A 72,089-nucleotide genomic window follows, 5' to 3' on the forward strand; every position below is an offset into this window, starting at 1 on the left:
CGACTGTAATTATGCGATTTCCCAAGTCTATTTTGAGAAAAAGATATCTACCCTCCGTGTCCGCCTTGGAGGCCAGAACTCTATGGGGGAGAGTCTTGTGTATTGCGATAGAGGTTCCACAGACTTTCTTGTCCGGGTGCGTGCTATGGTACCACTTTGTATAATATCTATTGTTACCCTTAGGGATGTGGTCTTTTTTATAGTGTCTCCTGTAACATGGCTATTGCAATCCTTTTTTTGTGCAGATGCGCCAGTATTTGACCCCTTTTGGCCGGTATGTTCAGACTTCTGGTGTTTTGGTGCAGAATGATAAGTTAATCATGATCGTTAACTAGTGTGCGCGGGCGGCGCCTTAAGGTACCACAGCTCCCGGAACCAAGATTGGGAGGAAAGAAATAAATTCAGGGACATTTGTGGGGGAGGAGGATGGGGAGAAGAGGAATAGGGTGACAGAGTAAACCATCTGTCGACTAGGAAGTATATTCCCAGTTCAACTAGTGGGTAACCAACCTACAGTCAGTTGCAGACGACACTCTCGTGTCGTCCCCCCAAGTAGGAGGAGAGGTCACAAATACCAGAGCATCTCAGGGCTCCCTCCACCCCAACCGGCAGAACTTCAATCAGTAAACTCGCTATCTTACCAGGCACATTAATAACATTTATAACATTTGTAACATTAGGAACATATGCATTTGGCGGTCAGTCGTCTCAGGAAAGCTTCAGCCATCTGGTCAGGTGCCGGGTGGCTTTAGAGCTTTTCCCGCCATTGTTCCGTAACTTTAAGCAAGACAAAGTAGGGTCTAACTGCTCGTAATAGAGCATCGCATCTAGAAAGGAAACCTTCGGACGCTTCGGCCTACACGAATGGTCTTAGTCAGGCCGTCTGGATGGGAGGGGCAGTCAGCGGGGTGGCCTGTTAGTGCGGCCGCGTGTTCCCGGTCCTAGCGGGCCCACCTCATGCCAGGTTTCTCTGGAACCGGGAGTGGGCAGGGATGGCAAGTGCGGCCAGTCTGGTAGTGCCACCATTGGTAGTTCCAGAGTGTCCACAAATCTAGAAAGATCGGCAGGGGATCTAAAAGTCCCTGTCCTGCCGTTTTTTGTGGCCGTGAGCTGAAAAGGGTACCCCCAGCGGTACAGGATTTTGTTGGATTTCAGGACCTCTAATAGTGGCCTTACTGCTCTGCGCAGTTGCAAGGTGCGTCTCGCCAGGTCTGAGAATATTGCAATAGGGGTGCCGTTATGGGTTAAAGTGTCTCTACTTTCTCTGGCGCTTTTCAGAATTGCTTCTTTCTCTTTATAATAGTGTATGCGACAGACAACATCTCGTGGCCTTTTAGGGTCTTCTGGTCTGGGCCCTAGGGTCCTGTGTATGCGATCTATTAAGACCGGTTGGTCGGCAGTGCGATTCAATAGTGAGCTAAAGAAATTACGAGCCCACTCCTCCAGTTGGGAGGGCTCCACTTCCTCCGATAGGCCCCTTAGTCTCAAATTGTTGCGCCTGTGGCGATTTTCGAGGTCGTCGATGTGTGCTAGGATATCTGTTATTTGTTGGGCTTGTGCATTTATTACTTGGCTATGATCGTCGAGCGTAGTAAGGACTTTTTCCTGAGTCTCTTACACCGTGTTTAGGCGATGGCCTACATGTTTAAGCTCTTGATGTAGAAGGGACAATGCTTCTTTATGTGATGCCTCCAACCTCTGAAAGTCCCTTTTTGTTGGGAGAGACCTTAAATGCTCCTTCCAATCTCACTCTTCATCTGTAGAGTAGCTGTCTGGGGAGACTGCATTAGGTGGTGGGTTTCTATCCGACATGGGGGCGGCTCTGCGCGGTCTTTGTGGTAGACCATTGCCTCTGTGCGAAATACTCAGTGCGCCTCCTGCGCAATGTGTTTGCTGTGGTGTCCGGTTTCCGCCAGGGACCCCCCCCTCAGGCCAGGAATGGGGAGGGCCCCTGGTGTATTCGGAACTCCCACTACCTGAGGGGCATGTGGCTTGTTCCCCTGTGTATTGTGGGGACCTGTGCTCCTTTCCGTCATGGCCTGCTGTCTTATACGGGGCAGCTCTTGGCTGGGGGGGTAGCATAGTTGTTTCCTCTGGCGCTTCTATCTGGGGGTTGGGGCCACCACCTTTCCCACCACTGCTGAATCCCCTTTTGGGGTTTGTGCTGTACTTATCTGTCCCTGGTGGTGCTAGTGGTGTCGGCATCCTCTGCTCCGCTCGCCCCTCCTCTGGATTCACTCCTCTTCTTCTACCGCGGGCGCACATAGTCCAGTGCCATTTTGGATGTGGCCGCAGGGGGCCCGCGGCCGCCGCTCCCGATACCGCCGGGCTCTTTCCTGGGAGTCTCGCATTGCTCCGCTGTCTCTGGCAGCACCGGTGGGGCCGGCGCTCTCGCCTCTTCTGCGCCGCTCACTTCCTCATTCGCCCCGCTCGGCTCTCTGCCGCGGGCACTCGTGGTCCGGCGCCATCTTGGAGGTGGCCGCCGCAGGTCCGCAGCCGCCTACCCCGTCACCTCTGGTGTCTCCCCTGGAGGGATTGTTGTGCTTAACTGTCCCTGGTGGTGCTAATGGGGTCGGCGCTCCCTCCTCCTCCGCGACGCTCGTTTCTGCCGTGGCTCCGCTCTGCTCCTTCTGCCGTGGGCACATGTGGTCCGGTGCCATCTTGGAAGCGGCCGCCGAAAAATCTTTCTATGGTCTGCGGCTCGTCCTCCGCCGCCTCCTGCGTCCTTGTCGTGGCCCTTCTCTTCCCCATGATCTTGCTGGTTCTTGCTTCTGGTGCTCCTGTTAGCCGGTAAGTACTTTTAGCCTGCTGGTGTGTCGGGAGCCCCGCTGGAGCACGTCTTACTCCGGCATTGGCTAGGCTCCACCTTTTTGATGTGTTTAGAATTGGAACTGTCCCATCTGAGGTATGTAGGCTGATCAATCGGTTTTCCGGTACAGGGATGTCTATATTGAGTTGTTTGAAATCTTTATGGTGGTGTGTAAAAAGTTGATTTCTGTACACGAGTAGCTTAATGTCAGGTTTATGGTGGGGTGGAATGCATTGAATCTCTCATGGAGTTTTATTAATTCTTGTTCGGTGTGGGTCCAGATGATTATTTAATCATCAATGTAGCGGAAGTAGGCCAATGGTTTGCTGGGACAGGAGTCCAGAAAGTCACTCTTCAGTTTTGCCATAAAAAGGTTGGCATATTGCGGTGCCATTTTACTGCCCATGTCGGTTCCGGTGAGTTGCAGGAATATCTCTTTGCCAAAGGAGAAATAATTGTGTGTGAGGGTGAATCTTGTGAGTTGTAGCACTGCGTCAGAGGCGACCCCCATTGGCCTCAAGGTGCGCCTGGCAGGCAGTCAGTCCATCCTCGTGTGGGATGTTGGAATACAAGGATTCCACATCCATAGTGGCCAGGATGGCACCATTGGGGAGGGGACCTATGGTTGACAGTTTGTTCAGTAGGTCCGTGGTGTCTTGCAGGTAGTTGGTTGTGTTTCTCACCAGTGGTTTGAGGATCCCTTCCACCCATCCTGAGATTCCTTCAGTGAGATAATTGGCCTTCCTGGGTTGCCAGCTTAGTGTAGTTTTGGAAGTATGTAGAATGTTCCAACCTTGGGGTTCTCTGGTATCAAGTCCAGAAGTTTCGTGGAGCCCACAGACAGGCTTCTGATGACCCTTCTCAATTCCCTCACATATTTCTGAGTCGGGTCTTGATCCAGTTTGGTGTAGTATCTGAGTCTGTCAGCTATAAGACCTGCTGACATATACAGACCGCCGACAGGATACATAACCCCAACACACAGCAGGAGTATAAGATCCCTGTAATGTAAGGAGCTGTAAGACGTGCTGACATGTACAGACCGCAGACAGGATACAGATCCCCAACACACAGCAGGACTATAAGATCCCTGTAATGTAAGGAGCTGTAAGACCTGCTGACATGTACGGACCGCCGACAGGATACATATATACACACAGCAGGACTATTAGATCCCTGTAATGTAAGGAGCTGTAAGACCTGCTGACATGTACGGACCGCAGACAGGATACATAACCCCAACACACAGCAGGACTATAAGATCCCTGTAATGTAAGGAGCTGTAAGACCTGCTGACATGTACGGACCGCCGACAGGATACATATATACACACAGCAGGACTATTAGATCCCTGTAATGTAAGGAGCTGTAAGACCTGCTGACATGTACGGACCGCGGACAGCATACATAACCCCAACACACAGCAGGACTATAAGATCCCTGTAATGTAAGGAGCTGTAAGACCTGCTGACATGTACGGACCGCGGACAGGATACAGATCCCCAACACACAGCAGGACTATAAGATCCCTGTAATGTAAGGAGCTGTAAGACCTGCAGACCTGTACGGACCGCCGACAGGATACGGATCCCCAACACACAGCAGGAATATAAGATCCCAGGGAAATTCACATGTTCCTCGTCCAATGTTGTGTACCTGATCTTAGGACATTTACTGCACGTTGGGGGTCTTTATGTCGGAGAAACAGTACACAAACTGAAAGCGAGGATGAGATCTCACTGCCACACGATTAAACACAGAAAAAGACAATTACCTGTGACCGAGCACTTCTCTAACCGTGGACATGACATAGGAGATATGAGAGTTTTGATATTGAAGGGTGGTTTCAAGTCACAAAACCACACAAGAATTTGGGAATATAAATTGATAACAACCTTTGACATGTTGAATACGGGGTTAAATTATTCCCCAGGATGTATGGGTGAATGGGAAGTGTGAGACATTTTTTTGCACAGATAAGACCCCCATCAACAGTAATTCAGGGACCATAAACTTTCACTCCCTTATCACTGTTTAGCTAAAAATGCAGCATTCCAGGCCTGACCCCCCCCCCCCAAACAGTAATTTAGGGACCATAAAACTTTCACTCCGCTATCAGTGCCTAGACAAACAAAGTTTGTTTGCTGTTGCAGAATTCCTAATAGTCGTCGTCGTCGCCGCCGCCGCGGCTGGACAGGAAGATGAGCCTGGCTGCCGCATTCAGGATGGATTGGAGAGGGTAGAGTCTGGTGCAGGGGAGGCCGATCAGCAACGAGTTGCAATAATCGAGCCGGGAGTGGATGAGGGCAACAGTAAGCGTTTTTAGCGTGTCCACAGTGAGAAAAGAGCGGATTCTTGCGATGTTCTTGAGGTGCAGCTGACATGTTCGGGCCAGAGATTGGATGTAGGGGGTAAAAGAGATCAGAATCAAATATGACTCCAAGGCAGCGGGCATGTTGTCTAGGAGTTATGGTGGCGCCACACACTGAGATGGAGATGTCAGGAGGAGGTCGGTTAGTGGAGGGTGGAAATACCAGCAGGTCAGTTTTAGAGAGGTTTAGTTTTAGGTAGAGAGGACATGGTGTTAGAGACAGCGGACAGACAGTTAGTGATGTTTTGGAATAAAGGTGCAGAGATGTCACGGGAAGAGGTGTATAGCTGGGTGTCATCAGCATAGAGGTGGTATTGGAGGCCAAATCTCCTGATGGTTTGTCCAATAGGGGCTGTGTAGATAGAGAAAAGAAGGGGGCCGAGGACCGAGCCCTGGGGGACCCCAACAGCAAGGGGAAGAAGAGGGGAGGTAGAGCCAGCAAAGGAGACACTGAAAGAGCGGTCAGATAGGTAGGAAGAGAACCAGGAGAGGGCAGTATCCTTTAGGCCAATGGAGCGTAGCATACTGAGGAGGAGTTTGTGGTCAACAGTGTCAAATGCTGCAGAGAGGTCGAGGAGGATCAGTAGGGAGTAATCGCCCCTCGGTTCGGCTGTCAGTAGGTCATTGGATACCCCTGTAAGGGCAGTTTCTGTCGAGTGTTGAGGTTGGAAGCCAGACTGTAGGGGGTCTAGGAGAGAGTGCTCTGATAGGTAGCTTACAAGGCGGGAGTAAACCAGCCGTTCTAGTAGTTTGGAGATGAAGGGGAGGTTTGAGATGGGTCGGTAGTTGGCAGCATCGGTCGCGTCCAGAGTCGGCTTCTTTAGCAGTGGAGATATGATGGTGTGTTTGAAGGAAGAGGGAAAGATGCCAGAGGTCAGAGAGGTTGAATATAGTGGTGAGATGGGAGATGACCACTGTTGTACGTTGCTCTGCGGTGCATGGCCCTGCGGTGCATGGCCCTGCGGTGCATGGCTCTGGGATATATAGAGCTGTGGTACATGGCTCTGTAGTACATGGCACTGCGATATACATGGCTCTGCGCTACATGGCTCCGTGGTACACGGCTCCGTGGTGCACGGCTCTGTGGTGCATGGCTGTTTTGTACATGGCTCGCTAATACCTGGCTCTGCGGTACATGGTTCTGTGGTACACGGCTCTGCGGTACATGGGTTTTGTGTAACACGGCTCTGCGGTGCATGGCTCTGCTGTACATGGCTTTGGGATATATAGAGCTGCGGTACATGGCCCTGCGGTACATGGCTCTGTGTCACGAGGCTCTGCTGTACATGGTTCGGTAGTACATGGCTCTGCGGTACATGGCTCTGCGATATATAGATCTGCGGTGCATGGCCCTGCGGTGCATGGCCCTGCGGTGCATAGAGCAGTAGTACATGGCTCTGCGGTTCATGGCTCTGCGGTGTACATGGCTCTGCGGTGTACATGGCTCTGCAGTGCATGGCTGTTTTGTACATGGCTCACTAATACCTGGCTCTGCGGTACATGGTTATGTGTAACACGGCTCTGCGGTACATGGTTATGTGTAACACGGCTCTGTGGTGCACGGCTCTGTGGTGCACGGCTCTGTGGTGCGTGGTGCATGGCTCTGCGGTGCATGGCTCTGGGATATATAGAGCTGTAGTACATGGCTCTGTGGTACATGGCTCTGTGGTACATGGCTCTGGGTTATATAGAGCTGTGGTACATGGCTCTGTAGTACATCGCTCTGCGGTTCATGGTACTGCAATATACATGGCTCTGTAGTACATGGCCCAGTGTCACGAGGCTCTGCTGTACATGGTTCGGTAGTACCTGGCTCTATAGAACATGGCTCTGCTGTACATGGCTCTGCTGCAGATGGCTCTGTGGTACATCGCTCTGCGGTACATGGCTCTGGGATATATAGATCTGCGGTACATGGCTCTGTGGTACATGGCTCTGCTGTACATAGCTTTGTGGTACATGGCTTTGTGATATATGGCTCTGCGGAACATGGCTCTGCGATATATAGAGCTGCGGTACATCGCTCTGTAGTACCTGGCTGTATAGAACATGACTCTGTGGTGCATGGCTCTGCTGTACATGGCTCTGCTGTACATGGCTCAGTGGTACATGGCTCTGCTGCAGATGGCTCTGCTGTACATAGCTCTGCGGTGCATGGCTCTGCGGTGCATGGCTCTGCGGTGCATGGCTCTGCGGTGCATGGCTCTGGGATATATAGAGCTGCGGTACATGGCTCTGTAGAACATGGCTCTGCTGTACATGGCTCTGCGGTACATGGCTATGGGATATATAGACCTGCGGTACATGGCTCTGTAGTACATCGCTCTGCGGTACATGGCTCTGTAGTACATCGCTCTGCGGTACATGGCTCTGTAGTACATCGCTCTGCGGTTCATGGCTCTGTAGCACATGGCTCTGTGGTTCATGGCTCTGCTGTACACGGCTCTGCGGTACATGGCTATGGGATATATAGAGATGCGGTACATGGCTCTGTAGTACACGGCTCTGCGGTACATGGCACTGCGATATACATGGCTCTGCGGTACATGGCCCTGTGTCATGAGGCTCTGTTGTACATGGCTCTGCTGTACATGGTTCGGTAGTACCTGGCTCTATAGAACATGGCTCTGCTGCAGATGGCTCTGTGGTACATCGCTCTGCGGCACATGGCTCTGGGATATATAGATCTGCGGTACATGGCTCTGTAGTACATCGCTCTGCGGTACATGGCTCTGGGATATATAGAGCTGTAGTACATGGCTCTGGGATACATGGCTCTGGGATACATGGCTCTGTGGTACATGGCTCTGTGGTACATGGCTCTGGGTTATATAGAGCTGTGGTACATGGCTCTGTAGTACATCGCTCTGCGGTTCATGGTACTGCAATATACATGGCTCTGTAGTACATGGCCCAGTGTCACGAGGCTCTGCTGTACATGGTTCGGTAGTACCTGGCTCTATAGAACATGGCTCTGCTGCAGATGGCTCTGTGGTACATCGCTCTGCGGTACCTGGCTCTGGGATATATAGATCTGCGGTACATGGCTCTGTGGTACATGGCTCTGCTGTACATAGCTTTGTGGTACATGGCTTTGTGATATATGGCTCTGCGGAACATGGCTCTGCGATATATAGAGCTGCGGTACATCGCTCTGTAGTACCTGGCTGTATAGAACATGACTCTGTGGTGCATGGCTCTGCTGTACATGGCTCAGTGGTACATGGCTCTGCTGTATATAGCTTTGTGGTGCATGGCTCTGCGGTGCATGGCTCTGGGATATATAGAGCTGCGGTACATGGCTCTGTAGAACATGGCTCTGCTGTACATGGCTCTGCGGTACATGGCTATGGGATATATAGACCTGCGGTACATGGCTCTGTAGTACATCGCTCTGCGGTACATGGCTCTGTAGTACATCGCTCTGCGGTACATGGCTCTGTAGTACATCGCTCTGCGGTTCATGGCTCTGTAGCACATGGCTCTGTGGTTCATGGCTCTGCTGTACACGGCTCTGCGGTACATGGCTATGGGTTATATAGAGATGCGGTACATGGCTCTGTAGTACACGGCTCTGCGGTACATGGCACTGCGATATACATGGCTCTGCGGTACATGGCCCTGTGTCATGAGGCTCTGTTGTACATGGCTCTGCTGTACATGGTTCGGTAGTACCTGGCTCTATAGAACATGGCTCTGCTGCAGATGGCTCTGTGGTACATCGCTCTGCGGCACATGGCTCTGGGATATATAGATCTGCGGTACATGGCTCTGTAGTACATCGCTCTGCGGTTCATGGCTCTGTAGCACATGGCTCTGTGGTACATGGCTCTGCTGCAGATGGCTCTGGGATATATAGAGCTGCGGTACATGGCTCTGCGATATACATGGCTCTGCGATATACATGGCTCTGCGATATACATGGCTCTGTAGTACATGGCTCTGCTGTAACATGGCTCTGCGGTACATGGCTATGGGATATATAGAGCTGCGGTTCACGGCTCTGTAGCACACGGCTCTGCTGTACATGGCTCTGCGGTTCATGGCTTTGTAGCACACGGCTCTGCTGTACATGGCTCGGTAGTACCTGGCTCTGCTGTACATGGCTCTGCCGTTTATGGCTATGGGATATATAGAGCTGCGGTACATGGCTCTCTAGTACATTGCTCTGCGCTACATGGCTATGGGATATATAGAGCTGCGGTACATGGCTCTGTAGTACACGGCTCTGCTGTATATGGCTCTGCAGTAACATGGCTCTGGGGTAGATAGCTCTGCGGTACATGGCTCTGAAGTATATGGGTCTGCAGTACATGGCTCTGCGGTACATGGCTATGGGATATAGAGCTGTGGTACATGGCTCTGTGGTACATCGCTCTGCGGTACATGGGTCTGTAGCACACGGCTCTGCGGTTCATGGCTCTGCGGTACATGGCTATGGGATATATAGAGCTGCGGTACATGGCTCTGTAGTACACGGCTCTGCGGTACATGGGACTGCGATATACATGGCTCTGCTGTATATGGCTCTGCAGTAACATGGCTCTGCGGTACATGGCTTTGTAGTATATGGGTCTGCCGTACATTGGCTCTGCGATAACATGGCTTTATAGTACATGGCTCTGCGGTACATGGCTATGGGATATATAGAGCTGCGGTACATGGCTCCGTAGTACATCGCTCTGCGGTACATGGCTATGGGATATATAGAGCTGCGCTACACGGCTCTGCGCTACACGGCTCTGCGCTTCACGGCTCTGCGCTATATAGAGCTGCGGTACATGGCTCCGTAGTACATTGCTCTGCGCTACATGGCTATGGGATATATAGAGCTGCGGTACATGGCTCTGTAGTACACGGCTCTGCTGTATATGGCTCTGCAGTAACATGGCTCTGGGGTAGATAGCTCTGCGGTACATGGCTCTGAAGTATATGGGTCTGCAGTACATGGCTCTGCGGTACATGGCTATGGGATATAGAGCTGCGGTACATGGCTCTGTAGTACATCGCTCTGCGGTACATGGCTCTGTAGTACATCGCTCTGCGGTACATGGCTCTGTAGCACACGGCTCTGCGGTTCATGGCTCTGCGGTACATGGCTATGGGATATATAGAGCTGCGGTACATGGCTCTGCAGTAACATGGCTCTGCGGTAGATAGCTCTGCGGTACATGGCTTTGTAGTATATGGGTCTGCCGTACATGGCTCTGCGATAACATGGCTTTATAGTACATGGCTCTGCGGTACATGGCTATGGGATATATAGAGCTGCGGTACATGGCTCCGTAGTACATCGCTCTGCGGTACATGGCTATGGGATATATAGAGCTGCGCTACACGGCTCTGCGCTACACGGCTCTGCGCTACACGGCTCTGCGCTACACGGCTCTGCGCTACACGGCTCTGCGATATATAGAGCTGCGGTACATGGCTCTGTAGTACATCGCTCTGCGGTTCATGGCTCTGTAGCACACGGCTCTGCGGTTCATGGCTCTGTAGCACACGGCTCTGCGGTTCATGGCTCTGTAGCACACGGCTCTGCGGTTCATGGCTCTGTAGCACACGGCTCTGCGGTTCATGGCTCTGTAGCACACGGCTCTGCGGTTCATGGCTCTGTAGCACACGGCTCTGCGGTTCATGGCTCTGTAGCACACGGCTCTGCGGTTCATGGCTCTGTAGCACACGGCTCTGCGGTTCATGGCTCTGTAGCACACGGCTCTGCGGTTCATGGCTCTGTAGCACACGGCTCTGCGGTTCACGGCTCTGCGGTTCACGGCCCTGTGTCATGAGGCTCTGCTGTACATGGCTCTGCTGTACATGGTTCGGTAGTACCTGGCTCTATAGAACATGGCTCTGCTGCAGATGGCTCTGGGATATATAGATCTGCGGTACATGGCTCTGTAGTACATCGCTCTGCGGTTCATGGCTCTGTAGCACATGGCTCTGTGGTACATGGCTCTGCTGCAGATGGCTCTGGGATATATAGAGCTGCGGTACATGGCTCTCGGTACATGGCACTGCGATATACATGGCCCTGTGGTACAAGGCTCTGCAGTATATGGCTCTGTAGTATATGGCTCTGGGACACATGGCTCTGCAATATATGGCTCTGCTGTACATGGCTCTGCGGTACATGGCTCGGTAGTACCTGGCTCTATAGAACATGGCTCTGCGGTGCATGGCTCTGGGATATATAGAGCTGCGGTACATGGCTCTGTAGTACATGGCTCTGCTGTAACATGGCTTTGCGGTACATGGCTATGGGATATATAGAGCTGCGTTACATGGCTCTGTAGTACATCGCTCTGCGGTTCATGGCTCTGTAGCACACGGCTCTGCTGTACATGGCTCGGTAGTACCTGGGTCTGCTGTACATGGCTCTGCCGTTTATGGCTATGGGATATATAGAGCTGCGGTACATGGCTCTGTAGTACATTGCTCTGCGCTACATGGCTATGGGATATATAGAGCTGCAGTGCATGGCTCTGTAGTACACGGCTCTGCTGTATATGGCTCTGCAGTAACATGGCTCTGGGGTAGATAGCTCTGCGGTACATGGCTCTGTAGTATATGGCTCTGTAGCACACGGCTCTGCGGTTCATGGCTCTGCTGTACATGGCTCTGCGGTATATGGCTATGGCATATATAGAGCTGCGGTACATGGCTCTGTAGTACATTGCTCTGCGGTACATGGCTGGGATATATAGAGCTGCGGTACATGGCTCTGTAGTACACGGCTCTGCGGTACATGGGACTGCGATATACATGGCTCTGCTGTATATGGCTCTGCAGTAACATGGCTCTGGGGTAGATAGCTCTGCGGTACATGGCTTTGTAGTATATGGGTCTGCCGTACATGGCTCTGCGATAACATGGCTTTATAGTACATGGGTCTGCGGTACATGGCTATTGGATATATAGAGCTGCGGTTCATGGCTCCGTAGTACATCGCTCTGCGGTTCATGGCTATGGGATATATAGAGCTGCGGTACATGGCTCTGTAGTACACGGCTCTCCTGTATAAGGCTTTGGGGTAGATAGCTCTGCGGTACATGGCTCTGTAGTATATGGGTCTGCCGTACATGGCTATGGGATATATAGAGCTGCGGTACATGGCTCTGTAGTATATGGGTCTGCCGTACATGGCTATGGGATATATAGAGCTGCGGTTCATGGCTCTGCGGTTCATGGCTCTGCGGTACACGGCTCTGCGGTACACGGCTCTGCGGTACACGGCGCTGCGGTACACGGCTCTGTAGCACACGGCTCTGCGGTTCATGGCTATGGGATTTATAGAGCTGCGGTACATGGCTCTGTAGTACATGGCTCTGCGGTACATGGGACTGCGATATACATGGCTCTGCTGTATATGGCTCTGTAGTAACATGGCTCTGGGGTAGATAGCTCTGCGGTACATGGCTTTGTAGTATATGGGTCTGCCGTACATGGCTCTGCGATAACATGGCTTTATAGTACATGGGTCTGCGGTACATGGCTATGGGATATATAGAGCTGCGGTTCATGGCTCCGTAGTACATGGCTCTGCGGTACATGGCTATGGGATATATAGAGCTGCGGTAGATAGCTCTGCGGTACATGGCTCTGCGATAACATGGCTTTATAGTACATGGCTCTGCGGTACAATGCTATGGGATATATAGAGCTGCGGTACATGGCTCCGTAGTACATCGCTCTGCGGTACATGGCTATGGGATATATAGAGCTGCGGTACATGGCTCTGTAGTACATTGCTCTGCGGTACATGGCTATGGGATATATAGAGCTGCGGTACATGGCTCTGCAGTAACATGGCTCTGGGGTAGATGGCTCTGCGGTACATGGCTCTGCGATAACATGGCTTTATAGTACATGGCTCTGCGGTACATGGCTATGGGATATATAGAGCTGCGGTACATGGCTCCATAGTACATCGCTCTGCGGTACATGGCTATGGGATATATAGAGCTGTGGTACATGGCTCTGTAGTACATGGCTCTGCGGTACATGGCTCTGCGGTACATGGCTCTGCGGTACATGGCTCTGCGGTACATGGCTATGGGATATATAGAGCTGCGGTACATGGCTCTGTAGTATATCGCTCTGCGGTTCATAGCTCTGTAGCACATGGCTCTGCTGTACATGGCTATGGGATACATAGAGCTGCGGTACATGGCTCTGTAGTACATCGCTCTGCGGTACATGGCTATGGGATATATAGAGCTGTAGTACATGGCTCTGCGGTACATGGCTATGGGATATATATACTGCGGTACATGGCTCTGTAGTAAATCGCTCTGCGGTTCATGGCTCTGCTGTACATGGCTATGGGATATATATACTGCGGTACATGGCTCTGTAGTACATCGCTCTGCGGTTCATGGCTATGGGATATATAGAGCTGCTGTACATGGCTCTGCTGTACATGGCTATGGGATATATATACTGCGGTACATGGCTCTGTAGTACATGGCTCTGTAGTACACGGCTCTGCGGTTCATGGCTCTGCTGTATATGGCTCTGGGGTAGATAGTTTCGGGTACATGGCTCTGTAGTATATGGGTCTGCCGTACATGTCTCTGCGATAACATGGCTTTATAGTACATGGCTCTGCGGTTCATGGCTATGGGATATATATACTGCGGTACACGGCTCTGCGGTTCATGGCTCTGCGGTTCATGGCTATGGGATATATATACTGCGGTTCATGGCTCTGTAGTACACGGCTCTGCGGTTCATGGCTCTGTAGTATATGGGTCTGCCGTACATGGCTCTGTAGTACATGGCTCTGCGATAACATGGCTTTATAGTACATGGCTCTGCCGTACACGGCGGTACTTCACTGTCCTCCAGCATACCATGAAGCCGTTCCTGAGCCGCAGTTTGTCTACCAGAACAATGGCCGCCTGCGGAGAGCGCCAACCTCTCTGACCGCCGCTAGGGGGTTTCAGCTCTCGGTGGACCACAGGAGTCGGCTTTGCGGTCACCGGCCGCTGGGTGGCAGCACCGTTGTGTGTACGGAGCGTCAAAGTGGCCGCCGCTCCCCGCTGCTGCCGGCGACGTAGCCTTGCGTCATTTCCGGTGACCATTAGCGCCGTTGCTGACAGACTCCGTAGCTGCCGCGGCCTACCGTTGTGCCGGCGGTCTCTGCAGTGTAGTGGCCGCCCGGGGTTGTGGGCAGTGCGGCTCCCGTCGGGCCGGCATGTCTGCGTTCTCTGAGGCGGCGCTGGAGAAGAAGTTGTCGGAGCTGAGTAACTCCCAGCAGAGCGTGCAGACGCTGTCCCTCTGGCTCATCCACCACCGCAAGCACTCCCGGCTCATCGTCTGCGTGTGGGACCGGGAGCTCCGCAAAGGTGGGAAGGGGCCGGCGGGGGAGCTACTGCTGCGGGGGCGGAGCTTCGGTGGTGGTGGGGGTCAGTAGACTGGGGGTGCTTCTGGGGGAGGAGGGGAGCTACTGCTGGTGGGGGATGGAGCTGCAATGGTGTGTGGGGGCGGGGGGAGGAGGTTGCTGTTGTGGGGGGGAGGAGGTTGCTGTTGTGGGGGGGAGGAGGTTGCTGTTGTGGGGGGGAGGAGGTTGCTGTTGTGGGGGGGGAGGAGGTTGCTGGTTGCATGGTAGTCGGTGCCGGGGGGCTGGGGGGGTGCTGGTTGACCCCCTCCCCCTGCTGATTGACACCTTGGATATTTCGAGAAGGACAGCCCTGAAATCTTCCTGGCGGTGCGGCGGTCCCGGCCCGATAGAAGTGCTTAGTGTCTCTAGTAGCTGCTCCTCTGTCCCCTCTCCTGCTAAACATGACAGCCATGTCTTCTGAGTGGCGGAATATTAAATCCGGGTCTTCCCGCATGGAATCAACCCCCATTGATGACGTCTAAAAAGGCCGTTGTGGTTCTTGTTTTGTCTTTTTCTATCTTCGCGCCCCCCCCCCCCCCCCCCCCCCCTTGTAACTCCTTCATTTACCCATCGCTGTTGCTGTATGGGGGCTTGTTGTTTTTTGCGGGACGCGTTGTGTTTTTCAATGGTGCCATTTACTGTACCGTATAATGTACTGAAAAACCATAAAAAATACCAAGTGGAGAGAAATAAAAAAAGCCCCCACATTCCGCCATCTTTCGTTGCGTCTTGTTTCTCCGGCGCACTAACTGAAAGGGGTTGTCCCGCGCCGAAACGTTTTTTTTGTTTTTTTTTTCAAACACCCCCCCCCCCCCCCCTCCCCGTTCGCCGCGAGACAACCCCGATGCAGGGGTTAAAAAAGAACACCGGAGAGCGCTTACCTGAATCCCCGCGCTCCGGTGACTTCTTACCTGGTGAAGATGGCCGCCGGTATCTTCTCCCTCGGTGGACCGCAGGGCTTCTGTGCGGTCCATTGCCGATTCCAGCCTCGTGATTGGCTGGAATCGGCACGTGACGGGGCGGAGCTACACGGAGCCGGCATCCAGCACGAGCAGCCCCATTGAAAAAAGAAGATCGGGACTGCGCAAGCGCGGCTAATTTGGCCATCGGAGGCCGAAAATTAGTCGGCACCATGGAGACGGGGACGCTAGCAACGGAGCAGGTAAGTATAAAACTTTTGATAACTTCTGTATGGCTCATAATTAATGCACAATGTACATTACAAAGTGCATTAATATGGCCATACAGAAGTGTATAGACCCACTTGCTGCCGCGGGACAACCCCTTTGATTTCTTATTTTCTGCTTCCGTCTTCTGCGCACACAGCTTTCTTATGTTTCCGTCGCCATGAGGGCTCGCGGACTCGTTTTCTGCGGGACGCCCTGTAGTTTTTGAACCGATACGACTTTTTGATCTCTTTTTATTGCGTTTTTTTCTTGGCGACATCGTGATCAAAAATGCAGACCTGTAGTGTTTTATTTTTTTTCAGACGATGTTCACTGGGGTAAATAATGCGCTACTTTGGTAGATCAGACTTTTACGGACGCAGCGATATCAAATAAGTGTTTTTCGCTTTAGTATTTAGATTCTTTTATTGTAAATATGGCAAAAGGGCGTATTTTAAACTTTTATTACTTTTTTTAATAATTAGTAAAACTTTCTTATTACATTTTCTTTTAGTCCCCCTGGGGGACCACAACATGTGATGCTTTGATCGCTCCTGCAGTACGATGTTATGCCATAGTATTACATCATACTGCGATCAGGCAGGCAGTCTATCAGGACACCAGACGGGAATGGCTTGATGGGCATACTGCTAAGACAGCCCTTTTAGAAGGACCACGGCTGCCATGATCCCCGCACGGCTCCCTGTGATCTCATTGTCAGAATTGACAGCGAAATTTAAAGGGTTAACAGCCCTGATCGGCTGCACAGCTTGTTGGGGCTGTTGCCCGCGGGTGTCAGCGCTACGACCTCCCTCCATACACATCCTGCAGCTGCAGGATGTAAAAACACTATAGGGTGGTCACTAAGGGGTTAAAACTGAGTGGGTTCTTTTATCCGAATTGTCAGCCTTCAGCGATACCGCCTCAGCATAAGGCGTCCGATTTGCCTCAGTGACTGTCTGCACTTATTGGGACCTTGGGCCGTGTGTTCCACATCCGCTATCTTTATTTTATTTTCTTCCTGTTTATTTTTTAAATACTGTCCGTGTGTGTATATACCTGTATACTCCCGTGTAACAACCTTCCTGTATTTCATATATATATATATTTGCACTGCTATTCTGTTTCTAGAATAAATCTACAATTTATTAGTCAGCCTTGTCTGTTTTGAAATGAACCATAACTCCAAAGATTGTGTTGATGATTCGCAGTCTGGGTTTCAGCTTACTGGTGGTATTGTAAAAGCTGGTGTGTGCGGGTGTTAGCGGGTGTGTGCGGGTATTGATAGAACAGATCGGGGTGACTTCGGCTTTCGCTGTGCATGCGTGCAGAAAGCTGCGTACCAATCAGCCTTGTGTTCTAATGACTAATAGCTTGCAATCCGCTAGCGTGATGGATCGAGGCTCAGCCGTGAAAGGCGATCATAGCAATGAGGTGCTCTGAATAGTCGATCCGTGAGTGATCGGGGACAGAGGTGGGATTGAGCGGTGTCTCCCCCCCCCTCCATGACATGAGTCATTACAGGAAGGCGCTGGTATTTCTGCACATGGATTTTGTCCATTGACAGGGCTATCTGCTCACAGATCCGTGGTCTCTGCTGTGGGAACAAACCCCAAGGGCTCTTACATCAGAATTATTCCCTAATCCGCACTAAAAGACGTGGCTTAAAGCCAATGTCCAGGGTTGGAATGGGAGCTGAGCTGCAATACCAGACACGGCCCATGGACAAGGGTGGCGCTATGTTTGGAAGAAAGCAGCCATGTTTTTCTGGCCCTAAGCAAGTGCTGCAGCACCCAACCACAAAACCCACAGTTTGATCCAGAGCTGCTGGCCGCATTAAGTCATCCAGATCCCCACTTCAGGCCCTTTTACACACAATGAGAACTGCGCCATTTTCAGGTTTGCTCTGGTCAGCTGATGTCATCGCAGGCTCGTCCGCACGCATCTGCTAAACAGGCCGCACCATCGCTGAGTTCACTTCGCACCATGTGTACATCGGACGGTCGGGGTGTTATCTCCCCCGTTGTTGGCTCCTCTTCACACTGAACGATCATCTTCACTTCTGTATATAATGGTAATGGTTCTGTCTAAACGCACCCATAGTCTGCGGGGCTCGCGGGGTCTGTCGCAGGCCGACCCTGGCTGGGTGAAGCACCCGCATAAGGCATTTGCTACAAGACCCTCTGTCAGCGGCTTCTCCACACGGTGGGCCCGGACCTGCTGCGTTCCATTAATTGCAGTGAAGAGGAGAGCTGGCGGTGGGGGGCACTATTAGCACTGTACCCCCTGAACTGACGTCACTATCCTGCTACATGGGCGCTGCGGTATTCTCCATCAGCCCTGGTTTTATCATATGTACAGGCGTGTTCTCACAGGATGTCATTAGGTGAGATCTTACGTAGTGATCAGCCGTATGTATATCAGTTTGCCCCAAACCCGAAGGAAAAAGTTTTAACCACTTGTAGCTATTTCCATGTAAATCTATTTATTTGAGCATTACAACAATACCGCCTAGATGCTGCTTTATTGTGTTTGGTAAGAGCCCCGCTCCAGGCGTGTTTCAGGCCCCTTTGTGCCTCTAGTGCGGACGAGCCTCGTAGGGATGTAAGATGGTCTGCGTTGGGGTCAGACCCCTGCCGTGCCTCTGACGCACGCTGCAGCCGCCTCAAGCACCTGCTGGAGTAAGCTAATGCCTTTCATTTTCTCCAATGTCTTTTAGCAAAACCCGGCAGAAAGCTGACCTTCCTCTATCTGGCAAATGATGTGATTCAGAATAGCAAGAGGAAGGGGCCGGAGTTCACCAAGGACTTCGCACCCGTCATCGTGGACGCTTTCAAACACGTCTCCAGGTATTGCCAGCTTTTTTCTTTCCTTTTTGAGTACTTTTTATTCCTTAATTGTATATAATGCGCTCAGTTTTGCTAAAATACATAATGAAGGGAATCTGTCAGCTGGAACGCATCCTGTTATAGAGCCGCCAATATATAGTTGTATGGGAAACAGTCAGTAGAACTTGGGTTTTATTCATTTATGTATCTGCTCATCGGAGCTGAACAGTCCAGTGGGCGGAGCTACAAGTGATTGGCAGCTCTGTATGACTACACACAGTAAAGGTTGTCAGTCACTGATGGCTCCGCCCACTGGACTGTTCAGCTCAGAATAAGCAGATACATAAATGAATAAAACACAAGTTCTACTGAGTCGTCCGCTCTATAACCTCATGCCTGCAGACTGGACAGCTGTTAGAGATGCCCTCTAGCCTTATCTGTCACCACTAGTCAAACCGCATCTTGTAGCCACAGCAGTACCCCTCGATTACTAGAAACGTCACACACTCCCCCAGATGTCTGAGCAGGCCCCCTTCTTATGTGGGAACATCAGGCCCTACTTTTTCAGTAGACACAGCAAGTCCCTCGTCTCCCTCTAGAGGCACCCCCCCCCCCCCATGTACCACCTGCACGGTGCCGCAGTACCCGTCTTCCTATAAACAAGCCATGCCGATCTGCTGCGCCCTGTGCACCCCCTGTGCCCATTCTGCTGTGCCCAATCTGCTGCGCCCTGTGCACCCCCTGTGCCTCCAATCTGCTGCGCCCTGTGCCTCCGATCTGCTGCGCCCGAGATCCGCTGCGCCATGTACGCCCCCTGTGCCCGAGATCCGCTGCGCCATGTATGCCCCCTGTGCCCGAGATCCGCTGCGCCATGTACGCCCCCTGTGCCCGATGGATTTTGTTGACTTACAGTAGAATCCATCGAGTTTCAATGAGGTTTTTTGATGTAAAGATGGCAGTGGGTACAGCAGTTTTTCCTCACTAATATGATGGAATCCGTGCCGCACACAGATGTAAATGCAACCCGAAGAAAGCCAATCTCCTGAAATATTAGAATATCTGTGGTGCAATGGGTTACTTTTTGCCTTATTTACATAGGGAAGCGGATGAAGGCTGCAAGAAGCACTTGGGTAGGGTGTTGTCAATTTGGGAAGAAAGGGCTGTGTATGAGAACGACATCCTGGATGACCTGAAGACGGCTCTGTGTAAGTAGAGGTTACTCCCTTGTTTACCAGTATCATGCAGGTGCTCCCCTGTAACCGCAGGCAGGTCACGGCTAATAGCCGGCGGCTGAACTAGCCATTCACGTCCAGGTGCTGACTGGCACTTAGCGTTGATCTGCATGCGGTTTTAGAGGATAAACTACATGTACAGGCACCTTTAACCAAGTACCAGGGGACATGGGATAGTTACTTATCACCTATCCATAGGGGGCACACTTCCCCCTCATTGCATCCTGCCACCGTGACATGGAGATTGACTGAAGTGGCAGCGAGGAGCGACGTCCTGCTGTGAGCCTGCGATACTCGCTCCTGTGCAACAGGCGCATTGGCGACTACTTTGTTCTCCATCTGGAGCCCTGTTACGGTCCTGCTCCCCTGTTCTGACTCTTCTAACTCCGTCATTCAGACTAAATATGTAATTAAGAGCCCATGCAGACAGGCGTGTTTTCGGTTTGTGCGCTGCCCACTTATCCCACGTCCTGTCAGCTGATAAGGCTATTCACATGGGTGTTTTTTACAAGCACTATCGTAGCATGTCCTCCTCTTTATTGTCATGGGTGAGAGCCGTACATGCCGAAATCGAACACCACACACACCAGTGTCCGTGTGCTCTCCTGTGTGTTGCGCCTGATTGCTACGGGCAGCAGTGTAAATGCTGTTATTTATGCTCTTCTTCCTGTGCTTCCATGAATTAGAGAGCAGTCTGTAGAACACGAGGCAGGCTGTCAGGTGAATGATGCTTGACGGCGCGTCCCTGTGTGCTGTTACATAGGAGCGAGGATCGCTGGCATGGAGGCGGAGCGGCCAATCGCCAAGATGGGCACCCATGAGTGCCTGATGTCTAATTGTTCTGTGTGCCATCAGTCTTGTCCTGGAATTATCAGTTTTGTATTCTTTTTTTTTCAGGTAAGATTTAGTTTAGTTTTGTGTTTTCTAACACATTGATCTTGTGTATCCAAGCAGTTTCACTAAACACTGTAGAAGATATTTACCTGGTGTGCTTAGTATTTTCTGGGGTGTCCATGTGGTCCACGACTGTTGGGGCGCCACAAACATGTCTGCCTGGCATTTGCCCAGATATGGATAGTTTAGCTCTATAAACACTAGTCTGCCATCATCCTGTAAATGCTTGAAAACTGTAGGTGAGCTTAAAGGGGTCGTCCCGGCACAGAGACTGGAACCGGCTCGGAGTTCTGGAAAAACATTCAAAACAAAGTCTTACTTTTCCCCATTTCTCCACCAGTCCTGTTCCAATGATGCGTGGTCTCCCACTACACCACAGGTGTCAAAACACAAGGCCCGCGGGCCGAATCCGGCCCGCCGCCTCATTTTCTGTGGCCCGCCGGCTGTGCAGTAAGTTCCCTCACTCCTCCGTGCTGCTGTCAGTAGGCTGTCCTCTCTCAGCTTGTTTTGTCTAGTGCAGACAGTAATAGAGGAGTGCCGATAGCAGACTGACAACGGCCGCGGAGGAGGGAAGATGACTGCAGAGAACATGAATGGCGTGCGGGTGTATGCGCAGAATGGCGTGCGGGTGTATGCGCAGAATGGCGTGCGGGTGTATGCGCAGAATGCTGTGCGTCACTGGCCACTAGGGAGGACCTTATTACCAATCGGGCCACTGTGGGGTTTACTTTTCCTTTACTGTCTTACAATTAGAATCGGGCCTTTGAAGGCAACCATAAGCCTGATGTGGCCCTCGGTGAAAATCAGTCTGACACCCCTGCACTACACTATAGCCAATCACTGGCTGCAGCTGTCATGTCCCTGTTGTCCGCAGCATTTTTTTTTTTTTGCCTGGGTAACTCCTTTCAACAGCCAAGATATTGTAGTATATAATACAATGGCCTGCCAATAGGAAGATTACTCATATTTGTAACTTTGGTTTTAAAGATGGTGAGAAAAAGACAAAAAAACGTCCATATGAAGAAATAAAGCTTGACAAAGATGAGGATGATGATGAGGATGAAGATTTATCGAAGATAACTCCAGAGGAACCACCACAGGTATTGCATGAGTTCTTGGTGGTCTTCAGTATGTAAATTCACGTTTCTGGTGTACAACTAAAAGTAGATGGACAATTAAATTACTGCTGCCCTTTACTTCCTCCCTGCTTACGTCCCCTGCAGGAGCAGCTTAACATTGAGAGAGCTAAAATAACCACGATGTCTCCTGGTGGATGCTTGCTGCAATAGCGGTAGAGGTTTTTCCCAACATATGCCCCCCCTAGGCTCCAATATAATGTATACTGCACAATATACTTGTTTTCTTGATTTCCCTTTCTAAAGTAGTGTAACCAAATATCTCTTACAGGAAAAAAACCACGCCAACATATCCCAGTCGGATGGGGGACAAATGGCCACACTTGGCCTGAGTTGGGTGAACGAAGCCTGTGGACATGTTTAATATATAAGCAGATATCTGGTGGGCACACCAAGCATATGCTGCACATGGTGGGAATGTTGCCCCGACACTAATACTGTAGCTTTGTGTCTGTAGAGCAGTCCTTCTCACCCCAGTTGGCAATACAATTACAAGGGTTCTCCGGGAGTGGACCAATTTAAAAAAAAAAAAGGCTAATGTATTAAAAGAATAAAAGCAGCATGCTGGCCCGCTCCTTCCCCAGCCCCGCAGAGCCGGCGCGGTAGGGGCATCACACACGGCAGGTTGTGCAGTCTTGTGTTCTGGGAATGCCCCAGTGTTGTACTTTGTGGAGGGCCTGAGAGGGCAGTCCGGGACTCAAAGATCCCATCAACAGTCCCAGCAGAATCAGTTCGGCCTGGACTACCTTTGCCATTGCCAGTACTTGATCTGCTTTCTCTCTTAGACAACAGATCTAATCCATGCGTTGCAAGAACTTGAGAATGCAGCTTGTGGAGATGCCGCTGTACACCAGAGGATAGGCTCCTTACCAGTGGAAGTACAAGATGTCTCACTTTTGGATAAAATCACTGGTGGGTGATTCTTTTACGAGAAGTATTAGCGGCTGGGACACTTTGGGCTGGCTCACGTCAAAGGATGTTGCTCTTATTTCTAGATAAAGCCTCTGGTGATCAACTGTCCAAGATGGTGGATGATGCCTGCATGCTCCTTGCCGATTACAATGGCAGATTAGCAGCAGAGATAGACGACCGTAAACAACTTACAAGAATGCTTTCAGACTTCCTGCGATCGCAGAAGGAGGTACTAGATGAAAAGGAACAGCAACTAGAAGTGCGTAACAATTTAACATTTTTCTTCTATCTCCCCCCCCCCCCCCCCCCCCCTGTATATTGTCTTACATTCTAAAGGAACATATTTGAACTCCCATGTTTGTTTTAGGTATGAATTTCACAGGGAAGCAGTGGGCCAAGTTTAAAATATCCTCTATCCACTGGATAGGGAATAAGTATATGATCAGTGTGGTCCAACTGATGGGACCCCCCCACTACCCCACACCAATCGTGAGAATGGGGATCCCATATGTCTCCATATCAATGGAGTAACAGTCAGGCATGTGAGCCGCTGGTCCATTCATCTGTATGGGACTGCCAGTGATTGCAGAGAACAATGCTCAGCAATCAACAGAGATGACTAGAATGATGGTGCCCATGCTCAACTTCTGCCTCATTCATAAGGGAGGACACAGGACCCCCATCCTCGTGATCTGTGGGAGTTCCCGTGTTCAGACCCCCACTGATCAGAAGCTTCTTCCCCACCCTGTGGATAGAGGATACATTTTAAACTTGGCACAACCCCCTTAAAGGTTGAAATGAAGAGTCATCTGTTTTAACTTCACATGTCTTTACCTCAATCGGCCATCTTAAGACCACCTGACTAGTGCTGCGTACGTCCCATTCGTGCCACCAAAACTGTTTTGACTCATCAAGGAATGGCCTCTGACTTGTATCTGGTACCGGTGCAAGAGCAGCAAATCCTTTTAAAGGGGAGTATTTAAGCGAATCCGCACTACATGTTAGTGGCAGAATCTGTCTAGAACAAATAAGTAATAATGCTGTGGAGGCAGCCCCTACCTCTGAAGCACTCTAGCGTCCCGCTCCTCCCCTGTTTGTCACGTTCCAGTTAGGAGGCTGATAATCACTCGGAGCAGCTTAAGATTTTTCCCAAAACCTAAAGGGGTTCTGTCAGCAAAGGAAGAAAAAATTCTATACTCCCCTGTACCTCACCGGGCCGTTCACCAGACACCCCCTCGTCTTCCCATGTCCGTCCTGCAGGCTGTATATGGCAGTGCAGAAGCTGGCAAAGTTCCAGGTCCGCAACTGCCACGATCACTGTCGGGCGGAAAGTAATTCTGCCCGGGTCAGTGGTTGGCACATGATGCGTCACTCCTACACCGGCCGTGTCTAACCGTCGGAGTCAACGGCGAATGTGCATTGGCGTGCATATTAACTTATTCTTCCCCACTTCTGCCCTATTCAGCAATTTCAGCAACCTGATTGATTGTGTGGTGGATAGGTCAACCCAATCAGGTTGCTGGAGGTCACTTCTATGGCCAGTGATTGGCTGCAACAATCGCATGTCCTGGTCAGCAGCAACCAGGAAGGTCAGAGTGTTTGTGAAGCAATATTAAGTAATGGGAAAACCCCTTTCATGCAGAGATTGGAGAGCATTTCAGAGAGAGGGAGTACCCCTCTAACAGTGGCATGCACCAATAACCTCCCCAAAGGTATGCTTAAAAAGCCTTGTCCTGCCTCTACCTAGTGCTTGTATCAGACCTTTTCCATCTAAACCCACAATTGCTTTATGTGATTGAAATCTGGAAAATTTGGTGGCCAAAGTCGACATTTTAAATTGTAACTGTGCTATCCAAAAATGTCTTCCATTTCATAGGGACATGTCAGAAGCTTTGATTGCCAGAGGTCTGGGTGCTGAAACCCCACTGATCACTAGAAGAAATCAGCTGAAGTGCTCCTCAAAGCTGCTCACTAGTTACAGATGGCTCAATAGGACGTTTATTGGCCCACCTTAGCTGGTGATCAGTGGGGTCTCGGCATCTGGACCTCTGATTGAAACGTATGACATGTCACAATTTTTTGAAAAGCAGAGTTTTAAACTGTCATGTTCTCAAACAATTGATGTACAGTTTTTACAACATGGCAGAGTCACTTCCTTTAGGTAATACTGTTGCCATTAAGGGTGTACTTCGTCTGAAACAATATGTAGGTAGGTGGCACGTTGTCAAAGTAACACCAACAAGGACACAAGGGTTTCCAGCAGAACATTGACCAGAGCTATACTATCCACCGACTTCATCTTTCAACAGTGTATCCTGGTGCCGTGGGAGCGGTATTCCTCAATGACAGTGGCCTCTTTAGACCTTCAATCCTGAGCCATTTTTCACTTTTGAATTTTCCTCCCTGCTTTTTAAATAAATCCTAACTTTTTTTTTTTTGTTGTGTCCATATAGTCATCCAATGGCTTTTTTGTTTTTTACGGTACCATTTAATGTAACATATCATGTACTGAAAAAATTAAAGTGGAGTGAAAGGGGGAAAAAGGTGTACTATATCCAGCCGCCCCAATTATTCTTTGACTCCGGGTGATGTCATTCACAGGTGTAGCACAAATTTCTTTTTCAGCTTTACCTCAAACAACTTTAACTTCTAAAAGTTAGCAGATTGCCTTATTTTCTCTTCTATCTTGGACCTAATTCTTACCAACAGGGAGGGATGGTTGAGGAAGTAAGAGTGGCTGGGACCTTAGGAGGCAGTGATCATGATATCCTTACATTTTTGATAACAAGGGGAGAAAACTCAGACCTCAAGGCTGGATTTTAGAAAGACAGATTTTAATGGACCCAGAAAAATGATAGGAAAGATTTAACGAAAGAAAAATATTTTATGAAATGGAAAGCTGGGGGGGGGGGGGAGAAATATCTAAAGAAGAGTATAATGTAGTCTGCAGAAACTGTAGGGCAAGTGTGAGAAAAGCTAAGAATGAATTGAGGCTTTAAAGAGGGGCCAAAAGCAATAAAAAGGATTGGGGGTTCAAAAGCAAAAGAAAAGTCAAGGATGCTATTGGATGCTTACAGGATGAAAATGGTGAATTGGTTAAGAATGCCGAACTTTTAAATTCCTATTTTGTATCTGTTTTCTCTCAGAAAGTAGATGTAACATCAACTGATCTTCCCTGTGCTATTAAAGGAATACAAGAATGTAGGCTATCTATAAGCAGAGAGATGGCGAGGGAACACATAGCTAACTTACATGAATCTAAGTCTCAAGGTCCAGATGAATTACATCCTAGGATACTAAAGGAAGCAGCCGAGGTAATTGCTGAACCATTTGCTGGAAGAAGATGATTGGAAGAGGGCAAATGTTGTCCCTATCTTCAAAAAAAGTGAAGAAGGTGGAGCCAGGAAACTACAGGCCTGTGAGCCTGACTTCTATACCGGGAAAAGCCTCTGAACACCTTATTAAAACTGCATGTATGCAAGTGCTTGGAGGATAATGGAGTAATTAACCCGAGCCAGCATGGGTTTGTAACAAACAAGTCATGCCAGACGAATCTAATTTTCTTCTGACAGAATGGTTGATCAGGGAAATGCGGTGGATATAGTATATCTTGATTTTAGTAAACCATTTGGCAAAGTCTCTCATACAATCCTTATTGAAAAAAGTATTATATATGGGATTGACAAGGCAACTGCTAGGTGGATTTGCAGTTGGCTGAGGAATCATACTCGGAGTAGTCATAAATGGCTGCACATCCAATTGGAAGAATGTCTCAAGTCCTAGGCCCAGTGGTGTTCAACATTCCTGAAAAAGGTCTAGAGGAGGTAATTGAGGGGAAACTGATCAAATTTGTGGACTACAAAACTAGAAGGGCTGGCTAACAGTAGAGAAAAGAGCGAGGATTCAAAAAGCTTGAACAGTGGGCAGCAACCAACAAAATGGTATTTAGCAAGCCGAAATGCAAAGTCCTACATCTGTACAAGAAAAATGAAAAAGCCCATACAGAATGGGAGGAATTGGGCTAAGTAGCAGTCAAAAAGACTTGGGCATACTAATAGATCACAGACTGAACATGAGTCAACAATGTGATGCAGCAGCGAAAAAGGCAAACACAATTCTGGGATGTATTAAGAGAAGCATAGAGTCTAGATCCCATGAGGTCATTATCCCCTCTACTCTTCCTTAGTCAGACCTCATCTGGAATACTGGGTCCAGTTCTGGGCACCCCACTTTACAAAAGACAGACAAACTGGAGCAAGTTCAGAGAAGAGTTACCAAGAGGGTGAGCGGTCTGCAAATCATGACCTATGAGGAACGGACGTTGGGCTAAGATGATTTAGGGTGGTTCCACACCTGCACTCTGTTCAGGGAGCTGGAAAGGGGAATCTCTGTGGCCAAACGTCTCTGTCTTTGTTCAGAACTGTTCAGTTCCGTCCTGACTCCATTGACTATAATCGGGTCCGTAAGGTTCCCACGGGCCGGTTTTTGAACGGAAGAAAAACCGCTGCGTGTAGCGCTTTTTCTTCCAGTATTTTGAGCTGGATTTGCAGCGAAACCTCCGTCTGCAGGTTCCAATGCAGATGTAAACTGGTCTTATTTAATCCTTCATTTAGCAGGGCTTTGAATCCGATGACCCTGGAGGTCGTTTTCAACGTGACAATTCTATGCTAAAAGTGATGAGGGGAAGCTGAAGAAGATGATTTATGCTACACCTGTGATCGACGCTCTGCACCACAGAATAGTGGGTGCAGGTGAACTATAGATGCTGGAGGAATTAATGGTTGCTAAACACCAATGCATCCATTGTGCACAGCTTTGCATTGCAGCAGAAGCAGGACGCATCCCGACATTGAGGTAAATTGTTTGCTTTTCTTGCACTTGAATCATGCAACTACAAATAAAAATGTATTTACGTTTTGCCCTGCTTTCCATCCGTGTAGTTTCATAGCGTGACACGTCAGCAATGTGGTGAAGCCTAGCACTAAATTAACTTGGACGCCCTGCATATATCCTCAATGACCACTTCAGTAGAGCCGTCCATCTAGTAGTGCCTTGGGCCCACTTTGGCCTTGGGATCTACTAGCTGTTGCAATCATTTTGCAGTAATGTTGGCTGATGTAGATTGTTTCTTGCAGTTGCTGCAGATTACTATTTTTGACATCCTCTTCTGCCCAAGATTGGCAGTTTTTTGTTTTTGATACTTGCCCCAGCTAGTCTAGCACAGATGATCCTGCCTCTTTCTAAGCCGCTCAGATCGCTTAATTTTTATTTTCCAGTCTACTATGCAGTCACACTAAAACTGATCCAAGGAAAACTTGCACTCTTGATTTTTTTTCTGCACTCTGGGGTCACTTGCCTAATTTCCATACAGGGAAGCTTCAGTTGTGAAAGGCCAGGTATCTCTAATAAGTTGGCCAGTGTGTATTGTATTTCACATATGTCTCATGATGAATTGCCTCCTTCAGGGAAAGACTGTGAGATACATACAAAATTCAGACCTATACTAGCCCCTTAATATATAGGCCAAAGCCCACCAACCCAGTGCACTTGTATTGGGTCAGGTGTGCATGAATTTAGCAACTGAGCAGCCATTGAAGTGAATGAGCCTGAAATACCAACCTTGGTCACTGAGCAATTGTTTAGAGCTCTCTGCTTCACTCCATACACTTAGGCCAGATTCACATTAGCCGATTTGCATGGGCAAAATTTGCGTACGCAATGTGCAGAAAATGGAACCCAATGATTTCAAGGAATTTGTTCACATCCACATATTTTATGTGCACATTGCGGCTGCGCCAAACAGTATGCACAATGCTCTATTTTCCTGCACTTTTGCATGGAGAAAGAACTAGAGATGAGCAAGCACGCTCGGATAAGTCAGTTACTTGAGCGAGCCTCGCTCTTCTCGAGTAACTGCATTCTTGTCTGAGCGTGCTCTTTGGGGGGGGTGGCGGTGAATAGCGGGGAGATCTCTCTCTCTACTCTCCCCCTCCACCCCCACCCCCCAAGCATGCTTGGACAAGAATGCAGTTACTCGAGAAGAGCGCGGCTCGCTCACGTAACTGACCTATCCGAGCGTGCTCGCTCATCTCTAGAAAGAACACATTGAACTCTTTAAACCAATTTTTCTAGCTTGAAAAAGGCAGCTAGTCTGCTGAAACACACTTTCTATAATGGACTGAATGCAATAAAGCAGCTTAATGGAACTCCTGAATGTTCGCCTCCTGATGCTGTGACCCTTATCTGTTTGCTTGGATGATTTGGAGGTGCTCAGTGAAGTTTGCCTGGTGCTGACCCTTGTGTATCTACTTCTGTGGCATCAGACTAGATGTATCTCTTCACTCCACATATGCTTCAATAAGCCTTGGATGCCCATGGCTCTGTTGCTGGTTCACTGCTTTTCCTTCCTTGGTCTACTTTCAGTAGGTACTAACCGGCATAGCAGGAGCGGTCCACAACCCCTGTCCATGGTCTCATCCAATCATCTCTCCATCATACCACAGTTGGCCCTTATCAAAGGTCCTGAGATACGCCTACTTCAAGAACGGACTGTTCTCTTATGCCATAATACAATCCAATCCACAGGTGCCATTGTCAAAAGATGTTGTTCACTGACTAGTGGCTTTAATATTATGGCTCATCAATGTATGTACCCTATAATGTTGGTATAGGAAAAAAATACCAACTCATCCCGCAGGAACAAGCCTTCATGCAAGTATGTTGACGAGGAACTAAAAATGTTATTGCTGTTTTAATGCTGAAATCCAAAAGCAAAACCAATCCTGCCTTTGTCTATGTGCTGACAAGTGGCTGGCCTGTTCTAGGACCTGTCCCCTCTCCTGACATCTCTGTTATAGTAAATACTTGTATTTGTTATGGGTTCTTTAAAAATAATTCAACCGTTGACAACTGGGTGTTACCAGTTGAGGGTCTTTTCCTACGAACTCTGATTCTGAGTTATCAATGTATTAATCCCTTAACGCTACAGAACATATAGTTACATCAAGCAGCTGCAGGGTATGTATGAAGGGAGATCTTGGGGCGATCTCCTTCCATACAATGCGAGCACCCACCCACAACAGCTCCAATTATTCCGTGTGGCTCTGTGCGTTTTTATTTGCGCGTGGAAAAATGTACTGATCTCCACTCGTGACTAAGCCATCAGACATCTATGTTGAATGATAAAGAAGACTTAATATTTTTTAAGAGGGGGAGGAAAAAACGAAAATGGGGAAAAAAAAGGGCTGTGTCCTTAAGGGGTTGATAAACATTCCGGAGGAAGAGCAGAGGTCTGGCATAATAGAGAATTGTAACAAAAGTTGCTCCAGAATAGTTATTTCATGAGGAATAGTAGTAACTAGCTACTAAAATGGAAAGGTCAAGAGTGAAATCTGGTCTTTTCTAATCCCCTAACACTTTTAACCGAATTGTGTTTGGGCTTGAAGAAAAGAACCTCCCAATTTACCATGAGCAAAGTTTGGGCAGTGTGACTGGAGCTGCTGCTCTAAAGGCTCTGTCTTCTGCTGGACAGATGAGATTCTTGGCTTTAAAACAAGCTTAGGAGTGCTGCTATAGCGAAGGTATAGCTAGAGCAGGTTCAAGTAAAAGCTACTAAAATTACAGCTCTCACTTCAGCCTATATGCAGGAGAAGAATGATCTGTAATTCTCCTGCCTGTACCTGTATAGCTTCAGCTCACTCTAGGGGAAACATGGACTGTTTATCACCTTATTCATCACAGAGCATGGTGGGGTCTTTTTTCTTTTACTAGAAAACGAGCTAAGGACTTGCTCCCCTAATCACTCCTGTGTGCATAATTAGAATGATTGACTCTGCCTGACTGTTTAACCCCTGAGCGACTAATGTCAATGCTAATCACAGCCCATAGCTTTACTGAGAAGAAAAAAAAAAGCAAACTTATCACTTGCATGGTTCATTCTAGAAGGCAAAAAAAAGAAAAACTACAACTAATTGGTGTTGCTGCATCCATGCCCAGCTATAAACATAATAGAATAGTAAAAGACCTAAGAACAAAATAAAAGCAATGTGAGAATAGCTGTTTTCTGTTCATCTCGCTTCCTAAAAACAGGAGTAAAAGGTCATCAAAAGCCATTTATACCCCAGAAATGATTGCAATGAAAACCTCAAGTCTTTCTGCAAAAATAAAGCGAAAAATACGGTATTTTTTTTTAAGACGCACCGGTCTATAAGACGCACCCCAGTTTTAGAGCGGGAAAATAGGGGGAAAAAATTTAAACTCACCCAGGGACAGCGCAGGGTTAGTGCCAGGTGACGGAGCAGAGGGAGCAGCAGAGGTCTGAAAAACCGGCGGTCCATGTCACAGCGGCGCGTGTGTGCAGCAGGAGGAAGGAAGGAAGCCGTTTGGTGGAGGTGGGGAGCAGCAGAAGTACCCGCCGGCGCTCGCGACCAGAGGTATGTATGGGCGGCAGGGGGGAGGAGAGAAATCTTCTAACAGATCGCACATTTGTTCGTGCGATTGTGAATTTAACGCGCAATCGCGCTAAATAAATTGCGTTCGCGCATTAAATTCGCGATCGCGCTAAAAATGGCGATCAAAAAGAATTTTTGGCACATTCGCTCTGGAGGCGGAAAAAGTGCGTCTTATAAAGCGAAAAATACGGTATATAAATCCCACCAGCCCTCACGCGGTTTTATCAATGCAAAAGTGGTTTTTGTCTTAAAATGCGGTGAAACAAACCATCTGCGTGAAAGTTGTTTTTTTTTGTGTGCAAATATAGGAAAACCTATAAACTGTGTGATTAGGGTATTTTTGTAAACCGAACGACTCGTAGAATAAACTTCCTAATTATACCACATGTTTAACACTGTACCCCCCCCCCCCCCACCCGCGTCATTCTTCAAATAAAGTGTATGTAATCTACAATATGTACCTCCAGCATGGTGCCTATAAAAACCACAAAATACAAGGTTGCATACAGCTGCACTGCATTAGAGATCATTGACATTACCACGGGGTTGGAATGTACCTAAGACACCTGGCTTATGTAGAATAAGAAAGTGTCGTTTTCTGAAGGAGTTTTCCAATGTGAATGTTAGGGGTTAAGTTGGTCATGATCTGCATTGAAAAGCTGCAACAACTCATTGACACTGCCCATGAGTGGCAATGTAAAAGTTAAGTCGGGTGCTTAAGCCTATGAAGAGAAATGAAGTGGGAGCTAACAAAACAAAAATAGAGCGTGCCGGAGAGATCCGTGGGCCGACAGCCCTGCCGAACCATCAGAGCGCTCTGCATCTCAAACATAGCTTTATGATGCATCAATAAAAAGCGATCAGAGACAGGAGAGAACGAAGCTTCTCCCCATAATGATGTAGAGGTAGTGATGCCGATCAATGAAAGAACTAGAGCTCGCTTCTCTCCACCGTGGAAGATCTATGGACACCACCATGTTTCACTGGTGCCCCAGCTTTAAGAGGAGACCAGGACAAATCGGTGTGCCTACATCCTGCACCGCACAGACTTTCTGCCCTGCTGCCACCATAGATTTTATCACAACTGGTCACCAACAATGACTTTTTAATGCATTAATAAAAGTTACGGTTTGGGTGAACGGAGCGTTAGGAGTGCCACAGGGGCCGCTACACTTGTACTTTAATCTAAATACATATTAATGCCCTAATAAGACTTGCTGTATACATTGCCCACAACGCTCTCCTCCACCTGATTCTTTGGTTTCTTACAGCTAATAGGTTAGATTGGGCTATAATCCTGCCCACAAGAGTAGAGCTACTATAATGCTGCCCCCTGTGCTCACATTCAGCATCCTCATCTCCTCCTAGTATGATCCTTTTTTACCATCTGAATGAAGCTCCTGAGGAACCCCCTCGCAGTATAAATGGCATCCATCGATTCCCCAGTCCAAATTACACCCGGAAAAGGCCACACGTTAAGGCTCATTTAGACACAACGATTATCGCTCAAAATTCGCTCAAAAGCCGTCTTTTGAGCGATAATCGTTGTGTGTAAATGTTAGCCCATTGTGCACGTTTCGTTAAGCTGTCGCTCATCGTTGTCTTTCAGCATGCTGACGATCAGCCCTATCAGGGATTCACATACTATTGTTTTAGCTGTATCGTGTCCCAGATAACAGGATCGGTATGAAGAACACAGCGGTCCAGCTCTGTTCTCCATACGTGACAGGGAGCGCTCGGCTTTATAACAGCCGGGCGCTCCGTGCAGAAAACAGCTGGATGCAGAAGACAAGTGGGGACACCCCGCTTGTCTTCTACATCCTCCGCTTTGAACGCTCGGCTGTATAACTGTCGAGCACTGGAGCGGGGGAACAGCTGGATACCCCACTTGTCTTCTACATCCTCCGCTCCAAGTGCTCGGCTGTATAATATCCAGGTGCTGGAGCGGGGAACAGCTGGATGAAGAAGAGAAGCGGAGACACCTCGCTTGTCTTCTGCACGCTCCGCTGGCAGCACAAGGTGATCGCTCATCTTGAGCTGTAAATGACACCGATTATCACTCAAAAGTCGCTTGAGCGACATCTTTTGAGCGGTAATCATTGTGTCTAAATGGTCCTTAAGCCTTCTATGTAACTATAATCGGAGTGGAAGAAGAGGGCAGCCATGGGCAGGATGCAAACAAAAGCCCTGCATGGCTCATTCACACTATTGTAGGGGTACAACGCTGTGGGGGTTTTAGGCCTCATATCCACTAGGAAATTGGGGCCTGCGTGGATTCTCCATGCAGAATCCCGTAGCGGAACCCTCCTTTCCCAGGGACATGAGGCCTGAAAATAGAATTTTCTTACCTGTCCGTACGCTGTGGGTTCCTGTCCGTCGCGGACGGATCTTCTTTCTGTGTGCCCGGTAGCGTGCCACGTACATGGGCCGTGCACTTTTTTTTTTCCCACCGGAGAGCAGAAATTCAGCTGTGGGTGTACCACGGGACCGGATGGCTTCCATAGGCTTCTATGGAAGCCTGCGGGAGCCCCGCAGTAAATGGAGCATGCTGCGTTTTCTCTCACGTGTGAGAAAACGCAAATCCATTAAAATGCCATCCATGGGTGCAAATTACAATTTAATTGCCCGCGGATGGCTAATGGATCCCTATGGGCAAAATCAAATGCGGATGCCGCAGCGGAAATCCGCAGTGGAATCTGCAATTCGATTTTGCCAGTGTACATGAGGCCTTATTGGTCTGTGTGACGCCGGCTACTGCCGTGTATGCCAGAGAATGTGAGATATGCAGTTGTGCGCAATGTGACTATTTCATAGTAGGGTTGCGCATGTATTTTTACCCATACGCAATGTATTACGTATGCAACACTGTCCATAGGAAAAAAAAATAGGGTTTGTGCTGCGTGGAACATGGAGGAATGGGCTGCATCATGTACGTAGTACGCAATGGAGACACGGTTGTGAGAATGAGCTATAAGCACCGATATCAGAGGCTGTTCACTAATCCCAGCATATAGTCATCACCAGGCACCACAGGGATACTGCAGATCTGAGGTGTTTGCGGCATTTGATTGTAATGCTCCAGCCTTGGCAGTCAGTGAGTGTATACAACAGGTAGAGTAGCTGGACAAGTAAAGATGATAATGTCTCTGGGCCGATCATGCTGCAGTTTGGCGCTATTCACCTGGCCCATCTCTGGCACTGTGTCAGCAGCGCACAGCAGCACTGATCCTCCACATTTTGGCAGGTAGCGTGTCCTCAGCAGGTGGGGATTCTAGCAGACATGCCTAGCATCTGAATCTATTTGTCTGCTACCTTGCTGGGCTAGTCGTAAATGGTGGTAAGACTGAAAAGTCTTGTCACAGTCTCCTAAATCTTGGTTGCCATCCGGATCCCCATATGCCTTTTAACGTGTTCAAGACCCGTTTTTTGTGACCCAATGAGATGCAGTTCCCAGCAGATTAGGAGCCGGTACACATGGACTTCAGCGGATTTCGGTCTTCCAGATGCGCTGCATATTTAGGCAACCGAACATCGCTTTTGCCTGCATACTTCGCCCTCTGGCACGTTTTTGTGTACGTGAATACACTGCGTATTTATGCACATTAAAAATGGACAAAATCTACATATTTAGTGAGAATTTATCCATGCCGTGATTGTAATGGACGTTCCTGCTGCCATCACATTGCATGAAAAATCCACTTCTGTGAGCGAACCCTTTAGAATCAGTGGCTTCTGTTCACCGACTATTGTGCGTGCAAAGATTGTCTGTGATTTGAATGCTTGTGTGGCCGTGACAGAGCCCGCCGAGCGCAAGATACCGCTTGTAATGCCGCAGCACGTCCTGTCAGCTACATGCAGTAGACTATGGGAAGCGTCTCCTCGCACTACTTTTCTGCAATTGCGTTATGTTTTGTTTAATTTTCTGTTTTCCCAATAAATATTGAACTCCACATTCCGCATCCATTTACCGTATCGAATCCTAAAAACATCTGCAGATTTTTTTTTTTTGTAAACTTTGTTGTCCCTGCCCTTTAGACTGGATTTACAACCTATACTCTAGATGTATATTGATGTGTGCGGTCTGTCGGACCTGATCAGCAGATCGATGCCTCAACCCAAGTCCATTTAAAGAGAAAGGGTTCAAGTTCTGTCAATACTAATCTCTACCTGAATATTAGGCCAGGCGACAAAATCAAGTGATGTTCTCGCATCTCACAACTAGTGATTTTGGTGAGGCCTGTGTAACATGAACGTACAAGAGGGTGCAGCGTTTTCCATACACTGTATGCAGTGAATAGGAGCCATCTATTTTTTTTCTCGTGTGAATGGGGGACGGTTGCACACGCAAAAAAAAGTACAGTAAAATGTAAAAATAAAAGCTTACGAGGTTTGTGTAGAGCAGGATTGGGCTGAGGGACCCCAAAATATAAGGTGCTCAAACTACCACACCACCATGATAGTAAGGAATTTCTGCTTGGTGGTTTCATTGGCATCTTAGAGTTCAGGAGTGAGTATTCCCTAAATGAGAGAGAACCTTAATCTAATCCACTCTGGATGGAAGCAGTCACACAACCTGCTGTTGTAATAGTTTATCCTTATTGGGACCCGCTAAGCATATTCAATATCTGAATTTTGCTATCACAATAACAGACCTTTACGGAACAGAAACATAGTAGGTCATGAAGACGCTGGAGTGACACAAAGTGGGTAAAGGGAACCTCTCATCCTTTGTAACATATTAAACCATGTACAGTGATAGGAGTTTGACCTACATGTGTTTCCGAAGTGTTATAAACGCATAAACATAACATCTGTGTATATAAATTTCCAGCGCCGTATGCAAATTATGGTGTGTGAGCCAGATCATCTCTGCTGCCTGGAAGTTTTTCCCATAAGCCCACCGCTCTCTCCTCTTATGACATATTAGGTGTCATCCATGGAGTGCTGCAAATCTCACACATTTGCTGGGATTTCACTGGCACATTCCTAGATCATCAGGTCATCCTGCAGCCACATGTGTTCCTCTCATTGCAGGACTTCCAAGAGGCAGCAGGATAATGCTTGGCCACACACAACAAAGGTGTCACAGGAATGCCTCCATATCATTAAGGCACTTCTGTGGCTTGCATGGCCAACAGATTTATTGCTGATAGAACATTTATGAGACTGTCTGGGACCAAAACTTCAACAGCCTATTGAGTTTCTAGCTTAGATACAGCAGGGTACTAGAGCCTCTATGCCTGCCTGAATCACATTTTGTATCCAAAAAAAGGAGACCGGTTTGGTAAACGTGAAATACACACAAGTATAATGTGTACGCAGAGCCCGATCCCAGTAAAAGAAAAAGACTATCCAACCGATCACTGGGGGGTTGTCACCAATAAGTCAGCTTTAAAAAGGCAATTGTCATTTGTATACTCTGTTGTCTTAAATCCACTGAATGGTGGAGAGCAGCAGCTCCAATAGAAACACTAGGCGATCCAAATAACAAGAATGTAAATAAAAAAAAATCCCTAGGATCATCGCTACTTAAATAAATCTTTGTGTATTAGGCCTAAAAGAACCCATGGAAATGCATAAATGCATTTATTAGCTCGTGTGAAAGAGGCCTTAGGCTGCATCTGCACGGCTACGAAATCTCACTACAAAACATCGCTCATGTGAAAGAAACCATGGGCTTCACATTGTAGCGATGATTTCATAGCCTGTGCGGATGCTTTGGAGATACAGTGACATGGTTTTTTTTTTAGAGTTGAAATTTTTATTTTGCGGGAATTTTTTTATTTATTTATTTATTTTTTTTTGGGGGGGGGGGGGGTGAGTTATCACACCTCTCAACTGACCAGAAAACATTGTTCTTCATATGTTTGTAGGTTATAAACATAATAAATGTTGCTATGACTGAGTTTCATATTGTTTCTATTTTTTCAAAATTTCTGGTTTTCTGCTTTTTGAAGTGTAAAATTTACTATATCAAAATGCCACGAAAGTGTGTAAATTTAGTGAATAATTGTTACATTTGTGGTGAACTCAATCCACCGCCTCTTGTGAAAGCTGCCTATCATCATTATTGTGGTATGGAGGTCGGGGACCAGGATAAGTCATGGGCTCCACATATATGCTGCATCTCTTGTTCAGTTAAACTACGAGAATGGCTGAAAAATAAGAAATGATCTATGGCTTTTGCTGTGCCTATGGTTTGGCGGGAGCCTACAAACCATACAGATGACTGCTATTTCTGCTTGACTCCGCCTACAAAGGCAGGATTGTTGATGAAGAAAACACGAACAGACCAATACCCGAATCTTCCATCTGCTATTCAACCTATTCCACATTCAGATAGTTTATTAGTTTCTACTTCAAGCTCATAATGTTGGAGTGGAGTAGGAAGTGTTGAAAAGAAGAACCCAACAAGCCTTCCACATCACATGCCCCTGACTTTGAGGTAAAAGATGATACACCGCACAGACTGAATCAAGCGGAACTGAGTGATCTCCTTCGAGACCTCGACTTGTCAAAGGAGAAGGCGGAACTTCCAGGGTCAGGACTACAGCAATGGAATCTTCTCCAATGTGATGTCAGGGTCTCAGTAGAGAGAACGTCAGAGGCATCTGCTTCCTCTTTTTGAGAAGAAACACAATCCAGTTGTTTGCTGCGACGTTAATGGCTTGATGAAATGTTTGAATTTGAACCATGATCCAACTGAATGGAGGCGATTCATAGACTCCTCCAAGTTTAGTTTGAAAGCTGTATTACTTCACAACGGCAACAGTCTTCCTTCTATTCCTGTTGGTCATGCAGTTCACATTAAGGAGACCTATGCAAACATGACAACCCTCCTTGACTCAATCAAATATGCTGAACACAAGTGGACAATCTGTGGCAATCTAAAAGTCATGGCTGTACTCTTAGGAATACAGCTGGGGTACACTAAATACTGATGCTTTTATGTATGTGGGACAGTAGGGATAGGGAATCACATCTTGACTCTACCAATAAAAATGTCGTTGCTGAGCCTCTCGTGAACCCAAAAGATGTTCTTCTTCCTCTCCTTCATATAAAGCTGGGACAGGCATTTAAGTACTTAAAGGGGTGGTCTCGCGAAACGAAGTGGGGTTATACACTTCCGTATGACCATATTAATGCACTTTGTAATATACATCGTGCATTAAATATGAGCCATACAGAAGTTATTCCACTTACCTGCTCCGTTGCTAGCGTCCTCGTCTCCATGGTTCCGTCTAAATTCGCCGGCAGCTTGCTTTTTTAGACGCGCTTGCGCAGTCCGGTCTTCTCCATTCAGCACGAGCCGCTTCAGTGTGCTCCCCGCTACAGCTCTTCTGCGCATGCGCAGATGAGCTGTCACTGCTCGGGAGCGCGCTGGAGCGGCCATTCTGTACCTTTCTCTTTTAGAGGAAGGTGCAGAGCTGCCGGAGAAGCCGCCCAGCTGTCCTGCCGTCCAGCTGTCCAGGTAAGTGATGGGCCGGGGGGGGCTGCCGCTGCGATGGGGGGGGCTGTCGCTAGGCCGGGGGGGGGGCTGCCGCTGCGATGGGGGGGCTGCCGCTAGGCCGGGGGGGGGCTGCCGCTGCGATGGGGGGGCTGCCGCTAGGCCGGGGGGGGCTGCCGCTAGGCCGGGGGTGATGTTCACTGACAGGTGAAGGCCCCGGAGCCCAGCGCTGGGCTCCGGGGCCTTCACCTGGGCTGAGGGTCTAGCGCTGGGGAGCCGGGAGCGTAGCGCTGGGGAGCCGGGGGCTAGCGCCGGTTACCTGCTGCCTGGCGGTGCGGGGCGTCTGGTCGGCGGCTGCGAGGCGTCTGGTCGGCGGCTGCGGGGCGTCTGGTCGGCGGCTGCGGGGCGTCTGGTCGGCGGCTGCGGGGCGTCCGGTTGCCATGGAGACACAGCTGGCAGCGTCTCGGGAGCGCGCACGTCGGGCTGCAGCGAGCGACAGGGAAAGAGCCGGCGGCCATCTTGGGGAAACTTTTATAAGTTACTGAAACGCTGGAACGGTAAGTACGAACCAGCTAGAAAAGTAATTTACAGGGGTAATTAGTAATGTATGTTTAATTAGGGGGACTGGGCAAAAAAAAAAAAATCACTGCTTCCTCGAGACATCTCCTTTAAGAGACAAATGCCCTAGATTGAGTGATGCAAGGGTTAAGGAAGGTATTTTGGTTGGGCCACAAATTTGACAACTTGTAAAGGATCCTGCGTTTGACCGAGTTGTGGAGGGAAAAATGAAGGAAGCTTGGCAAGCCTTAAAAAGGGAGTTATTAATGGATTCTTAGACAACAAAAGAGATGACAACTACACTCAGGTGGTGACAGTACTTCTGGAAAAATACCATCAACTCAGATGCAACATGTCCCTTAAAATCTATTTTCTCCACTCCCACCTAGACTTTTCCCTCCTGGTTGTGGAGCTGTTAGTGATGAACATGGAGAAAGATTCCACCAGGATATTTCTGTAATGGAACAAAGATATCAGGGCCGTTGGAATGAAGCGATGCTTGTGGATTACTGCTGGTCTGTGTGTAGGGATGCTCCGGAACTCACTTACAAGAGGCAAGACAAAAGAAAACAACCTCATGAAGTCACCACATGATTCTCTTCACACCGAACCACCCGCCAGGAATTGTTAGCATATGGAATTAAAATGTATCATTTTCTCTTAATCCGTTAAAATAACACACTTCCACCTATTGTATCACAGAAACTGGAGCTAATAAAAATATTTCTTTTGTCATATTAGTTTTTCTTACCCCCAAATTAGTAGGATTTAACTCATGAAGTTAAGGAAACATTGTCCAGTGTTATTTAAGTAGCGCTGATCCTAGGGACTTTTTCTATTTATTTATCCAAGCTTGAGCCTCCATGCCCGCCCATATCACATATTCTATCCAAGCTAGAGGTGGTACAACAGGGTATTAGCGCCTCTCTGCAAATGTTCAGTTTTCTACAATACATTCTCTTTTTGCTCTGATATTGTAATCAATTACATATATCAATGTTACAATCACACAGAGAAAGGGGCATTTGATTCTGACAACTTTAGATTTTTTTATTTATTTTTTACAATGAGTGTATTTATGCAGCTAAGGGAGCGAAGGGAGCTTTTACCTAGGACACTGTTGGGCAACAGATGTCTGACAACTAGTCCAGGAGATAATCATTCCTGTGCTTTAACACAAGAACGAGCATCGCTGACGGAATGAAGGCAGAGCAGTGCAATTGTTCATATGTGATGCTGACTATTTTCACGAACTGATACATCTTCAGTTTTCTGCATTCAGAAACTGAAGGAAAAGTGAACGACTAGTCGGTGCATATACTTATACTGAATAATAATCATTCAGATTCTCACTGAATAGCATGAGTCCGAATGATAATAGTTATGTGTAAAAGCACCTTCACTTGCTTCATTCGGTGTTTTGGTATATAAAAAAAAAAAGTATGTGATGCCACCTCTCCAGGTACCTTGGTCATTAGTGACAGCACTTTTCAAAGAAAGAGATCTGGTTAGCTCATCAGTGTCCCATTACGCCGACACAGGGGGCCAATTCTGTAGTTTTTCATTGAGGGCCTGCTTAATGGCCCTGTGAACTGCTGGAGTTTGGCACAGGCATGACCTAATAGTTGGTAAGTACCTTACTGCCTAAGTGTAAAACTGTGATTATACTCTGTATTGTTTGCAGTCAAAGGATCAGCAGTTCCTAGAAAATAAAAAAGCCCTTATGCCCCCCACCCAGAAAAAAACAATATTTGGTACCATTGCAATTTAACAACAAAAGTAAAAAAAAAATATTATTATTTAAACCATATCCGGCATAATGTGGAAGGAGAGAGGTTCAAAAAACAAAGGGGCAGAAATTGCTCTTTTTCCTCCATGGCAGTACTGACTAGAAGATTTATGCCACCTCTTTAGGGACAGGAAACCATGTGGAAGACAAGAATGAAAGGCCCCTCCTCTTATTATTCAGTTGTCTCTTGGCCCTTTGATACATGTGGAAGCCACTCCTGCAGTGAATGCATGCAGAGGTTTTCTCTGTCCTCTTGTCCAGCCTATGTTTTTTTCAAGACATTGTGTTGGAAAGGCTGGATGGAGAACAAGAACTCTGAGCAGCAGGTCACCTCCCTTTCTATTCTTGACAGCCCTTTTATGAAGGCAGCCCCGAGCAGTTTTCTGGTTCCCCTGCTTTTTGGGTCCATCCAATCCTGCCACTTGCACAGCTATACAGACTGGGATTCTCTTTTGGACAAGGGAATTCCAACTCCAATGATGTCGCTTCCAGTCATAGTGTGCGATGTACAGACTGGAAGTTTCGGGCACGCTCAGGCTAAAGTTGAGTATTCTCACATCATGGGGCTGGCTTCTCTCAGTGCGTCCATTTATGTCTCCTATAGATTGCAGCCAACCCCATGTTGACTCCCAGGGTCCTACTGAACTTTAGATATGCAGATCTCAAAAAATCTAGTATGCCCTCCCCCCCCTTACCCCCCCCTTCCTCTTTATGTTCACTTGGGTGTTTCCTCTATCATTTTGTCAGGTTCCTTTTCCCAAACGTATGCTGTCAAGGAGGGATATGCTTACCACCCATTTTATTTTGCTGTTTAGGGTAAGGAAATGCTCTCATCCAAACCAGCTAAAGCATCTTCCCCCAAGACTTGCACTTTATGTTACAAAAAAAAAGTCCTGATAGCTTCTTGTTAGAAGCCTTTGTGTTCTAAATGAGCATAAAACACTGGTGAAAAGACCCCTTACTTCTTTGAGAATACAAGGACAATTATTAAAGGAAGTAATAAACTCTGCCATTGATCAGTGAACGAATTCTCTTCTACTCCCTGGCCATTTACCTCTTTTTATAGGGTGTTTTTATTTCATACATCTGATCTAGAACCAGAACAAAATGAAGGGGAAATTTTCAAGACTGCTGACTCCTTTTCCAAGAATAGCTCTGGTCACCTAATTTACTTTGTTCAAGCCAGTAAGAATTAACATGAAAATTGAGGATGTTAAAGTATCCCAAACAATATAAAACTGGATATTTCAAGGATTAGGAGAGAGTTTTCCCTATCCTTAAGAATGTTGGAAAGTTGATAGTCAAAGAATACAAAGATCCTGAGGGAAAAAAATTGGTATTTAAAGTTTTCAAAAGAAAATATCCTTCTGCAGATGAGCTTGCAGAGTACATGAAAAACAGATGCCCCGGTGCCAAAAATTTCAAAAATGATCATCTTACTCTTAGATGACATGGGCCTCTATCTCATAGAACAGAAATCTGAAGCCCTTTAAAGAAAATTCTGGGAAACATTAACAGCCACATGTACAGCTAGATCTCAGTCCATTTGGCTAGGCCAGCTGGGGAATCGCTTGTCAGTAGGTACTTCTACCAGACTATAATGGTATCCCTACCCTCCCTCAATAAAGCCTTAGATATCATAGCCAATGCTTTTGTAGATCTAGTGAAGCTGTCTGATTGTCAGCCCTAACCAATACCACCTATAGAACTGTCTGGCTTTGTTCCTAGACAGGGAATGTGGCCTCAATAAAGGCCTGTGTTTAATACCATGTGAAGATGATGGGCTTTGTGATTCTCAATTTGAATAATCTTTTAGATAAGAAAAATAAGCTTTCCCTCCAAGCCACAAATTTTTCAACAGAGGTGAAACTTTTGGAACCAAAAACAAAATACCAATTCTTAACAATAAATGCAAGAAGAAGAAGAATCGTTCTGAGAACTGACAGTTGTCCAAAGGAAGAGGTAAAATGATTCTTCTTCAACTCACACTGACTAATAGTCACACTGATACCAACCTTCAGGTAGGAAGCAGATGAAAATTCTTCCACCTGGCCTAAGCAAAAATATCCTCCTCTCATTGGGTCCAAACCATCATCAGAACAGAATACAAGCTGAAGTTCTCAACCTTCCTCAGATTCATGATCAACAGACATGTTGCTTCCCTCAGTCAGAAAGCACTAGAATCAGAGAACCTCATTCTGCTTCACAAACAGGTTCTAATACCAGTTCTGATCTGCGAACAATGCCTAGGATTCTATTCACTAATGTCTCTAGTGGGGAAAAAAACTAGTAGATCCTACAGGATCATTATCAATCTTAAAGTCACTCAACTTCATTAAATACAAAAAAAGTTAAAGGGGTTGTCTCACGGCAGCAAGTGGGGTATACACTTCTGTATGGCCATATTAATGCACTTTGTAATGTACATCGTGCATTAAATATTGGCCATACAGAAGTTATTCACTTACCTGCTCCGTTGCTAGCGTCCCCGTCTCCATGGATCCGTCTAATTCTGATGTCTTCTTGCTTTTTTAGACGCGCTTGCGCTGTGCGGTCTTCTCCCCTTCTGCTCGGTCCAGGCACGAGCGGCGTTCTGGCTCCGCCCCTACTATGCGTCATCGCGTAGCTCTGCCCCGTCACGTGTGCCGATTCCAGCCAATCAGGAGGCTGGAATCGGCAATAGAAGCACAGAGCCCATGGTGCACCATGGGAGAAGACCCGCGGTGCACCATGGGAGAAAACCGCAGTGCATCCCTGGGAAAGGACCGGCGGCCATCTTGGGAGAAGATTTTTTAAAGTCCTTATTTTGTCGGATCAGTAAGTAGCAAGCGGCTTAAAAACCGCTTTACTTTGCTATTTTATGCCAGGGGGGTGACAGGGGGAATGGGGTAAGGTAAAATTTTGAGGTTTGCCGCGAGACAACCCCTTTAAGTCGACAATAAATCTCCTACTCCAATATTGCTTCATGATAACACTAAACCCGTAAGTATAGTATAATGTTACAGTAATATAAGGCTGTGTCCGATATCCAAGACTAGTTTTATTCATCAAAGGAGAACTTTTGTCATTTGCAAGATCAATATTAGAATGTTTTTTAAAGCTTTTAAATCTGGATAACATCTACTGGGGAAAATATTACATGTTGCTTTTTAAGGAACATCACCATTAAGCTGCAATCGCACATTCAGTTTTTTTTTTTCTTTTTTAAGACAAATCCAGGAGTAAATTCAATATGAATTATCCTATTATAGGAAGGTAATTATCCCCCTCTTCTCTTCCTTTAGTCAGACCTCATCTGGAATACTGTGTCCAGCTCTGGGGTGTAAGAGAAGCATAGAGTCTAGATCATGTGAGGTCATTATCCCCTCTACTCTTCCTTGGTCAGACCTCATCTGGAATACTGGGTCCAGTTCTGGGCACCCCACTTTATACAAAACATAGACAAACTGGAGCAAGTTCAGAGAAGAGTTACCAAGATGGTGAGCGATCTGCAAATCATGTCCTATGAGGAAGGGTTAAAGGATCTGGGAATGTTTAGCTTGCAGAAGAGAAGGCTGAGAGGAGACTTAATAGCTGTCTACAAATATCTGAAGGGCTGTCACAGTGCAGAGGGATCAGCCCTATTCTCATCAGTACAAGGAAAGACTGGAAGCAATGGGATGACGCTGAAAGGGAGGAGACAGATTAGATATTAGACAGTGAGGGGGATCAATGAGTGGAACAGGTTGCCACAGGAGGTGGGGAGTTCTCATTCAATGGAAGTCTTTAGAGGCTGGACAAACATCTGTCTGGGTGAATTCTACACTGAGCAGAGGGTTGGACCAGATGACCCTGGAGGTCCCTTCCAACTCTACCATTCTATAGAATAGGAAATATAATGGACGTATTTATATGATTATATTCACGTGCATCAATTTTGTTGCAGTAATTTCTGCAAATAAAGATCAATTTTATTCATCGGAATGGTGTTGTTTTGACAGCAAGCACATGGATTTCTGCTAACTCTATGCAGTTTAGCAGGACAGTTGCAGACACTACCCTGTGAATATATAGTGCTGCTTCTCCTTCCTGCTGGATCTACTTAGGCTTTTGGTTTAAAAACTGGCATCAAAAACGGCATATAAATTACACTCAGAAATGTAACCTAGTATGTAAGGCCGAAAAAAGACATATGTCCATCCAGTTCAGCCTATTACCCCCAATGTTGATCCAGATGAATGAAAAAAAACAAAACAATGAGGTGGAAGCCAATTTTCCTCATTTAAGGGAAAAAAATCCTTCCTGACTCCAATCTGGCAATTTAAATAATCCCTGGATCAACAACCCTTTTGAAGATAGTAATGATTGAAATATATAATATATCGTTAGAGAAAGACCAACCCCTCTTAAACTCTTTTATTGAATTCACCATCACCACATCCTCAGGAGAGAGTTCCACAGTCTCACTACTCTTACAGTAAAGAACCAACTTATATGTTCGTGTAGAAACCTTCTTTCCTCTAGATGTTGATAATGCACCCTTATTACAGTCACAGTCCTGGGTATAATAGATGATGGGAGAGATCTCTCTACTGACCTCTGATATATCTATACATAGTTATTAGAGTGCCCCCTTGTTACAGTCCTGGGTATTAATAGATGATAGGAAAGATCTCTGTACTGTCCCCTGGTATATTATACATAGTTATTAGAGCGCCCCCTTGTTACAGTTCTGGGTACAATAGATGATGGGAGAGATCTCTGTGCTGACCCCTGATATATTATACATAGTTATTAGAGCGCCCCCTTGTTGCATTCCTGGGTATAATACAAGATGGGATAGATCTCTGTACTGACCCCTGATATATTTATACATAGTTATTAGAGCGCCGCTTGTTACAGTCCTTAGTATAATAGATGATGAGAGAGATCTCTGTACTGACCCCTAATATATCTATACATAGTTATCAGAGCGCCCCCTTGTTACTGTCCTCGGTATAATAAATGATGGGAGAGATCTCAGTACTCACCCCTGATATATTATACATAGTTATTAGAGCGCCCCCTTGTTACAGTCCTGGGTATAATAGATGATGGGAGAGATCTCTCTACTGACCCCTGATATATCTATACATAGTTATTAGAGCGCCCCCTTGTTACAGTCCTGGGTACAATAGATGATGGGAGAGATCTCTGTACTGACCCCTGATATATCTATACATAGTTATTAGAGCCCCCCCCCCCTTGCTACAGTCCTGGGTATAATAGATGATGGGAGAGATCTCTGTACTGACCCCTGATATATTTATACATAGTTATTAGGTGGCCTCTGGGCCATCTTTTTTCTAAAGTAAATAACCCCAATTTTGATAACCTCTCTGGATATTGTAGGCCACTCATTCTGTTTATTACTTTAGTTGTCCACCTCTGTACCCGCTCAAGCTCTGATATGTCCTCCTTGAGTAGTGGTTCCCAAAACTGTCCCCAGTGGTGCCCTTAGGCCTCTTTAGATCCACGCTATGATCCTTTTTGCCTTGGCAGCAGCTGCCTAACGCTGGTTGCTCCAATTGAGCTTACAGTTAACTGAAGTCCCCAAGTCATTTTCCATGTTCGTGGTTTCCCATTTAGTGTGTAATTGTGACATGTATGTCCTCTGTTCATGTGTATAACATTACATTTATCAGTGTTAAACCTTATTTGCCACTTTTCTGCCCCAAACCCCAACTTATCCAGATCATCTAGTAGCCTGTATTGTGTTAATTCTTTTGCATAGGTTTGTATCATCTGCAAATATTGATATTTTGCTGCACAATCCTTCTACCAGGTCAGTAATAAATATATTAAAAAGAATAGAGCCCAATACTGCCCCTTCTGGTACCCCACGAGTAACTGACCCGATCAGAGTATGTGCCATTTCTAATCACCCTCTGCTTCCTATCATCAAGCCAGTTACTTACCCACTTACATTCTCACCGAGAGCAAGCATTTATATATCAACCTTTCATGCGGCACAGTATTAAACACTTTGGAAAAGCCCAGATACATAAGATCCAGTGACTCTCCGGTCCAGTCTAGAACTTACCTCCTCGTAGAAGCTGATCAGGTTGGTTTGACAGGAGCGATCTCTCATAAACCCATGTTGATATGGCGCCCGTAGGGTAAAGGATCAAGCACAATAATGAAGCCAAATGAGTAACATTTAAATGTATTGTGATCGCACTAGAAAGGTATGAGAATACTCGCCCTAATATACTTTATTTTATAGGATTAACAAGTGAAATCTTTCCTGCTTTGCTTGTTTTAATTCTTTAGCCATCCATATGCGAGGGGTGCTGATAAGTCTTTGGCTTTGTGTTCTTTTTTTGTTTCTATGGTAACGAATGTTACATCACATGAAAGCCTTGTGTGTCTAATATATGTTTTCAAAATGTTGTGTTTGTAGCTTATGGCAACAGTGATCTAGGCACGCAAACAAAATGGAGTCTAAGGCGATATTCACAGCAAATGAGAGCAGAGTGATAAAATTCTTGTTTCTACAAGGAAAGTCCGCAAAGGATATTCATGGTGATACGTATGTGGTAGACATTGGGGGATCAATGCCCTTCATATTCTACAGCTAAGACCTGGGTGGCCACTTCAGCACCAATGATGAGGAATGTCCTGGACGACCGAGAGAGGTTGTTGTTCCGGAGATCGTCGATGCTGTGCACAACCTCATACTGGAGAATTGGCCAGCTGCAGGAATAGCCGACATCATGGGGATTTCTGGTGAATGTGTTTGTGTCATTATCCCTGAAGAAGCGATCTGCAAAGTCGGTCCCCAAATGTTTGACAACAGATCAGAAAAGCATGGAGTGAAAACTTCCTGGTCCATTTGTCAGCGTTTCCGGACTGATAAAAACTTCCTGGATGGACTGGTCACTATGGAGGAGACCTGAATTTATGTGTATGACCCTAAAAACAAGGAACAGTCAGAGAGTGGAGGCCCAGTGGTTCTCAGCCACTAAGGTGATGGCGTCTGTGTTCTGGGATAAGGAGGGCGTGCTGCTAGTGGACGACCTTCACAATGGTTCCACCATCAATACAAGGTATTACATTGAACTTTTGGACCAATTAAAGGCGGCTCTGAAGACCAAAAGGCGCGGCAAGCTGTCCAAAGGAATCTTGTTCCTGCAAGACAACGCCTCCGCTCACACTGCAAAGCGACCACGGCAAAACTGGTGGAGCTAGGCTCCCAGGTGATTGACCACCCACCTTATTCACCAGATCTAGCTCCCTCCAACTATCATCTGTTTCCAAACCCAAAGAAAAACCTCAAGGGGACCAAATTTCCCACCATTTTTGATGCCATGGCTGCTGAGGATGACGGGTTTGAGGCACCACCGAAATCCTTCTTTTCGCAAGGCTTACAGAACTTGGAATACCGGTGTAAGAAGTGTGTTGGCATCAGTGGAGAGTATGTGGAAGAAATGGAAAGTTTCATCTTCCTAGCTCGTTTCTTTCTGGGTAAAGCCAAAGACTTATCAGCAGCCCCTCGTACTAGTGTGTACTTTATTGTTCCAAAAGTTCTATATGCTCCCAGGAACTCACTACACCTGCAGGAGTCTACAGTGCAAACCTCTTTGGAACCTTTGCATGTGTATATGTCCATTTAATCACACATCTAGGGCATCAACAGACAAGTGTGTCTTGCAATACCCTCGCTCCTGCTTAATTTTTTTTGCAGAGAATGAGTGTATTTTGCACGTTTGCTTGTGTTTTTGTGCAGGCACACCTCCATCGAACTGGCGGCGGGATCACCCACCCTAATTTAAATGGCTAATTAGCCTAACAAGGTGCTGGTGATCGTGGATATGTGCAAATTTAAGCACATGCCGCCCTGTTCTAGGAGAATAGACAAGGAATCTGGAACAAAAGCAGATGTAGGGATCCCATTTATTGCAGGGATCCAGGGTTATTACAGCCAAATTTAGGAATAATGCAGCAATAGATTAGCATCCTGGGAAATTGCAGCAATAGGGTTCCTATATATTTTAGGGATTTAGGCCGAGTGTTACCTGCAGGCTCCTTTATGCTGCAGGAATCTAGTAGCTTTAGCATAAATATCACTCATTGCACTAGAATCTGAACACTTCTTACAACATTGGAGCAATACTATGCTGACATCATTCCCTAGACAATGCTATAGGTCTGGGGATCTGAATCAGTAGGGGTGTAAACTATGTCCGGCCCCAACTCTATGACATTAGACCACCTGGTTCCTGATGAGTTGAGGGTCCAACTGAAACGTGTTGAACCACCACGTACCTCCTCATTAAGTCTGGTGTACCTGTTTCCTGGGCATTAGGGGATTTTCCAGCTAGACTTTCTAATTCTTACGTATCTTTGTCAGGTCTCTATAAATTACCTATTTTTCGCTTTTATTGAATAATTACAGGTATAGGCCAGCCGTAGAAGGGTCATGCTTTCAAACAGGTGAAACTAAGATGGCCATTGCCTTAGGTTTTAACTGGGCTTTGAGAGGATAATTGGTTTTAGCCCTGCTCATCAGGGGTTGCATCAAGGTGTGGCAGAATTAGAAGTGGGTTAACCAGGGTAGCATCTTGGCAACCTCTAGATGCCTTGATTGTTACTACCAATGAATTATCAGGAGATGTATGACTTACATTTCTTTCTTGTTGGATATCTTTCTGCTATGGAAACAATTGGGCTTTATATTACTTTGAGTTCCCTCTGCCCCAGTGTATTATATTACAATAGCATATCTTTTACAATGGGCTAAAGTAGCTAGGTCTAGGAAAACCCTGTAAGACCCTACCGTCTTCTTCACGAGATACCAGAGATACATGGCCTTGTTATTATTTATATGATCCTATCGGCTACTGTAGACGTTGAGAGCTTATATAGCAATAGTCACCATGATTTAGGACTTTATAGCCACTGATTATTTTCTCAAAACACGAGCTGTCAACCTTTATGCACACAATGCTTTCCTTCTTGTGGCTTATTTTGTGGAGTGACACCTGCTACCCAAGCCTACTCCAGCACGGATTGAGGTGTTGGATATTCTCGTTTTACTTGGAGTGTAGTCAGACTGAGTTTTGTGTTACTTTGCGACTCCCTAGAACTGACTAAACAGGGAATTAGTTACAGCCCATTGTGACCATTACAGCCTCAATATGCACACCTTGTATCTGCAGAGACCATAACACTGGACCGCCCTGTTCGTAACCACTGATCTGTTTGCTGACTTGTTGCCCCTCGCTGTGAGGGTTATTATTCTTAAAGCAACGGCATTAATTCACCTCTTGTTTGGAGGAGATTATGAAGGCACTCTGTGCAATACCAGTTTGTCATTGGAGAATAAAAAGTTTATTGAAGCAAGATGGCGTATGTTCTTTTTACAGAAACCGCTAAGTGCCTGCTTTCAACCATTTGTGATCGGCAGTATTATGTGGCCCACTCACCAACAGCTGTTATGCAGGGCTCACCCCGAGAAAGGGTCATTTCCCATTGACCAGTACCCCTCGACAACCCCCCTAATGCCCCCTTGTCCTGTTTCAATGAACATCATGGAAGTTCTGTTCTATGTCCCCTGAAGTGATCCAGTGGTCCTATACAGGCATTATCACACCTCCTGGCCTCCCCCTGCCTCCTCCCCCCCTCTTTTTTCCAATGGACAGCAGTCCTATCCCTCCAATATGCTGTGCAGTTGTGAGTGCAATGTAACAGCGCTCCTCTCTAGCTTCCACACTCTGTTGCAGTTGTCAGACAGCAGAGGGAGGCTGTGCAGTGTCATAGACAGATCTAGCAGATGTCCTTGGTGTGCGGAGCGTCTGCAAGTCATAGGGGCAGATTGATTTTTTTCTGCTCTAAGTGTAGTGTCGGGGCTGGTCGCCATCTGCAAATTGTGTGTATTGGTGACCATTTTAGTGGCCATCTAGAGCCCTGACATGGGAGAGACTTTACACAATTCCATGACAAATCCACATGGAATACACACCGTGCAAGAGGAGCAGGCAGGTAGTATAGTCGGAGGGAAGCCAGTGGTGGTTATCTGGGTAATTTCAGTTGTAGTACAAGAGGAGCAGGCAGGTAGAGGAGTCAGAGGAAGCTAGGACTTGGTATACAGAGCAATTGTTTGGACATGAAGGAGCAGGAAAAGAGCAGCTTAATTAGGGTTAGAGCTCAATAACCACACACTGAGAAAGGGACAGGGCTAGGTTTTTATAGCATGTCCAATAAGCAATCAGGATGGATCCAAAACAGAAACTGGATTGCAGGAGTTGGGAACAAGGCTACGGTTTGGCAGGGGAGCTGTCCAAAAGGCTGAATAGCTCAGCAGAGAGCTGCCGCTTGGAGAACAGGAGCTTCTGAGTTTGAGCCCTGACATGCGGTCTGCAGAAGGTACGTCTAAAAAGCGTCTCTACACCATGGAGTATAAGCAGGAAGGTTGTATGGCTCTAAATTAGATGAGCTTATGGAGAACCTTTCTCACAGGAAAGGTACATCTCTACCAGTGGTTTCCAGATGACGTGGGAGTTGGTTAAGGTTTTGCTAGGTGATGCAAGTACTGGGGCTAATGTCCACCGCCATAAAAGCAGTTCCATTGGCCAGATGGCATCTCAGGCCTCTACAAAAGGAACTTCAGGACAAATGGGATCATCAGTAGGATTCCCTTGAACACCTTCATATGCCACTACAGGCCAGACTTGTCAGCAATAGAGGAGTCTTCCCTTTGGCATTCTGTATTCATTTCTAGTATCTCCCACCTTTAAGGGATTGTGGTACATCCCCCATATGTATTTTTGTGGCTGTGTAGGGTGTCCTGGAAAGAATTAACCCCTTAGTGACGGAGCTTTTTTGCTTTTTTCCATTTTTGTTTTTTCCTACTCCCTTTTAAAAAATCGTAGCTCCTTTATTTATCCATCGACGTCGCTGTATGAGGGCTTGTTTTTTGCGGGATGAGTTGTATTTTTTAATGGCACTATTTATTGTACCATATAATTTACTGAAAAACTTAAAAAATTCTAAGCGGAGAGAAATGGAAAAAAACGACATTCCACCATCTTTCGGTGCATCCTGTTTCTACGGCGCACAAACTGCAACAAAAACAACCTGATATTTTTATTCTATGGGTCAGTACGATTACTATGATACCAAACTTATATAGTATTGTTTTTGTTGTAGTACTTGTATTTTTTTTTAAGATATTTAATTTTTCTCAATTATTTTCTGCGGTCATTTTGTGCATGCGATAACTTTTTTATTTTTCCGTCGACGTAGTTGAGCAAGGGCTCATTTTTTGCGGGATGTCCTGTAGTTTCCGATAGTATCAATTTGGAATACATACGACTTTTTGATCGCTTTTTATTGCGTTTTTTCTGGGAGACAGGGTAACTAAAAAAGTGTATTTCTGGCGTTCTTTATTTTTTTTTTCGGACGACGTTCACCGTGTAGAAAAAATAATGCACTACTTTGATAGATCGGACTTTTACGGACGCGGCAATATCAAATACATATTTTTATTTTATGATTTAGATTTTTTAATAATAGATATGGCAAAAGGGGGGTGATTTAAACTTTTTTATCTTTTTTTTTTTTTTTAAAACAATTAAAAAAACTTTATTGATTTTTTTTTTTTACACTACTTTGAAGTCCCCCTGGGGGACATTAACATGCGATGCTTTGATCGCTCCTGCAGTATGACGTAATGCTATAGCATTACGTCATACTGCTTTTTGACAGGCAGTCTATTAAGCCACCCTGTGTGGATGGCTTGATAGGCAGTCTGTTAAGGCAGCCCTGGGGCCATTCATTAGGCCCCCGGCTGCCATGACACCTGCACGGCTCCCCCGATCTTACCGCGGGGGGGCCATGCGGGACCCCCAAACAGCGTTCGGGGGATTTAAATGCCGCTGTCAGAATTGACAGCGGCATTTAAAGGGTTAATAGCCGCAAACGGCCGAGCGCGGCTATTGCCCGCGGGTGTCAGCTGTAATAAACAGCTGACGCCCGCGCTGTATGGAGGGAGATAGCGCCGCTACCTCCCTCCATACACCAGGACGTAGTTTTACGAAAGCGCCGTCACTAAGGGGTTAATATATTATGCTTTTCTTCTTTCCTTTTGTCCAAACAGCAGCACATAATTTTACCACCAATAAGGTTTCCCTTTCTAAGGGGTAGTTACCGCCAATATGCCTTTTGTCGGCCTCATTAGATGGGCCTTATTCCACATGGCCATCAATTGACAGCCGAACTGTGAAATAAAGCCTCGGGGTCTGTGCGAGTGACAGCTCCCTGCTATATGCTACCGGAGGTGGCCGATAGCTTTGAGCTGTCACCGGGGGTCGCGGTTTCTGGCCCCCAGTCATGCGATTGGTGTTATCCAATGGATAACAGTGATCACATAAAAGTGTAAAAAAAAAAGAAAGAAAGTTAAACTTTTAGCACCCCTTATGGATTGGATTCATCAAGGGAGCTGAAAGTACTCACCTCTGTCCTCTATGATATCCCTTGGTGTTTTGCTCCTACCAGGACCTGATGCTGTTTTCTGCGCATGCGCGCCAGTTGAATCATATCGCCCGCATTTGCGCAGAAGGCTGGGGAACCTGGGAGATTTAAAATCTCCCTGCTCACAGCTAGCATGGGTAGCTGAGAGTAGGGAGATGTCACTGGGCACCGCAGTATGCCGTTCCCTGTCACATGATTTCTGTTATCCATTGGAAAGTTAAAAAAAGTGTAAAAAAAAAGTTTCCCCTCACAGGATAAATATTAACGTGCCTAAGGCCTCTGGATTCATCCGTGGACATTACCCTGACTTCTGTGCACGCTCCCGTCACCAAAATGGCAGATGCATGCGCAAAAGCCGCGGATTGCTGGGGTAAATTAAAATCTCCCTGTTCCTGGCTACCAAACGTAGCTGAGAGCCTTGAAATTTCACAGCGGGCCACAGTCCTTGGTCACATGATCACCATTATCCAATGGATAACAGCGATCATGTAAAAGTAAAGAAAAAAGTTTCATTTCCCATCACGGATCTGATCCATCAGGGGAGGTGTAATTACTTACCTAAGGTCTCTGGCAATGTTCCCCAACGGGGTCTTTATCTGTGAACCTTTCCCCAGTTTCGGCCATGCACTCGTCGGCAAAATTGTGGACACAAGCACAGAAGCTGGGAAGGGCCCAGCAAGTTTAAAATCTCCTAAAGGTAGCTAAGAGCCTGGAGCAGTGACTGACAGCTGCAGTGAGTGGTCCTCGGTCATGTGATTACCGTTATCCAATGGATAACAGCGATCACGCAAAAAAATGTTAAAAGTTGACGTTTAATCTTCCCTCTCCGATGCAATCGTTGAGGGGAGATGAAACTTCCTTTCGGAGGCCTCCACATTTGAACCCCGATGTGAACATCCTCCACAGACCTCCCTCGGCGTCTGCGCATGCGCCCGCCAGCAAAATGGCGAACACATGCGCAGAAGCCATGGAGGGCCTGGGAAATGTAAAATCTCCATGCTCCTGGCTACCAATGCAGCAGTGACTGGTGGCTCCGTTGAGCAGTCCCCGGTCACGTGATAAAAAGCTAGCAATCGGATAGAAATTTCAGATTTCGCATGTGTTTGATCCGCGGTAATACGCGCATCAATACAATGCATTGGATTACACAATTCTGCAAACGCTAGCGGGTTGGAATTACGTAATCCACTTGCAGAAAAAAAACGTAGCACAGCGGTTGAAACAGGCTGAGCTAGATGGACATTGTCTTCATTCAGCCTAACATACTAACTTGCTATATTCTATTTTACCGTGGATATTCGCAACATAGAGCCCATTGTGCTTTAAGGTCGTGGATATACCCACAGCACATACACAACTACATCCTGTACGGGCTGCGGGTACCCGTGTCATCGCTAAGCGACAGCGCAGAAAATCTACTCAAAAAATGGTGTACTGCATATGACCGCCTGTGTGAGTACGCAGTTATGCGCAGTACATTACACGGCCGTATGCAGGGCCACGGCCGGGCTCACAGCTGGGATCCACAAGCGGATTCCACATACGGCCGTATGAGCCCGGCATTATTCAGAGTGCTACCTGTAATACGTAATTTACAAGAAGCCCCGTGAAAGCTCGCCTTCCTGCAGCCCCAGGAGCAGCTTGTTGAGCGCCTCCTGTGTGAGACCGCCGCACCGCAGTGACCTTATGGAGCCTCACAGAGCGCCACTTTACACCCCATCCCTGCCGTTGAGGTCACGAAATACCCCCAAAGAATGTGTCGGGTTTGCCCCATGTGCCCATCCCAACCAGCCTCCGTAAATACTCCTGTCTGCAGACATAACACACAGTTTACATTATCTAAGATTTAAGGAATGGTGAAATGGGGGGGATTGTTTTTAGGGAGTCTATTTTTTTTCTGCACAAGGGAGCAATGAGGCCTGAAATTTATTCAGTTGTGCCCTGAAATCCAATGGGTGTTCCTACCCTTATAGGCCGAGCCATGTGTCCTGTAAGCAGATTGGGGCTACAGTGGGTATATTTATGAACACGGGACAAACGGGGATCCATTTTGGGGTGAAAGTCTTCATTCCTATATATGCTGTACGAAAAAAAACTTTTTAAAATTTGCCAAAAAAAATGAAAATCGTAATTTTTTTCCTTCTGCTTTGCTTAGATTCATTCGAAAACTGTGGGGTCAAAATACACAGGACACCACTAGATGGATGCGTTAAGGGGTCTAGTTTTCACAATGGGGTCATTTGTGGGGGTTCTCTATGATTTTGGCCACTGAAGGGCTCTACAAGTGGGCTATGGGGCCTAAATCACCTTCATGCAAAATGTCTGTTCTGAAAGCCACCAGCTGCTCCTCTCGGTTTGGGCCCCGTTGTGCTTATAGACATAAGATTAGCGCCACAATGGGTATGTCTCTGAACACGGGAAAAACAGGGGTATCAATTCTGTGGTGTAAATCCTCATTTTCATGTTGACTGTAGAAAAATGTCTTTACAATGACATATTTGCAAAAATATGAAATTCTATTTTTTTCTCCTCCAAATTGCATTATTTCCTGAAAATAAAATGGTGAGGTCAAAATCCTCCTGACCCCCTCAGTGAATATGTTAAGGGGAGTAGTTTTTAAAATGGGGTCATTTGTGGGGGGTCTCTATCATTCTGACACCCATGAGCCTTTACAATCTTGGCTTGGTGCAGGAAAACAAAGTGTTCCTCAAATGTTAATAATCAATGTTAAATTTGTACATCCCCTAAATGGTTAAAAAAGCTACTTTTATTCTGGAAGCACATTGGGAAAACTTTAAACAGATGGAAATATAGATCTCATCAAAAATGTATACAGTATGTTTGCACATATTTGACAAATTGCAGTTGAAAATGTGATTTTTTTTTTTTTTTTTTTTTTTTTAAATGTTCCCAATTTTGGTGCTTTTAATAAATAAACACAAATTCTATCGGTCTATATTTACCACCTAAATGAAGTGCGATATGTGGCGATGAAACAATGTCAGAATTACTCCGTAAAGGTTTTGCATATTCTATGTTAAAGTGACACGTCAGATTTTCAAAATTTGGCCTGGTCATTAAGGCGCAAACAGGCTTGGTCACTAAGGGGTTAAACTAGAATCAGAGCTACATCCATTTGGAGTAGAATAAGCTCTGTTCTTCCAAAATGTCTGTTACCTGTTGAATAAACAGAGCTTGGCCAAATCAATGAGGGTGTTAATGACTGATGTGCTGCAAGCGGTTCAGAATGATACAATCTGGTGATAGGTTCCCTTTAACAAGTGTTAGACAGAAAAACCCCTTCTGGTCTCACAAAAGTTCAGCTGAAAAGAATTGTGGGATTTCTTTTCCCAACCCCCGTACTCTGGATGTCTCTCATACAATCCTGTTTGTGTGTCAGCACAGTAACGCTTCAGGAGGTACTCTGGAGACTTAAAATTGCTTCACAGCCATTCTGTCTTTTCTGGCTGCTGCTGACCAGAACATGTGACTGCTGCAGCCAATCACTGGCTATAGAAGTCACTGCTATGGGCAGCGATTGGTTGCAGCAGTCACATGATCTGGTCAGCAGCAACCAATAAGGACAGAGAGGCTGTAAAGCAATTTTAAGTCTCCGTAATACACTTTTCAGTTCAGTACTTATACACTGTACTCAACTGAGAATATGGTTTTCAGAACTTGTTAACTTTCCTTTATATATCGTACGTAGCAAAGGGTTTAATGGCAAGCGGCGAATTATCCCACATGCAGTCTTAGGCCTCTTTCACACGTGCGTATATATCGGCTCGCCGCTTTCACTGCCGGACGATATACGGTGTGATGTGATGCATTGGATTCCAATGCATCAGATCACATGGCCGTATTCCCGTGATGTAAAAGCGCCTGGCCGGCCAATATACCGCCGGGCGTTTTTACGTTGGGCCCAAAAGATAGTCCTGGAGCTATGTTCCTGGCCGGAATACGTTGGCCGCTGCATGGGCTCCTATGGGAGCCAATGACAGTGGCTGGAGGGAGTTTAGCAGCGTTACTGCTAAACTCCTTTCCTCTTCTCTCTTCCCCTCTGCTGCTTGCAATGGGAGGGGGTGGGGCAGGGCGGTGCTTAGCAATCAGTCGGAGAGGAGGTGAGCCGTCAAGGGGGACGGAAGGGGCGACGGCATGGCAGCCTTGTGTATATGCGCTGGGACCAATGCTTTGTAAACAGGTACACAAAGGTTAGATTTGTGCGCCCGTTCACCAATTTTAACTCTGAGATCGTAGCATATATTGGCCGGCCGTGAAAACGGCGGCCAATATACGCTCGTGGGAACAAAGCCTTGGTGGGAGGAATTACCTCCTTATATTGTTTCCTGGATTATTCTTCTCTCATTTGAAAATGGTACGGGTGATTCCATTGGTCAGAGACTGTGTGTATGTATGTATGTGTGTATATGTATATATATATATATACGGCACATGAATGAGTATAATCCATTTATTCCTAAACTGTTCCATTTTTTCTTCATTAAATGCACAACTGAAAAAAGGATCTGTTTTAGATCTTCAGATATGTGGCAATTATTGATACAACTGCCGTATGTGCGAGGATGATGGTCTGAGATTTAATGTTTCATCAACTAACGTAAACAACATATTGGTCAGAAATGGAGTTGCCATGATCCAGTGATCTTCTGTAACTGTATATGGATCACCTCTAGAATACCGGTGTTTGTGTGCTGTCTAATGCGAGTTGCGCTTGAGTCTCTTTGACACAACTCACAGTTGCGTCTAGTAAGGCCTCCTTCACACAGACGACACGGCATCGCCATGAGAAAATCGCAGCGATATTGCATCGCTGGTCCGTACGATATTGTTGCGTCTTCTCACAGCAATACAGCTATTTTGTAGCACCACATTTGAGGATTTTCAAGGGAGGGCTTGAAATATAAGCCCAACCCCGAAAATAAGCCCTAACTGCATAAAAAAAGTATATTGCACCGTAGAAGTGCTGTCCACCTCCGCTGCAGCTTCTTCCTGGTCCATGAAACTGGTCTTTTTCATTTCTTCTGACCAGAGATTGAAAAATCACCACCTCCTAAAAGCGCTGGCGGTAATTGACTGACGCTTAGCCAATCAGAGTCAGCGCTCAATGAATGGCTGTGATTGGTTCAGCGAGTGCTGGCTGTGATTGACTAAGCGTCAGCCAATCATGGCAGCGATTTTTCAATCCCCGGCCAGAAGCGAGGAAGGAGAATAGTGCCCAGGACCTGTGGAGAAGACGCATCACAGATGACAGCACTTCTAAGGTGATGTATACTTAGATTAGGGCTTTGACAGCAGGATTTCCTATTGTGAAGGTTGCATCGCATCGCATGAAAATCGCGTTTTCATGCGATGCAACAGAGAGGAAGGCTCCATAGGGAAACATGGGCTACAAAACCTCACGAGTCGCAGTCATATCGCCGGACCTGCAAGGTTTTTGTGTCGGGATGTCGCATGCTACAAAACATCGCAGGTGTGAAGGAACCCATAGGAGAGCATGGGCTTCACATACAAGCGATTTGTATCATTGTAGCAGTGTGACAAAATCTTGTGTGTGAAGGAGGCCTAAAAGGCAGTCCCCAACCAGCCTGGTGAGATGTCTGTTGTGTCTAGGTTGAGAAAATGAATGGAGAGGTGGTTGTACATGTGTGTGGCTCTCTGCACTCACTTATGGGAACAGCTGACCCCCATGTTCAATGTCGGTCTGAGTATCAGAGGTAGGACTTGCACCTATCAGGCATATCCTGTAGATTTGCCATAACTGTCCGTGTTGGGAAGTCACCTAAATAAATAATTAATAATTGTATTCCAGCTACTGTTAAGCCAGTTTTGGATGTTACCGGCACATTTACGTACCTGGAATATGGGTGAGTGCCCCGGTTTACTGCCACGGCTCAGAGCATCATCGGTAAAGCTGGGGCACTCACTGTATTAGGGGCATCTGAAAATTGCTGTAAGCGAATATACAAAATTGTATCACTTTATTTATATTTCCAGTCTTTTTTCTTTCCAGGAGTACAAACACAAGTTGGCAAGGGTTTCCCAAGTCCGCAAAGAACTGCGTCTGCGTATCCAAAATTTGCCTGATTTTTCACGCCTACCAAATGTTACAGGCAGCAGAGTCCACTTGCCGTATGCTGGAGATCTCTACAATGACGATTGATAGGAAACCGTGAGGTCAAGTATCCACGACTGCCGAACACTTCTGGCTTTAGAATAAGTGGATTTTGTTAGTATTTTTGTATGGAATTGTGCTTTAACCAAGATGTTTGGTGTAAATAAACCATTTACAGTGTTTGTGGTCCCTATAAAGACAGGGACTTGTACCGTGACTGGTGTGTAACCTATAGGTCGCTGCTGCCATTGTACGATGTGTGAGCCACATCTAACTTTACAGTAAATTATTGTTTTCTGTACATACATATCTGTACATTACTGCTTGATGCTTACATACAATATATACGTTTTCTCAATCCCGGTTGAGTTCTTTTTGTTGCATTCAGACCTGCAGTATTACAAGCATTAGTACAATCGTAAAATGAGCACAGAGGAGAGCGCGGCGCTCACACCATGGAGACGAGGACCATTCCTGGAGAGTGAATGCAATAATGCAGCCAATTCACGTTACACTAGGCCTCTTCTGGCCCTTATGGTAGAGCATGATTTTGCAAGTAATGCCGTCCTTTCACCTGTGACACGGAAGGAGGCGTTGTAGCCAGTGGCAGGCGTGGCTTCATCATACTGAATTTACAATACAAGTATATTAGGAAGTGCTTGCATTCATATTAAAAAGTACATTTTGGTTTCTAACGAGCCCCTTAACCCCTTGAGTGGCACGCCCGGAAAATTTCCGGGACGAGCTCCACTGCCCATAGTGATATACCCCGGAAGATTTCCGGGCTATGTATCACTATGGGAGCTGCAGAGCACAATGCCACAAGCTGTGACAGTGTGCTCTGCCTGCACAGACCCACACAGAGCAGTGTAAGGGCTTTGAAAAACCAGCAGAAGATATTGCCGATGTGTCGGCAATCTCCTGGTTTGTTTACAAGTTGCCATAGAGACCATCGGCTTGTCAGAAGCAAGCCAATGGTCTCTGTGGCAGGGAGAGCTGGTTGTTAGCTGTCAGAGGACAGCTAGGTACTAGCTCTTACAGCAGAGATCAGAGAAAACCTCCGATCTCTGCTGTGTTAACCCTTTACATGCTGCAGTCTATGTGACTGCAGCATGTAAAGGGCTGTCACTGCAGCATGTAAAGGGCTGTCACCATCGGACCCCCTGAATGTGATCAGGGGTCCTGATGGGTCCCTGTGGAAGTCCCCTAAAGGGACAAAAAAATAAAAAAAAAAAAAAAGTTTAAAAATTATAAAAAAAATTATAAAAACACTTGTCTCCCTTTACTTTGTAAAAAAATCAAAAATACAATCACACATGTGGTATCCATGCGTCGTAATGACCCAGAGAAGGAAGTTAATACATTATTTAACCCCTTAATGACATGGCCCCTTTTTTTCGTTTTTCCCCATTTTTTTTTCTCCTCCCCCCTGTTTAAAAAATCACAACTTGTCCCGCAAAAAACAAGCCCTCACATGGCCATGTCAATAGAAAAATGAAAAAGTTATGGCTCTTGAGACGCAACTGCAAAATTAGTTGAAATTCAATGATTAGACCATTTTAAAAAACCTGCCCTGGTGGGCACGACAGGGTGGTAGGAAACCCGCCACTCAAGGGGTTAAGCGTCCCATTCCTACTCGAGCCACTTCTAGTTTTGGCGCAAAAAAATTGCGCCAAAAACTGTAAAAAAATTTTAAAAAGCTGTTAGAAACCGCTCTAAAGGGGTCGCCCAAATTTGCAAAAAGGATTACAACTCATTCATATCCAAGTCAGTAGGACTGAGCAGCAAGTAGAACCTATGGACCAGACCAGTGCAGCGCTCTAGCACAGAGAATATATGCAATAACACAGAACGGGTTTGTAAAAAAGCATTTGTATAGATTAATGGAGCTTTCCAGTTGTCTTTGTGTTCTGGATTGGTTTATACAATAAGGAATTCTCTAATATACATGTATTTAAAATAATGCTCACATCCCATTTTGATACTAGTGCATAATAGTATACTGGTCTGCATAATGGAATTGTCCAGTCAGTCATGTGCAATGCATCTATGGCCCAATAGAACAGAACTGAAGAGTATGGCTCCAGTCATAGTATCCTCACATGTAAAATGTTACCGCCGTCATTCACTTTAAGGGGTTTTCCAAGAATCAAGTTATCCCATATTCACAAGGGGTAGTGGGGGTCTAACCTCCAAGAACCAGGGTCCACAGAGCTCAGTAGTGAATGCAGCATTGGCTGTGCATACACACCGTCACTCCATTCATGTCAATGGGAGCACTGAACATAGCCAAGCAATCATACTCAGATGAATGGAGTGGCAATGTGCATGTGAGGCCACCACTGCATTCATTATGGATAGAGGATAACTTGTGATTCTGGGATACACCCCTTAAAGGTCCCACTTGCAAATTGCACGTAATACACAATGCTAAAAGCCCATTGATTTCTATTGGGCTACTACACACCTATGTTTTTATTACGCGCCTAAAAAAACCCCCAAAATGTCCTATTTTGGTAGATTTAATATATGCGCTGCGGAATAAGTTGGCGCTATACAAATAAAGATTATTATTATTATTATATGCAACAAACACACATGTTGCATGTGTACTTGCTGCGTACTTTGTATTATGCATGTGAAAAATATGCGTATAATACGCAGGTCACATGTGCCCATGTGAGTAACCCCTGACTGTACAGTAGTTTATTGAGGAATTAACTTATCTATACATGTAAAATGAAACGTCTTGACTGACTGACTCATCAACGCAGAGACAAAACTACTGAGGTTAGAAACATGAAATTTGGACAGTAGAATATTTGTATAATGTAGAGATCCACTAAGAAAAGGATTTTTTGAAATTCAACCTCAAAGTGGGTAAAAAGGGGGTCAAGGTCTGTATGGGAAAACAATATCTTATGCACCTATGAACTTGAAACTTGGCAAAAATAATCTATTGAACAAATACATACGTTGTAACAATCTAGTTCTAGGTTTGAGCCTCTTGTTGCGAACAGTATGGGCCAATAGCATAGTCAGTGTAAGCCAGTGGTCAGTATCAGGGTAGTATCAGTTGTAGTACAAGAGGAGCACTCAGGTAGCAGAATCGGGGGAAGCCAGGGGTCGGTACACAGAACAATTCTTTAGGGACAAAGAAGCAGGAAAGAGAGGAGTTTGATCACAGGCTGGGAGCTCAATATTCTTGCAAGGATGGGAAGTGCCAGGCCAGGTTATATAGGGCGGGCAATAACAAGACAGGGTAGAGCATAACTGGAACTGGGTTAGCAGGTACAAGGAATGGAAATATGTGCAGCAAGGGAGCTGTCCAACAGGTAGAGCTGCTGGCTGGAACACAGGAGTTCCTGGGTTCGAGTCCAACAATAGTCTCCTCCTTTCTAGGATGGCCTCCAGACATCCCAGAGTCTGGCTTTCTTCAGTAACTGCAGTGAAACTCGTTTGTGAGTTTGAGAGCTGGTTCTCACGGGTTCTCCGGTCCATACCCCTTTGATTGCACCAGGTACTGCAGACTACCTCTATGTGTTCTGGAATTCAGGTTTTGGTCCACCAGAATCTTCTATTCACAGTAGACCTTCACTGGTGGAGGAGGTGGCTGGCTTCCTCCAGGAAAGGTGTTGCAATAAAACGGCGACATGTGGAACACCTGTGGAACAGTCTGCCAGAACATTTTAGGCAGAAGCTGATATGGCAGAAATCTGGAACAGCCCAATACACTTCTGCCCCAATTTGGGAGAGCAAATGCATTTTTAAGTTTTTAGTAGACAGATCTGCAGCATCTAAACACCAAGAAAATAAAGCTGAGGTTCATAGAGCTGGAGAAGCTAAATACCAGGAAAATAAATCTGAGGTCTATAAAACATCATCAGCTAAATATCACAGAACGGCTGTTAATAGATATGACAGAAATAATTCAAGAGAATGATCAGAAAGGTGATCGCTTACATGGAAAGATAAAGCTTTGTCCGCAATGTTGTATGACTGACATGGATTATGAATCTGATAAAACTGTTGCTCTGGGAACTATGACTCAAATGTGTATATATTGTAATGCCCTTAAAGGGGTTGTCTCGTGAAATCAAGTGGGGTTCAGCACTTCTGTATGGCCATATTAATGCATTTTATAATATACACCGTGCATTAATTATGAGCCATACAGAAGTTATTCACTTACCTGCTCCGTTGCTAGCGTCCCCGTCGCCATGGATCCGTCTAAATTCGCTGTCTTCTGGCGTTTTTAGACGCGCTTGCGCAGTCCGGTCTTCTCACTGGTGAATGGGGCCGCTCGTGCCGGAGAGCTGGTCCTCGTAGCTCCGCCCCATCACGTGTGCCGATTCCAGCCAATCAGGAGGCTGGAATAGGCAATGGACCGCACAGAGCCCACGGTGCACCATGGGAGAAGACCCGCGGTGCATCGTGGGTGAAGATCCCGGCGGCCATCTTGGTAAAGGAAGAAAGAAGTCGCCGCAGCGCGGGGATTCGGGTAAGTAATAAACTTTTTTTTTTTTTAACCCATCCCTTGGGTTTGTCTCGCGCCGAACGGGGGGCCTATTGAATAAAAAAAAAACACGTTTCGGCATGAGACAACCCCTTTAAGTGGAAAGAAGAGGCTACTCGTATGTGCTGCAGCGGTGGTAAGGCGCAAATTACGACATTTTAGCCCTTGCCTGAGCTGCTCTGTAGCTAAATTATGGGTTTTCATCCGGAGCACATACATTTTACGGACTGTGTTGGAAAGTACAATAGCTGCTTTTAAATTACGTCCTTTGGAGACAAGCAAGTTGTAGAAAATGATTTTATGCCCACTTTCAAAGTGCAAGGAGAGGTGTATCACTGAGTTGGTAGTCTGCTGCCTTTGCCCTAACAAAAAGCTCAATTTCTACAGATTTATTTAGTTGGCAAAGATGAATGATAAGCGAGCTTGAGATGCACCAATTTCCCTGGCGTGAAACACAATTTGGTTTAACAGTTGCAAGCGATTCTGCACAATTGAATCTCATACATAAAGGACTCAAAAACTCTAGAGAAAATACCTCAAAATTGTGAAAAGTTTGAAGTTGTTATATATGCCAATAGAAAACCAGCCAATGCTCATAGAGGATGCATTAATGCACCTACAGCAAGCGGAGTGGCTCTGGTCATAGTTGGACAGCAGTTCGAACAGCGAGACATTGTGTTACAAAGCCAGGATCACAGGTTGGATCGTATCAGTGAGTTGCACCGTTTGTACAATACCTTACAGTATTCACTGCTTTTCTGTTTTTGTTCCTTAAAAAAAACAGTATTTGCATTACATTTTTATTCCTATGGCATCATGACCAGAGAAATTGATACTAACCGTTTGCTGTACTAGCAATCTCTTTTCAGTCAATATTTAGTTAAAGGGGTTGTCCCGCGAAAGCAAGTGGGGGTATACACTTCTGTATGGCCATATTAATGCACTTTGTAATATACATCGTGCATTAATTATGAGCCATACAGAAGTTATTCACTTACCTGTTCCATTGCTAGCGTCCTCGTCTCCATGGAGCCGTCTAATTTCAGAGTCTAATCTCCCGATTAGACGCGCTTGCGCAGTCCGGTCTTCTCCCTTCTGAATGGGGCCGCTCGTGCTGGAGAGCTGCTCCTCGTAGCTCCGCCCCGTCACGTGTGCCGATTCCAGCCAATCAGGAGGCTGGAATCGGCAATGGAACGCACAGAGCCCACGGTGCACCATGGGAGAAGACCTGCGGTCCACCGTGGGTAAAGATCCCGGCGGCCATCTTCGCAAGGTAAGTAAGAAGTCACCGGAGCGCGGCGATTCGGGTAAGTACTATCCGTTTTTTTTTTTAAACCCCTGCATCGGGTTTGTCTCGCGCCGAACGGGGGGGGCTATTGAAAAAAAAACAAACCTGTTTCGGCGCAGGACAACCACTTTAATGTGTGCAAAAAGCGATCCCGAGCGATTAAGTTATATTGAACAAGCAGGCAGCTTAAAGATGCTACAGGCAGACAGGATGCTGATGCCACTCCGCTTGGGCAAATAGTGGTGCTCTCGTCCTCATTCACTGGTTCTCCTGGATATAGGCATGAAAAAAGGGGAAGGGGTAGGCGGGGAAGCGTGTTATTACAGTCATCCTGACTTTTTCATCACATTTACCTGTAATCCTCTATGAAAGAAAATTGCAAAGGAATTGCTGCCTGGTCAAAAGCCCCACAATCATCGTGACATCATAGCTAGAGTATGTCATTTAAAGTTAAAGCATTACGGGCATTGTTAACAAAAGGGGCATTTGTTTGGAAAAGTGTGTTTTATGTATTCTGTTGATTTGCAGAAGCGAGGTCGTCCTCATAATCCCATTTTGTTGTGGCTAGAGCAACGCATTTCTCCAAACAAAATAGATGATGATATCTGTGCGGAGGTACCAAAGCCTGAAACAGATCCTCTCCTTCATGAACTCATCGAGGCCAATATGATCCATATGCAGTAATTTAAACACCAGTGCACCCTATATGAAATAAGGTCTCCACAGAAAAACGTATCATCGACCCCTTCTGAAAGGAACTAAAAAATGAGATGACTGATACCCCCAATACTGGCAAAGAGCTCCAAAGGATGGTGGTTTCACTGTTAAAATCAATGGTGTAACCCTGGATAACCGCTGGGTGGTACCTTATAATCCTGTTCTTTCACCTTCATTTGTTGCCCATTTCAACATAAAGTATTGCAGGTTTGTAAAATCTATTAAATACATATGTTAATAAAGGTAGTGACTAGAGATGAGCGAACGTACTCGTCCGAGCTTGATATTCGTGCGAATATTAGGGTGTTCGGGATGCTCGTTACTCTTAACGAGTACCACGCGATGTTCCGGTTACTTTCAGTTTCCTCTCTGAGACGTTAGCGCGCTTTTCTGGCCAATTGAAAGACAGGGAAGGCATTACAACTTCCCCCTGTGACGTTCAAGCCCTATACCACCCCCCTGCTGTGAGTGGCTGGGGCGATCAGATGTCACCCGAGTATAAAAGTCGGCCCCTCCCGCGGCTCGCCTCAGATGCCTTGTGACTGAGTTAGCTGAGGGAAAGTGCTGCTGCTGGTGCTGCTGTAGGGAGAGTGTTAGGAGTGAGTGTAGGCTTCAAGAACCCCAACGGTCCTTCTCAGGGCCACATCTATCCGTGTGCAGTACTGTGGAGGGTGCTGTTAGCAGTGTTGCACAAATTTTTTTTTTTTCAAAATCGGCAGTCTGCAGAGCATTGCGCCTTGCAGTAATACTACAGGGACAGAAGTGGTGGTTAGGTAGGGAGAGTGTTAGGAGTGAGTGTAGGCTTCAAGAACCCCAACGGTCCTTCTTAGGGCCACATCTATCCGTGTGCAGTACTGTGCAGGCTGCTGTTAGCAGTGTTGCATATTTTTTTCTTTTCAAAATCGGCTGTCTGCAGAGCATTGCGCCTTGCAGTAATACTACAGGGAGAGAATTGTGTAGGCAGGGCCAGAAGACATATATTATTGATTGAATATAGTCAGTGGGCCCTCCGTTTCCAAAAAAGGGAAAAATTGTATTTGTCCTGCAGTCTTGCGCCAATTTATTTCCTGCCTGGGAAAAGTAACTGCTCTGCTGCACTTCATATAACTGCATTTCTGTGCAACACATATCTTATCTGATTGAATATAGTCAGTGGGCCCTCCGTTTCCCAAAAAGGGAAAAATTGTATTTGTCCTGCAGGCTTGCGCCAATTTATTTGCTGCCTGTGAAAAGTCTCCGCTCTGCTGCACTTCATATAACTGCATTTCTGTGCAACACATATCTTATCTGATTGAATATAGTCAGTGGGCCCTCCGTTTCCAAAAAAGGGAAAAATTGTATTTGTCCTGCAGTCTTGCGCCAATTTATTTGCTGCCTGTGAAAAGTAACTGCTCTGCTGCACTTCATATAACTGCATTTCTGTGCAACACATATCTTATCTGATTGAATATAGTCAGTGGGCCCTCCGTTTCCCAAAAAGGGAAAAATTGTATTTGTCCTGCAGGCTTGCGCCAATTTATTTGCTGCCTGTGAAAAGTCTCCGCTCTGCTGCACTTCATATAACTGCATTTCTGTGCAACACATATCTTATCTGATTGAATATAGTCAGTGGGCCCTCCGTTTCCCAAAAAGGGAAAAATTGTATTTGTCCTGCAGGCTTGCGCCAATTTATTTGCTGCCTGTGAAAAGTAACTGCTCTGCTGCACTTCATATAACTGCATTTCTGTGCAACACATATCTTATCTGATTGAATATAGTCAGTGGGCCCTCCGTTTCCCAAAATGGGAAAAATTGTATTTGTCCTGCAGGCTTGCGCCAATTTATTTGCTGCCTGTGAAAAGTCTCCGCTCTGCTGCACTTCATATAACTGCATTTCTGTGCAACACATATCTTATCTGATTGAATATAGTCAGTGGGCCCTCCGTTTCCCAAAAAGGGAAAAATTGTATTTGTCCTGCAGGCTTGCGCCAATTTATTTGCTGCCTGTGAAAAGTCTCCGCTCTGCTGCACTTCATATAACTGCATTTCTGTGCAACACATATCTTATCTGATTGAATATAGTCAGTGGGCCCTCTGTTTCCCAAAAAGGGAAAAATTGTATTTGTCCTGCAGGCTTGCGCCAATTTATTTGCTGCCTGTGAAAAGTCTCCGCTCTGCTGCACTTCATATAACTGCATTTCTGTGCAACACATATCTTATCTGATTGAATATAGTCAGTGGGCCCTCCGTTTCCCAAAAAGGGAAAAATTGTATTTGTCCTGCAGTCTTGCGCCAATTTATTTCCTGCCTGGGAAAAGTAACTGCTCTGCTGCACTTCATATAACTACATTTCTGTGCAACACATATCTTATCTGATTGAATATAGTCAGTGGGCCCTCCGTTTCCCAAAAAGGGAAAAATTGTATTTGTCCTGCAGGCTTGCGCCAATTTATTTCCTGCCTGGGAAATCACTGGTAATACAGCATGCTCAGGGGTAGGGGTAAGCCTAGAGGACGTGGGCGTGGCCGAGGACGCGTAGGCCCAAGTGAGGGTGTGGGCACAGGGCGAGCTCCTGATCAAGGTGTATCGCAGCCGACTGCTGCGCGATTAGGAGAGAGGCACGTTTCTGGCGTCCCCACATTCATCGCCCAATTAATGGGTCCACGCGGGAGACCTTTATTAGAAAATGAGCAGTGTGAGCAGGTCCTGTCGTGGATGGCAGAAAGTGCTTCGAGCAAGCTATCATCCACCCACAGTTCTGCGCCGTCCAGTGCTGCAAATCCAAATCCTCTGGCTGCTACTCCTCCTTCCTCCCAGCCTCCTCACTCCACTACAATGACACATGCTCAGGAGCGGGCAGACTCCCAGGAACTGTTCTCGGGCCCCTGCTCAGATTGGGCAGCAGTGGTTCCTCTCCAAGCAGAGGAGTTTATCGTCACTGATGCCCAACCATTGGAAAGTTCCCGGGGTCCGGGGGATGAGGCTGGGGACTTCCGGCAACTGTCTCAAGACCTTTCAGTGGGTGAGGAGGACGATGACGATGAGACACAGTTGTCTTGCAGTGAGGTAGTAGTAAGGGCAGTAAGTCCGAGGGAGGAGCGCACAGAGGATTCGGAGGAAGAGCAGCAGGACGATGAGGTGACTGACCCCACCTGGTGTGCAACGCCTACACAGGACAGGTCTTCAGAGGGGGAGGCACGGGCAGCAGCAGGGCAGGTTGCAAGAGGCAGTGCGGTGTCCAGGGGTAGAGGCAGGGCCAGACCGAATAATCCACCAACTGTTTCCCAAAGCACACCCTCGCGCCATGCCACCCTGCAGAGGCCGAGGTGCTCTAAGGTCTGGCAGTTTTTCACAGAGACGCCTGACGACGACGAACAGTGGTGTGCAACCTTTGTCGCGCCAAGATCAGCCGGGGAGCCACCACCAACAGCCTCACCACCACCAGCATGCGCAGACATATGATGGCCAAGCACCCCACAAGGTGGGACGAAGGCCGTATACCGCCTCCGGTTTGCACCGCTGCCTCTCCCCCTGTGCCCCAACCTGCCACTGAGATCCAACCCCGCTCTGAGGACACAGGCACTACCGTCTCCTGGCCTGCACCCACACCCTCACCTCCGCTGTCCTCGGCCCCATCCACCAATGTCTCGCACCGCACCGTCCAGCCATCCAGCCGTCGCTAGCGCAAGTGTTTGAGCGCAAGCGCAAGTACGCCGCTACGCACCCGCACGCTCAAGCGTTAACCGTCCACATAGCCAAATTTATCAGCCTTGAGATGCTGCCGTATAGGGTTGTGGAAACGGAGTCCTTCAAAAGTATGATGGAGGCGGCGGCCCCGCGCTACTCAGTTCCCAGTTGCCACTACTTTTCCCGATGTGCCGTCCCAGCCCTGCACGACCACGTCTCCCGCAACATTGTACGCGCCCTCACCAACGCGGTTACTGCCAAGGTCCACCTAACAACGGACACGTGGACAAGCACAGGCGGCCAGGGCCACTACATCTCCCTGACGGCACATTTGGTGAATTTAGTGGAGGCTGGGACAGAGTCAGAGCCTGGGACCGCTCACGTCCTACCCACCCCCAGAATTGCAGGCCCCAGCTCGGTGCTGGTATCTGCGGCGGTGTATGCTTCCTCCACTAAAGCACTATCCTCCTCCTCCGCAAACTCTGTCTCGCAATCAAGATGTGTCAGCAGCAGCACGTCGCCAGCAGTCGGTGTCGCGCGGCGTGGCAGCACAGCGGTGGGCAAGCGTCAGCAGGCCGTGCTGAAACTACTCAGCTTAGGAGATAAGAGGCACATGGCCCACGAACTGCTGCAGGGTCTGACAGAGCAGACCGACCGCTGGCTTGCGCCGCTGAGCCTTCAACCGGGCATGGTCGTGTGTGACAACGGCCGTAACCAGGTGGCGGCTCTGCAGCTCGGCAGCCTCACGCACGTGCCATGCCTGGCCCACGTCTTTAATTTGGTGGTTCAGCGCTTTCTGAAAAGCTACCCACGCTTGTCAGACCTGCTCGTAAAGGTGCGCCGGCTCTGCGCACATTTCCGCAAGTCCCACACGGACGCTGCCACCCTGCGGACACTGCAACATCGGTTTAATCTGCCAGTGCAGCGACTGCTGTGCGACGTGCCCACACGGTGGAACTCTATGCTCCACATGTTGGCCAGGCTCTATGAGCAGCGTAGAGCTATAGTGGAATACCAACTCCAACATGGGCGGCGCAGTGCGAGTCAGCCTCCTCAATTCTTTTCAGAAGAGTGGGCCTGGTTGGCAGACATCTGCCAGGTCCTTCGAAACTTTGAGCAGTCTACCCAGGTGGTGAGCGGCGATGCTGCAATCATTAGCGTCACCATTCCTCTGCTATGCCTCTTGAGAAGTTCCCTGCAAACCATAAAGGCAGCCGCTTTGCGCTCGGAAACAGAGCCGGGGGAAGACAGTATGTCGCTGGATAGTCAGAGCACCCTCCTGTCTATATCTCAGCACGTTCAGGAGGAGCATGAGGAGGATGAGGAGGAGGGGGAAGAGACAGCTTGGCCCACTGCTGACGGTACCCATGCTGCTTGCCTGTCATCATTTCAGCGTGTATGGCCTGAGGAGGAGGAGGAGGATCCTGAAAGTGATCTTCCTAGTGCGGACAGCCATGTGTTGCGTACAGGTACCCTGGCACACATGGCTGACTTCACGTTAGGATGCCTTTCTCGTGACCCTCGCGTTGCACGCATTCTGGCCACTACGGATTACTGGGTGTACACACTGCTCGACCCACGCTATAAGGAGAACCTTCCCACTCTCATTCCCGAAGAGGAAAGGGGTTCGAGAGTGTTGCTATACCACAGGACCCTGGCACACAAGCTGATGGTAAAATTCCCATCCGACAGCGCTAGTGGCAGAAGGCGCAGTTCCGAGGGCCAGGTAGCAGGGGAGGTGCGGAGATCGAGCAGCATGTACAGCCCAGGCAGTGCAACAGTCTTTAAAGGCCTGGATAGCTTTATGGCTCCCCAGCAAGACTGTGTCACCGCTCCCCAGTTAAGGCTGAGTCGGCGGGAGCACTGTAAAAGGATGGTGAGGGAGTACGTAGCCGATCGCACGACCGTCCTCCGTGACGCCTCTGCCACCTACAACTACTGGGTGTCGAAGCTGGACACGTGGCCTGAACTAGCGCTGTATGCCCTGGAGGTGCTTGCTTGTCCTGCGGCTAGCGTCTTGTCGGAGAGGGTGTTTAGTGCGGCTGGGGGAATCATCACAGATAAGCGTACCCGCCTGTCAACCGACAGTGCCGACAGGCTAACACTCATCAAGATGAACAAAGCCTGGATTTCCCCAGACTTCTCTTCTCCACCAGCGGACAGCAGCGATACCTAAGCAATACGTAGGCTGCACCCGCGGATGGAAGCATCGTTCTCTCTCACCATCCAAAACGGGGACATTTCTGCTTCATCAATCTGTGTATAATATTCCTCCTCCTCCTCCTGCTCCTCCTCCTGAA

General features: G+C 47.0%; 1 protein-coding gene across 7 annotated transcripts; it reads left to right on the forward strand.

Annotated features, from left to right (window-relative positions):
• The first annotated feature begins 14,257 nt into the window (after positions 1-14,257).
• On the forward strand, positions 14,258-59,960 carry RPRD1A (regulation of nuclear pre-mRNA domain containing 1A). 7 transcript variants are annotated; one of them, XM_066579101.1, is made up of 8 exons: positions 14,258-14,530; positions 18,451-18,580; positions 19,658-19,764; positions 21,673-21,785; positions 22,607-22,733; positions 22,817-22,992; positions 25,880-26,047; positions 27,347-27,651. In XM_066579101.1, exons 1-8 carry the CDS (start codon positions 14,380-14,382, stop codon positions 27,422-27,424), a joined length of 1,050 nt encoding a protein of 349 aa, XP_066435198.1. In that variant the 5' UTR covers positions 14,258-14,379; the 3' UTR covers positions 27,425-27,651. The 7 variants fall into 7 exon arrangements, with proteins under 7 accessions (XP_066435198.1, XP_066435199.1, XP_066435204.1 ...); XM_066579102.1 differs by lacking the exons at positions 25,880-26,047; positions 27,347-27,651 and adding an exon at positions 59,501-59,960; XM_066579107.1 differs by lacking the exons at positions 25,880-26,047; positions 27,347-27,651 and adding an exon at positions 39,578-39,921.
• Positions 59,961-72,089: the final 12,129 nt, after the last annotated feature.

This window comes from Eleutherodactylus coqui, chromosome 9, assembly GCF_035609145.1.
Source record: "Eleutherodactylus coqui strain aEleCoq1 chromosome 9, aEleCoq1.hap1, whole genome shotgun sequence".
Classification (NCBI taxonomy): Eukaryota; Metazoa; Chordata; class Amphibia; order Anura; family Eleutherodactylidae; genus Eleutherodactylus; species Eleutherodactylus coqui.

Coding starts and splice junctions, on each gene's coding strand:
- RPRD1A (XM_066579101.1), top strand. CDS start 14,380: ATGTCTGCGTTCTCTGAGGCGGCGCTGGAGAAGAAGTTGTCGGAGCTG. Junction 22,734..22,816: donor ACTTTTGGATAAAATCACTG/GTGGGTGATTCT, acceptor TCTTATTTCTAG/ATAAAGCCTCTGGTGATCAA. Junction 26,048..27,346: donor TACTAAAGGAAGCAGCCGAG/GTAATTGCTGAA, acceptor TCCTTCATTTAG/CAGGGCTTTGAATCCGATGA.